At 46.3% G+C, this 72,089-nt stretch overlaps 1 protein-coding gene across 1 annotated transcript; it reads right to left on the bottom strand.

Annotated features, from left to right (window-relative positions):
- Positions 1 to 24,073: 24,073 nt before the first annotated feature.
- erich3 (glutamate-rich 3) lies at positions 24,074 to 67,959 on the bottom strand. The gene is made up of 12 exons (XM_078561803.1): positions 67,841 to 67,959; positions 67,447 to 67,540; positions 66,143 to 66,268; positions 50,649 to 50,720; positions 45,659 to 45,784; positions 43,825 to 44,007; positions 36,384 to 36,581; positions 35,299 to 35,467; positions 33,504 to 33,690; positions 31,751 to 32,028; positions 28,696 to 28,914; positions 24,074 to 24,869 (listed from the first exon to the last, which is right to left on the bottom strand). The coding sequence occupies exons 1-12, from the start codon at positions 67,957 to 67,959 to the stop codon at positions 24,310 to 24,312; spliced, it is 2,331 nt and encodes a 776-aa protein (XP_078417929.1). The 3' UTR covers positions 24,074 to 24,309.
- Positions 67,960 to 72,089: the final 4,130 nt, after the last annotated feature.

The following is a 72,089-nucleotide window of genomic DNA, read 5'->3' as shown; positions in this document are numbered from 1 at the left end:
TGTGTTTCTAATACTGTTTCCTGGTCTTGAGTTTCTGAAACTATTTCACTGATCTGTGTTTCTGACACAAATTCCCAACCCCACGGTTCTGACGCTGTTTTCTGGTCCTGTGTTTCTGATACTGTTTCACTGATCTGTGTTTCTGACACCATTTCTCTGTCCTGTGTTTCTGACCCCAAATCCTGGTCCTGTGTTTCTACTAATTCCCTGTCCTGTTTGTGTACCACTGCCACCACTAACCTTTCGCCAACGCTTTCTACTTTGGTTCCTGCCACTGGTTCAGCTGTTCCCACATTAGTCTTGATGTCGTCTGCTGAAGGGTGACTCACAGTCTCCTCTGCCTTAGGTTCTTCCTCTCTGTGTCTCTCAGCCTCGGGATTCCTCAGACAATCCAAGTCACTGAATCCTCGGTTTGCCTTGTGATCACCTCCAACAGCTTTCGCCAATGGCATAACTTCTGCTGTCAAGTATCCCATTTGTTTCTCTGGTTTTCCAATTTCACTTTCTTGCCTTGATCGGATTTCTGTTCCCCAATTTTCTGTACCCGTTTGCTTCCCCTCGAGTCCCTCCTGCCAGCCTACCTTGTGTTGGGGATGGTGGGTTTCGATTTTAACCCCTGAATCTGCCTCTGCAGTTTGTAATTTCACACATCTCTCATCTTCCTGCCAGGTCCCTGTGAATGAGTGAGTTTCAGCATTTTCTGTTAAAGCTTCTAAATCCTCCTCCTTCTCCAGTCCTTTAGCTATCTGTTGGCCAGGTGCTGTTTGGCTTTCTCTCTGATCAGTTAGGGAGCGGGATTTGCTGTGATTCACAAAATCTGCCACTGTTTCCTGCATTTGTACTTGTGTATCTCTCTCCCTTTTATCATGAGTCCCTTCACTTCCTTCAGTTTCTATTGACAGAGATCCCAAACCCACCTCCACAGCATTTCCTCCTGAACCTGCTTCAATTATTCTCACGTTATGATTCTCGGACTCACTCACAGGAGCCACCAAATCCTCTTCAGTTTGAGAATCCACCTCTGCCCCTTCTAGTTGTATTTCTGGATCTGTTTCAGGTGCAGGGTCTGAGTTTATCACAATCTGGCCTGTTTGTGCTTTTGACAGAACGTCAAGAACTGGAACTTTCAGCCCTGTACCAGACTCAACAATCTGAGAGTCCACCTCCATGGCTTGAACATCTCCATCACTGCTTCCCATCTCCACACTTGAAGATTTGGAATTTGACTTAGAAACTATCTCTTCTTTTACTTCAAACTCTACTCCAATCTCCTTATCAGCCAGTAGTTCTTCCAATGAATCTACAATGCTTACTCTATCTTCAACTTCATAAGGGATCGGTTTCAGATCATAAACCATCACGTCTGAATTACTTTTGTTGACTTCCTGGTAACTTCCAATCGGTAAGAAGCCCATTCTTAGATTTTCTTCATCATCACTAATCTCCAACCTTTTTCCCAATGGTTCATTCTCAGCTGGGTCAATGTTCACCCTGGGAGAGTCTGACAATGATACCTCGATCTTAGAAGCTTCTTCAGGATCTTCATAGCTCTGAACTATTGATTCACATTCATCTTCCTGACTTTTTGATACTGACTCCTCAGTGAATTTCCCATCGTGCGCTTCCAGAACCTTCCCAACATCTGTAACACTCCATTCCAATGCTTCCGTGTCCACCTCATTCCTCTGCTCCTCTGATTCTGTTTTCTCAGAAGTTTCATTCTCCACATCTGGAATGTATTTCATTTCTGTTGTAGAAATTCCTGTATGATCAATCACAGTTGTCCCCCGTTCTCCAGTTCCCAGCCCTGGAATTAAGAGGTTTCCTGGCACTCCACCATCCAGTTCTTCAAGTTTGAATCCTGCTTGTGTGATGGATGCCATCGTTTCCTCGTTGCTCCCATTTCCAGTTTCTGAATCATTGGAAGAGTGTAGCAGTTGACTCAAGTCTTCCTCCTGTTCATCCTTTATCATAAAACTCTCTTGTTTGAAACTAGGCTCCATCGTCCCCCTTCCTCTGACATTAATTATGGGGTTCAGCACTGAGGTGGGTGGTTTTATTCTTCCAGCTATCTCATCATTTACGTATTCCCTTTCTTCCACATCAGGATCTGCCGCAGACACTTCCATACTCAGCAGGTGAGATTCAGTCGGGATTGTGCTCACTGCTGACACACTCTGCTTTTCATTCTCTGGTACACCCTCACTTTCCACATTGACTGCTATTTGCATGTGTTCCTGAGATTTTGCCGGATCCCGTTCTGTGGGAGTTTCTCCTGTGCAAGTTTGTGTGGCCAACATTCGGTCTCCTGATCTGGAATTCTCTGTGTCTCCAACTCCTTTGGTTTGACTTCCGTCTCTCTCTGAAGGATTCTCACCTTTGATCTTCCTGTCCTTTTCTTCAAAGAATCTTCCTCCTCCTTCCTCTGTTTCTAGTTCTATTGATGTCGGCCAGTCCAAAAGCACTTCCTTATTCTCGACATCTTTTGCATTCCTGGTAGCAGAGGGAAGCCCATCAGAGCTGTCATTCACTTCTGGTCCTCCTTTCAGAAGGGAATTGACAATGTCTTCACTCCCAATAGTCTCCACTGTCCCTTCCCCTGTCTTGGAATCTGCAATATCTGGATCACTGCATCGGCCTGCTAACCCTTTCACTTCCAGTGTTGCTCTTGGTTCCCTGGGGTTTACAGATAATGGATCTGTCAATCTCTCTGCCATCACTCCCACTGGTAGTGCTATGTCAGTCAAGGTCATTCCTGCATCCTGTGTGGCTGATGGGATCTCATCTGAAACATAACAGGAATAATGTTTGAATGTCGCCTAAAGCAGCTATTTTACCATCGCTACAGTTTACAACAACAATTTACATTCCTATAACACCTTTAAATTGGTTAAAAAAAATCCCAACATCTTTTACAAGAGCGATTATCAAAATTTCACACCAATCCACATAAAGAGATATCAGAGCAGATGATCAAAAACTTGGGTCAAAGGTGTTGGTTTTAAGCCGTGTCTTAATGATAAAGAGAGGCAGAGAGGCTTAGGAGGAGAATTCCAGACCTTAGAGCCCAGGGAGTTGAAGGCCCAGCTACCAACAGCGGAGCGATTAAAATCAGGAATGCTCATGGCCAGAATTGGAGAAGGCCAGAGAACTCAGAGAGGTGTAGGGGCTGGAGGAGGTTACAGAGATGGGGAGGGGTATTGGGGCTGGAGGAGGTTACAGAGATGGGGATGGGTATTGGGGCTGGAGGAGGTTACAGAGATAGGGAGAGGTGTAGGGGCTGTAGGAGGTTACAGAGATGGGGAGGGGTATTGGGGCTGGTGGAGGTTACAGAGATAGGGAGGGGTGTAGGGGCTGTAGGAGGTTACAGAGATAGGGAGGGGTATTGGGGCTGGTGGAGGTTACAGAGATAGGGAGGGGTATTGGGGCTGGTGGAGGTTACAGAGATAGGGAGGGGTATTGGGGCTGGTGGAGGTTACAGAGATAGGGAGGGTTGTAGGGGCTGGGAGAGGTTACAGAGATAGGGAGGGTTGTAGGGGCTGGGAGAGGTTACAGAGATAGAGAGGGATGTAGGGAGGGGTGTAGGGGCTGGAGGATTTTACAGAGATGGGGAGGGGTGTAGGGGCTGGAGGAGGTTACAGAGATGGGGAGGGATGTAGGGGCTGGAGGAGGTTAACAGAAAAAGGTTGGGGTGTAGGGGCTGTTGGAGGTTACAGAGATAAGGAGGGGTATTGGGGCTGGTGGAGGTTACAGAGATAGGGAGGGATGTAGGGAGGGGTGTAGGGGCTGGAGGAGGTTACAGAGATGGGGCGAGACACAGGGGCTGTTGGAGGTTACAGAGATGGGGAGGGGTGTAGGGACTGGGGGAGGTTACAGAGATAGGGAAGGGTGTAGGGACTGGGGGAGGTTACAGAGATGGTGAGGGGTGTAGGGGCTGGAGGAGATTACAGAGGTAGGGAGGGGTATAGGGGCTGGAGGAGATTACAGAGGTAGGGAGTCCTCCTGTACAGCTGAGCCACCCATGGTGCCGTGATCTTGGTTCTGGCTGCATTCACCATCGCTCTGATCAGTAACTCAGAACTGAATACTGGTTGGAGAGTGAGATGCACTCAGAGGACTCCTGCACTACCTGCCTATTTCTTCTTGACTGCCTGGTGGTCACCCATTCCCTCTCTCCCTGCGTCTCTTAAGCTGCAGGGCGGCCACATTTCAAAACGCGCTATTTCAGCCCTTTCGGAATCTTGTATATTTTAACATTCTACAAAACTCCAGTGGGTATAGGCCTAATTTCCTCAGTCTCTCATCAAAGGACAACCCTCTCATCCCAGGGACCAATCTAATGAACCTTCGCTATATTGTCACCAAGACAAGTACATCCTTCCTTAAATATGGAGACCAAAATTACACACAGTATTCCAGTTTCACTAAAGCTTGGACAATATAGCAAAATTTCTTGTACTCCAATCGTCTTGCAATAAAGGCCAACATGCCATTTGCCTTCCTATTTACTTGCTGTGCCGCGTGGGAACTTTCAGTATCTCTTGTATGAGTATACCCAAATCTCTTTGAACATCAATGTTTACAAGTTTCATGCATTTAAAAAAATATTCTGCTTTTCTATTCTTACGACCAAAGTGAATAACCTCACACTTCCCCACATTATACTCCATCTGCCATCTTGTTGTCCACTCACTTAACCTGTCCACATCTCTTTGCCGCCTCTCTGTGTCCTCCCCACAGCTTACCTTTCCATCCAACTTTGTATCGTTAGCAAACTTAGGTAAATTACTCTCTGTCTCTTCATTTAAGTCATTGATACAGATTGCAAATATCAGAGGCCCCATCACTGTTCCTTTTAGCACTCCACTAGTCACAGCCAGCCAACTTGAAAATGCCCCATATATCCTATTACTTCCTCTCTGTTAACCAATCTTCTATCTATGCTAACATATTAGCTCCAACTACATGAGCCCTCATCTTGTGTATTGACCTTTTGTGTGGCATCTTATTGAATGTCTTTTGGAAATCCCAGTATGCTACATCTACTAGTTTGCCTTCATCCAGCCTATGAGTTACCACCTCAAGAAACCCTGATAAATTTGTTGCACACAATTTCTCATTCATAATGCCTGTCGACTTTGTCTAATCATACCATAATTTCTTTAAATGTGGTTGACTCTTAATTGTTGTCAAGGGCAATTAGGGATGGGCAATAAATGCTGGCCTTGTCAGTGATGTCCACATCCCATGAAAGAATTTTTTAAAAAAGTGCATTGTTAAAAGTCCCTTAATAACAGACTCCAGCATTTTCCCAATGACGGATGTCAGGCTAACTGGCCTATCATTCCCTGTATTCTCTCCCCCTCCTTTGTTAAACAACAGTATTGCATTTGCTAATTTATAATCCACTGAGAATCTTCCTATTTCTGTACTCACTAGCACCTCTGGGAGTAAACCTAAGGTTGCTGCCTTTGATGTTCTGCTTTTTGATATCTTTCCTACCTCTCTCAAATCTGCTTTCAGGACCTCACCTGTCTTTCTACCTATGTCACTGGTACCGATATGGACCACAACCTCTGGCTGTTCACCCTTCCGCATAAGAATGTTCTGCAGCCGCTCAGTGACATCCTTTCCTGGCACCAGGGAGGCAACACACTATCCTGGAGTCATGTCTATGGCCACAGAAACACCTGCCTGTTCCCCAAACTATTGAATTCCCTGCCACTATTGCTCTTCCACTCTTCTTCCTCCCCTCCTGCGCATCTGAGCCACCTGTGGTGCCACAGACTTGGCTCAGGCTGCAATCCTCTGAGGAACCATCACCCTCATCAGTATCCAAAACAGAAAGGCAGTTATTGAGTGAGATGGACACTTGGGACTCCTACACTACCTGCTTGGTCCTCCTAGACTATCTGTCAGTCATCCCTTCCCTCTCCGCATGCACTCTCTTAATCTGCCGTGTGACCTCCTCCCTAAACGTGTTATCCACATAGTTCTCAGCCTCACGAATGCACCATGGGCCATTGCTCGAGGTTCAAAACCCGGAATTCAAATTTCTGCAGCTGGTGACACTTCCTGCACGGGTGGTTGCCTAGGCTACAGGAAGCATCCACAACTTCCCACATGTTACAGAATGGACATTCCATGGGGCCAAGCTGCCCTGCCAAGCCTTAACTTCACTTTACAGTGTGTTTATTATAAACCTGGAGACTGGAAACCTGGACCCTACTGCTCCTAATAAGATTTGCTACTGCTAGTAAGCTACTAATAAAACCTTACATTTATTACTAAATTATCCGAATTTTGAAAGATAAATGAGCAAAATACTCACCAATCAACCACGTACCTGTTTCCCTATGATGTCACACTTTGAATTTTTCTCAGAATGTGTCCAGTCCTCACACTGAGTCCCCTCACTCTTTTAGTGCCTGCCACTGTCTGCATTCTTTTAAACTCAAAGTTAAGGTAGCTACTTATGTGAACAGCATCCCTCCCTGCTCACTGCACCAAATTCCCTCACTCACCAAATTCCCCAGCTCACACTCTGACTAACTGCACTTCGTGAGCAGCTGCTATCTTGGTGCTTGCTTATACTTTGTGCACTTAGCAAGACCACCTCTATTCTCCCACAAGCTGAAATTCTCCAGAAATGAGCCAGCACTGCTGGTTAGAGAACTAGTTCAAACTAGCTACCTAATTAACTAACTGCTGCTGCCTCTTCCGGCGGGAGCTTGTACATCCCTGACTGATTGAAAGGAACTTAAATTTAACAGTAAATTGTAGTTGAATTCTGAATGCAAACTAGACTAGATTTTCGAAAGAAATTAACCCTTAAAATTCCCCCACTCACCAAATTCCAAAGCCTACACTCTGTGACTAGTTGCACTCGGTGGCCAGCTGCTGTCTTTGTGCTTGTTTCCAAAGCTATCTAAAATAGGGTTATCCCTTCTTGGTTCTACAATGAATTGTTCTGGGAAACTGATGTGAATGAATGCTATAGGCTCATCGTCCAGACCACCTTTGCCAATTTGATTGGTCCAGTTTATATGAAATCCCCACGATTATCACATTGCCTGTGTTACAAGCTCCAATTATTTCTTGCTTAATGCACCATCCAATGGTAAAACTACTGCTAGGGGCCTAGAAACCACTCTCACCGGCATTTTCTGGTCCTCTTTATTCTTATTCTCTACCCATTACTGATTATACTTCCTGATATTCTGAGCCGGGATCCTTTCTCACTAATGTCCTTATGTCACCCTTTATTAACAGGGCTGCTCCTCTTCCATTTCAATTCTGTCTATTTCTTTTTAAAAAAAATGTGCACCTGAAATACTTATTTCTCAGCCTTGATCACCTTGTCACCATGGATCTGTAATAATGATTATATCAAAGCCATTTATCTCTATTTATGCAGATTGTTCATCCATCTTGTCACAAATGCTTCATGCATTCAGATATAGAGATTTCAAATTTTTTTAACCATTATTTTTTGCATGAGTCTTATTTGTTGGTGCACTTTTATTGTTAAACTCTCTGTCCCTTCTGCTTGACTTTAAAATCGTGAATCTGCTTTTTGGCCTTGATTTTTCTCTTTAGATTTCCTTCCCCTGACCGCTATCCCACTTTTAGTTTAAAGCCTTATCCAGAGCCCTAGTTATACGATTCACCAAATGCGAAAAATAGGAATCTATTTTTCAGTTAGCTCAGAGAATGGTATAGCCTCTAAGAGGGGTGTACCTGGTAAGTCACCCCCTCCACAGTGTCTGCAATTCGGACTCCAACAGAGCCACTCCAAGTCAAATTTCCTTAAGCTGCAGACAATCACCAAAGATACGCCGATCTGGGATCACAGAGCTCTCCACTAACACAGGCATGCTGCAGTTACAACACACCTGCTCTGTCATGTCTGTCTAACCTTACTTGGTAGTACAGATCTTGAGTATTGCTGAAAAAAGGGACATTTTTTGTTGAAGATTTTTGTCTTGCGCTCATCAGGTCAATTCGCAAGGATACCAAATGTAAAAGGAACAACAATTTATGCTGTATGTGAAAAGCGTGCTGATTGGTCTGCAAGTAGACTCTGATTGGTAGGCAAGTGGACTCTGATTGGTAGAGGCATAGCCATGGAGAATGCACCAGTTGATTGTGACTAACAGTTAACCTCCAAAGAGCTACAAACAATTTCCTCAATTTAACATTCTGTTTTTAAAGCACTCAGTTCCTTCACACTCTATTCTAGTAAATAGACTCAGTACTGAGTAAATAAACTGTTTGTTACCAATCCCAGCCCATCTCTGGCTCGTTGGCTGACACTGTGGTGTCAATAGTCTCTCTGTTTCATGCCATCAGGATGCCCCAAAGTGCTTTACAGCCAGTGAAGTTTTTTTTTGGAGTATAGTCGCTATTTGTAATGTTGAAATGTGGCAAGCAATTTGTGCACAGTAAGCTCCCAAAAACATAAATGAAATAAAAGGGCAAATAATGGAATTAAAGGATATGGGGATCAGGTAGGAAAGTGGAATTCCGGTAGCAGGTCAGCAATGATCTTACTGAATGGCAGAGCAGGCTCAAAGGGCCATACAACCTACTCCTGCTACTTACTATAACCTGTTTTAAATTACTGTTAGTTGAGGGAGAAATATTGGTCAAGGAAGTGAACAAGTCAGGAGTAGAAAATGTTGGTTTTCCCCTTAACCACCTGCTCCCAACCCCACCAGGGAAGAAGAAACCCAATTGTAGCATCTCACACTGGCTTTTCATATGGGAAAGAGAATGGGGCAACCAGCGATGAGGCAAGGGTACTTAGGTGAGTGCCATGGATTCTTCAGGAGCTGGTTTGAGGTGATGAATTTCTGTGTTTGGTTGATACTTACCCAACCAATTAAGTAAGAAGCTAGCCCCTAGTCCCCAGCATGGGAAGTAAATGGGGAGGAGGGTTTGGGGTTGGTGGGGAAGTGGGGGGGGGAAGAAGCTAAAATCTTTCCTTTCTCTTCTTTTTGCCTGACCACAAAGGGCCAGGGCAGGAGCACAGAAGAAACTGGATTCACATATGGAACATGATAGCTTTGTCAGAATTACCCAATGTTCCTTCATAGAACCTTTGCCCGACCTCCCGAATCCAGCTTTTGAAAGCGGAGTGTCTGGTTGGAGGATCCCAGATAAATCCTGAGGTCATCATTGTGTGTGTCATGGACAGGCCATTTGGCCCAACTGGTCCATGCTAGCGTTTATGCTCCACGTGGGCCACCACTATCTCAGTTCCGAAAACCAGTTGTTGATGTATATCATAATCGCTTTCAGTGCATTAAACTCTCAGATGCACACATTCTGCAATTGAAGCACTATTTTCCTAAAAAAATATTAGATTCCTATGTCAACATATAAAATGGATATTACCTGTGTAAACTTGTCATGTTTCAAATACAGCCAATGAAACATTTTGCTTCAATTCATTCTCAGGGCGTGAGCATTACTAGCTATTATTGCCCATCCCTAGTTGCCCTTGAGATGGTGGTGGTGAGCTGCCTTCTTGAACCGCTGCAGTGCATGTGGTGTAGGTACACCTATAGTGCTGTTAGGGAGGGAGTTCCAGGATTTTGACCCAGTAACAGTGAAGGAACAGTGATATATTTCCAAGTCAGGATGGTGAGTGGCTTGGAGGGGAACTTCCAGGTGGTGGTGTTCCCATGTGTCTGCTGCCCTTGTCCTTCTAGATGGTAGTGGTCGTGGGTTTGGAAGGTGCTGTCAAAGGAACCTTGGTGAGTTGTTGCAGTGCATCTTGTAGATGGTACACACTGCTGCCACTATGTATCGGTGGTGGAGGGAGTGAATGCTAAAGATGGCAGATGGAGAGATGGTGGTGTAGTGGTAATGTCACTGGAGTAGTAAGCCAGAGGCTCAGGTGAATGCTCTGGGTACATGGGCTCAAATCCCACACTGGCAACTGATGGAATTTAAATTCAATTGATTAATAAAAACAATTCTGGTATATAAAACTAGTCTCAGTGATGGTGGCCATTAAATTCTCATCGATTGTTGTAAAAATCCATCTGGTTCACTAGTGTCCTTTAGTGACAGAAATCTGCTATCCTTACCTGGTCTGGTGTACATGTGACTCCAGACTCACAGCAATGTGGTTGACTCTTAACTGCCTTCTGGTCTCTGAAGTGGCCTAACTCAGTCATATCAAACCACAACAGAAAAATCAAAAAGGAATAAAACTGGAATGACATCTTGGCTTGATTTAGGCACTGTTAACGACAAAGGCAAACCCAACCCTGAGAAGTCCTCCTTACTAACATCTGGGGGTTTGTGCCAAAATTGCGAGAGCTATCTCACAGATTAGGCATGCAACAGCCTGACTCAACGGAATCATACATTACATACAATGTCGCGGACACCGCTATCACTGAATATATCCTGTCCCATTGGTAGGGCAAAACCACCAGAGGTGGCGGCACAGTGGCGTACAGTTGGGAGGGAGTTGCCCTGGGAGTCCTCAGCATTGACTCCGAACTGCATGAAGTCTCCTGGGCAATCATGTGCAATGAAACCTCCTGCTTATTACCACCTCCACCCTCCCTCAGTGGTGAATCACTGGTTCTCCAGCAGTACTCTCCCAAACTGAGCTTCAGTGAGCAGGTTATTTCTGTGTAAGTGCCACTTGATAGTACTGTCAACAACACCTTCCATAACTTTACTGATGATGGAGATCAGACTGATGGGGTGGTAATTGGCTGGATTGTATTTGTCCTTTTTGTGTACAGGACATACCTGGGCAATTTTCCATGTTGCCGGGTAGATGCCAATGTTGTAGCTGTACTGGAACAGCTTGGCTAGGGGCGTGGGTAGTCCTGGAGCACAGGTCCTCAGTACTATTGCCGGAATATTGTCGGGGCCCAAAGCCTTTGCTGTTTCTAGTCCATTCAGCCATTTCTTGATTTCACGTGGAGTGAATCGAATTGGCTGAAGACTGGCATCTGCGATGCTGGAGACCTCCGGAGGAGGCCGAGATGGATCATCCACTCGGCATAGTTGGAAATGCTTCAGCCTTATCTTTTGCACTGTTCTGTTGGGCTCACCCATCATTGAGGTTGGGGATATTTGTGGTACCCTCTCCTCAGATTTAATTGTCCACCACCATTCATGGCTGAACGAGGCAGGACTGCAGAGCTTTGATTTGATCTGTTAGTTGTAAGATGGCTTAGCTCTGTCTATCGCATGCTGTTTATGCTGTTTCCCACACAAGTGGTCCTGTGTTGTTCCTCCACCAGGTTGACGCCTCATTTTTAGGTTTTCCTCCTGCATTCCTCATTGATCCAGGGTTGATCCCTGGCTTGATGGTAATGGTAGAGTGGGGGTTATGCTGGGCCATGAGGTTACAGACTGTGCTTGAGTACAATTCTGCTGCTGCTGATGGCCCACAGCACCTCATGGTTGCCCAGTCTTGAGTTGCTAAATCTGTTTGGAATCTATCCGATTTAGCACAGAGGTAGTGCCACACAACACGATGGAGGATATCCTCAATGTGAGGACGGGACTTTGTCCTCTACAGTCCTCCCTCAAGGACAAAGGAACTGGAGGAAGCCCTTCAATCCAGTTCTACCATTGAATGAGTTCATGGCTGATCTGTGACTTAATTTCCAATATGAGCTTTTGCCCTTTACCCCTTAATACCTTCGGTTAACAAAACTCAATCAATCTCAAGATTTCAAATTAACAATTGATCTCGCATCAATTGCCATTTGCGGAAGAGAGTTCCAATCTTTTGTGTGCACAGAGATGTTTTCTAACTTCAATCCTGAAAAGCCTAGCGCTAACCTTTAAACAATGCCCCTTGGTCCTAGATTCCCCAACAAGCAGAGATAGTTTGTCTCCACTGACCCTATCAGTTCCCCTCAGTATCTTGAAAACTTCAACTAAATCACCCTTCAATTTTCTAAATTCCAGGAAATACCACCCTAGTTTGTGAAATCTCTTATAATTTATGCCTTGGAATCGAGGTATCAGTGTGTTAAACTTATTCTGCACTCCCTCAAAGGTCACCGGGAGTGTCGGCTGGGATTTTGTTATCATGAAAGCATCTCTGCACGACCAACAGCGACTACACTTTATATTGTTTGCTGTGAAATCCTGTGGAAAATTCTGCGGTAAGGCTCTACAGAAATGCAAGTTTGTCTTCTCTCTTTAGAGCCTGGTAGTACTGAGGGAGTGCTGCATTATCAGAGGGTCAGTACTGAGGGAGTGCTGCACTGTCAGAGGGTCAGTACTGAGGGAGTGCTGCACTGTCAGAGGGTCAGTACTGAGGGAGTGCTGCACTGTCAGAGGGTCAGTACTGAGGGAGTGCTGCACTGTCAGAGTCAGTACTGATGGAGTGCTGCATTGTCAGAGGGTCAGTACTGAGGGAGTGCTGCACTGTCGGAGGGTCAGTACTGGTGGAGTACTGCACTGTCAGGGGGTCAGTACTGAAAAAGTGCTACACTGTCAGAGGGTCAGTACTGAGGGAGCGCTGCACTGTCAGAGGGTCAGTACTGAGGGAGTGCTACACTGTCGGAGGGTCAGTACTGAGGGAGTGCTGCACTGTCAGAGGGTCAGTACTGAGGGAGTGCTGCACTGTCAGAAGGTCAGTACTGAGGGAGTGCTGCACTGTCAGAGGGTCAGTACTGAGGGAGTGCTGCACTGTCAGAGGGTCAGTACTGAGGGAGTGCTGCACTGTCGGAGGGTCAGTACTGATGGAGTGCTGCACTGTCAGAGGGTCAGTACTGAGGGAGTGCTGCACTGTCAGAGGGTCAGTACTGAGGGAGTGCTGCACTGTCAGAGGGTCAGTACTGAGGGAGTGCTGCACTGTCAGAGGGTCAGTACTGAGGGAGTGCTGCACTGTCAGAGGGTCAGTACTGAGGGAGTGCTGCACTGTGGAGGTGCTGTCTCTCAGATTAGACATTGATTATTAGAAATTCTAAGATACCCTTATTATGTTTACCTATCTACCAGGGTTAGGATTTGGTTTAATCTCATTTGATTCAACTTTTTCTTTTAATCTTGTAGGTTTTTACTGTAGCTCAGATAATGAAATAGTTGAAAGTGTGTATTCTGGGAATGCTGAGTTCAATATGTCAAATTGCACTCTAGCTGTTTGCTTTATAGCTTCTGCTGAAAGTGCAAGATGTGAGATTTATGCCTGTCAAATTATTGCTGGGATTAGTACCATGATTAATTGTAAACACATTGGCCATCTGGAAGTTGTGTAGGAACTGTCATTTCTAAAGTTTGTGGTCATAACTACACTTGTCATGCCATAATGAATCAGCAAAGACTGTGTGTGTGTGTGTGTCTGTGTGTGTGTGTGTCTGTGTGTGTGTGTGTGTGTGTCTGTGTGTGTGTGTGTCTGTGTGTGTCTGTGTGTGTGTCTCTGTGTGTGTGTGTCTGTCTGTGTGTGTGTCTGTGTGTGTGTGTGTGTCTGTCTGTGTGTGTGTCTGTCTGTGTGTGTGTCTCTGTGTGTGTGTGTGTCTGTCTGTGTGTGTGTCTGTCTGTGTGTGTGTCTGTGTGTGTGTGTGTGTGACCAGAGCGCCATGAAGATCCTGAGCTTTCCTTGACAATTTGTAGACTCAGCTCTGAAAGATAACAATGAAAGTTACCTTTGTACGCAGAAGAACACAGGGTAATACTGTTTGTTTCCCTATATGTCTATTGCTTAAAAAGACATTGAGTGTGTTAAAGATTTGGTCAAAAACAACTAAAGGATTGAGATGTAAACCATAAATTTGGTCGCCACTGTTGAACGTTCTCACACTGCCCATCCGCTCTCTCGGGTCGACAGGGGGAGTTGCCACGGCACCATTTCGAAGAGAAGGTGCATTCCAGTGTCCTCCAACTAATACTTGTCACTCAACCAACGTCACTAAAGAGATGGAATATCTAATCGTTATCACTTTAAGGTTATTGGGATCTTACTGTGTGAAAATTGGTTGTCCCATTTCCCTACATGACAAGAGTGACTACATTTCAAAAAAAAACAGGGACTGTAGAGTGCTTTGGGACATCGTAAGTGGTAAAACGTTGCTGTATAAACGCAAGCTCTTTTCTTTCCTCAATCATCACTTTGCTGAATAATTTAGCCGTTTGCAATGTGATCCTAAGGTGCCTGTAAGGGAAAGTGTGTAACTTACTCTCCTGATTTTGATCGGACGCTTTCTCTACATCATCCCGGCTTGTCATCTCATTCTCCTCCTCTGTGCTGGAATCACTGGGTTCTGGTTCCAAGCTATAATGCTGTCCCTCTTTAATGGCATCTGCAATTTTCTCCTGAACAGACTTATGCTCCTCTGAAATTTCGCGTGGCAGAGGGGCTGGGAGGAGGAGGAGGTGATACGTCATTCGCAGATGGAGCGTAAACCAATCGGGGTGGTAGACGATGAGGGTGGGGGGGTTAGTGAAAATCGCAAATGAAATCACAAAAACAATGCAAAGGTGGAAATTAGAAACTGCAGCCAATACTTACTGGGGTTTACACGAGTTTTAACAAGAATACAAACCTTTCACCTGTACATCATCAAACAATGTCACACCACTCAAGTTAACAGCAACATTTTCCATTTATATAGCGCCTTTAATGTAGTAAAACTCCCCAAGGCATTTCACAAGAGTGTTATCAAACAATTTTGCATGGGGCCACATAAGGAGATATTAGGATAGGTGACCAAAAGCTTGGTTAATGATGTAGGTTTTAAGGAGTATCTTAAAGGAGGAAGGAGAGGTGGAGAGGTTCGGGACACTGAATTGATTAATGACAACACTTTAACACATCAGCAAATACTGGCCATGCATCATACAGCATAAGCACATGCAGCAATAACACAGAATGGGCAGCAGATCAATGCATTGATTTACGCACATTTTCTGTCTCCCAACATGTGGGGATTCGAGTAAACTAATTTAAAGCAGAGAGTGAATAAAGAGTCAGTTACTTTTGCTGCAAATTAGAATAATGGAATCAGACAGCACAGAAGGAGACCACTCGGCCCATCAATGCCTGTGCCTGCTCTTTACTATCTGCCCTTTCCCCACAGCCCTGCAATTCATTTTTCCTTTTCAGGCATTTACCCAATTCCCTTTTGAAAGTTATTATTGAATCTGCTTCCACCGCCCTTTCAGGCAGCGCCTTCCAGATCACAACAACTCGCTGTGTAAAAATAAATTCTCCTCATCTCCCCCTCTGGTTCTTTCACCAATTCTCTTCAATCTGTGTCCCTCTGGTTACCGACCCTCCTGTCACTGGAAACAGTTTCTCCTTATTTACTCTATCAAAACTCTTCCTGATTGTGAACACCTCGATTAAATCTCCTCTTAATCTTCTCTGCTCTAAGGAGAACAATCCCAGCTTCTCCAGTCTCTCTACATTAACTGAAGTCCTTTATCCCATTTTAGTGAATCTTCTCCGCACTCTCTCCAAGGCCTTGAGATCCTTCCTAAAGTGTGGTGCTCTGAATTAGACATAATACTCCAACTGCGGTGTAAATAATGAATTCTAATGGTTTATTAATTACCTCCTCACTTCCTGACCATTATCCACATCTTGGCAGTGGAATCTGGGGGAGGGATGGATTCAGTTCTCGTGTTCACCCACCCACCACACCCACACTGCTCCCACTTCATTGTCAAGTAGCCTTCTGTCACTCGTCTGATTAAAATTCGAAGATTTTTTAAATTCGCTCAAAGGATGTGGGCTTCGCTGGCCAGGCCAGCATTTATTGTCCATCCCAATTAGCCCTTGTGGTGGTGAGCTGCTTTCTTGAACCGCTGCAGTCCACATGGTGTAAGTACACCCACTGTGCTGTTAGGGAGGGAGTTCCAGGATTTTGACCCAGCGACAGTGAAGGAACGGCGATATATTTCCAAGTCAGGATGGTGTGTGGCTTGGAGGGGAACTTGCAGGTGGTGGTGTTCCCATCTATCTGCTGCCCTTGTCCTTCTAAGTGATAGAGGTCACGAGCTTGCAAGGTGCTGTGGAAGGAGCCTTGGTGAGTTGCTGCAGTGCTCCTATTTCAGTGAGGTTCCCACAGAAATCAGTATCTTCAGGACAGCAGGAGACACCCCATCTGGAGTAACTGTGTTCAGTTGTGGGAACTGCACCTCAGGAAGGATATACTGGCCTTGGAGTGAATACAGCATTGATTCACCAGAATGATACTAGAGCTAAAAGGGTTAAATTGTGAGGACAGGTTGCATTGGCTAAGATTGTGTTCTCTGAAATATAGAAGATTACGGGGTGATCCAATCAAGGTGCTTAAAATGATTTAAGGTAAGATAGAGAGAAACTATTTCCTCTGGTAGGGGGAGATCAGAACAAGGGGGCAGAACCTTAAAATTTGGGCCAGGCTATTCAGGGGTGATGCCAGGAAGCATCGAAGGCCAGTAAAAGTCTGGAACTGTCTCCCTCACAAAGACTATGGATGTGGGGGTCAATCGGCGCTTTCAGGACTGAGACCGACAGATTTTTATTGGGTAAACTTATTGAGGGATCTGGAGCAAAGGCAGCTCAATGGGCTTCAGGTGTGGATCAGCTATGATCTAATTGAACGGTAAAGCAAATTTGAGGGGCTGAATGGTCTCCTCCTCTTCCGATTATTCTCAGAAATGGGGTGGGGGAGAATGTCCTCAAGCCTGAAGGAATCAAAAGTATTTTACCCGACCCTTTCATTTTTCAGCCCCATTATTTGGTATGCTGTGCCTTTTAGATATGAGCATGTTCTCATGTCGCTCAATAGTGAGTATTTGCATATTAACAAGGCCTTAACTTCATTCACATCTACCCAGAGTTTACATTTATTGCTGCATCAGAAATAACCAAAGTACAATGAACCTTGAATAAGACAGTAAATGTATAGGTAATAACTATCTATATATCTACACACACATACGTGCACACACATACACATACACGTTCGCAGTGCAGAACCCCCTTTATCCATTCCTATTATCTGTCAATACTACCCTGGGCCAGGTTTTGCATGAGACTTTGCCTCATTTTGTCATAAGCTTTTTCTGTGTTTTCCACTTCCCCTAATTAAACAAATAAAACAGTTTGTTCCGGAGTTGAAGGTGTTGCAGTCACTCCAATCTTTGCAAGGCCGGAATCTGGAAATTCTTAATTTCTTTCATTTTTATCCATTCTGGGGATGTGGGCATCACTGGTAAAGCTGGCATTTATTTCCCATGCCCCTAGTTGCCCTGTGAGAAGGTGGTGGTGGTGCGCCTGCCTGAGTTTGTACTTCAGGGTATCACTCAGCGACAGGGTGCAGGGGCTGGAGGCCAGTCCTAGAGGATGGCAGGTTCACTCTTCTGAAGGATATCAGGCACCAGCCAGTGTTCACGGTCATCTTGCCATGGTGCTAGTTAACCCACAAGTTACTAGATTGTATTGACTTCAATTCGCAGCTTGACCTGGTGGCATCTGAACTCACCACCTCTGGATTATAACCATCACCACTGCCTAGCATTGACCAGTAGGGACCCCAGTGAAAATGTCTCTCTAATCCAACAGATCAGATAATGGGGGTTCAGCGACATAATCGTTGGCGGTTGACAGTATCCTCTTTAACACTTGTTACATAAATGCAAAAAGATTAAAACATGAAAAGGGAATCACCAATACATCACAAACTGGACTGATGAAAAGAAAGGCAAAACATATCAACGAGGATATGACAAACAAATGGCACAATGCATCTGCTTTGGATACAGTCTCATATAATTCAAAGTAAATGTGAACTGTAGCTGTGGTTATCTTATAGAAATGTAACAGTCCAGCTCCTGCAATTTAAAATCAAGTGCCACACATGCCAGGGTATAGCCTCTGATCATCTGCTGCTGAAATCTTCAGCCATACCTTTGTTATCCAGATGATGAGAAGCTTCCAAAACCAGCCCCTCCCGTCCAGTGTTTCTTGTTTACAGTGATGGAGATGTGGGTTGTGACTGTTGTCATGAAGAGATATTAATGTGTATAATGTTATTGGAAATTATTTTTAAATTGGAATTGTAGTAGTATCTGTGTCGGTGTGTGGCTTAATTGGATTAAAGGCAGCTAGTCTGGGTGATTTGATGTATTGTAGTTTGAAATGTTAATTAGACAAATGTAAGGAGTAAAAGGTAAAGTGCAATTTGCATTTTTTGAATAAACTATTCAAGGAAATGGGTAAAATCTTGCACCTAGCTGGGAGACGCCAAGCAATGTGTTTATATTACTCATAAAATTGGTGGAATGAAAGGATTATTGTTAGGAGAGGTAAAATTAAAAAAAACCTAGTAATACAATAGAAAATTTACATTCAAGGGGAAAGCTAGGTATAGACCGAGAGGAGTTTGTGTGCGTGAGGTAGAGGCATTTAACATCTAACCAACCTGTAAGCCTACAGCTGTCTGCAAGGGAACCAAATTGAAAGGAACCTCATTTTGAATTCGTAAGGTTTAATATCTGCTTTGCCTGGAGTCTGTTTAAAGTCTATGGGTTATTGCTGCCTTGATGAAGATTTACCTGGGAGTGATTAATTTGCGGATTTGTTTAAAAGTTATTACGGTAGTAATTTGTAGACACGTGTATGTGTTTAAATGTTTTGTTAAATTAATAAATGTTTAATTTAGTTTTATATAAAAAACCTATTGAGGCTTGGTGGTTTTATTACTAAATTCAGAGCTGCATCTAAAACATACCAATTGAAAATATCGGTTAGGACAGTTGTTCAATTTCCCTCTGGGATTTAAACAACTCGGCCTTTACCAACTGCTGTGTCATAACACAGTTGAATTCCAGACTGTTCCTTGCTCCTTAAAACATTTGTTCTTTTCAACCCAAGCCTGATTTTCCCTCATCTATTTAACTCTTCTGAACCTTGCTGAGCCCTCACAATGGTTTCTCAGTTAAACTGGAGAGGTTTGGATTAGAGATAATAATTTGGACTTTATACAGCACCTTTAACATAGCAAAGACATACCAAAGCAGAGGGGTTGAGGGCAGGATAAAGGAAAAAAAGAGTCCCTATGCCTGAAGGTGGGTTCAAAGACACTAAGGTTATCTTTGAAGGAAATGCAGCAAAATAAATCATTTAGAGAGAAGTCAACACACAGCATACCAAATCTGGAGAGGGTAGAAGGAGGGAGGGAGAATAGAGAGAATGGAAGACAGCAAGAGTCGGGGAGAGATATGGAGAGGGAGAGAGAAAGTTGGGGGGAGAGATGAGAGAGAAGGAGGGAAAGGGAAGGAGAGGTGAGCCAGGGAGATAGAGAGAGAGAACAAGAGTGAGAAAGAGAGGAGAGAGAGGGATAGGAGAGAGGAGGGGGGAAAGAGGGAGAGCAACGGGAAGGAGGGAGGGCAAAAGGGGCAACACAGAGAGAGGATGGAAAAAGGTAAGGATGATGAGGGGAAGGAGGGAGGGTGAGAGAGAGAGAGGGGGGAAGGAAAAAACATTTCGGACCAGTACTCTCATTCGCCAGTTTTTACTGGTGTTCCATTTTAAGGTATACAAGACCAGTTTGGACCAGTATTCTTATTTCCCAGTTCTGATTGTTTTTTCGCTCTGGGAGAGAAGGGAGGGAGGAGAGAGGGAACAAAAGAGGAGGGGGGAGCAAGGGAATGAGAGAGGAGGGAGAGAGGAGAGGGAGCAAGAGAGGAGGGAAGACAGATGGAACGAGAGAGGAGAGAGGGAGGAGAGAGGGACAGAGAAAGGAGGGAGGAGTAAACGAAGGTTGCTGTTCTTAAAACCAAGAGGGGCCCCAAACCCTGGAGAAGTTGTCTCATTATTTAGCTGAGGATTCACAATAATGTAAGCCTCATGTTTTTCTCGAAATTTATCCTGAATCAGTCTGGTGTAAGGAGGCCTGATAGCTCAGATTTCACAGGATCTAAACCTTCAATAAGATAGCGTCTACTGCAAACAAGTCTTGTATTAAAGTGGGTCCATTCTTTGCTGGGGGACTGACGGACAGTTTGAATTTATATAAAGTTTGTGGTGACTACGCAATTTTAAATGCCCACTGTCTCCCTTTAAAATGATTATTATTGTGATGAAGTTGTTAAACCACGTTAAAAAAAGCTTAACTCATTAGTTGAGATAACAGAGAAAAACACGACTCAGATGTCTACAGCACAGAAGGAGGCCATTCGGCCCATCGTTTCCATGCCGGTCAACAAAGACCTGACTGCACTAATCCCATTTTTTGGCGCTTGGCCCGTAGCCCTGGAGGCTGTGATAATGCAAGTGAATATCTAAATACTCCTTAAATGTTACGAGAGTTTCTGACTCAACCACTCTTTCAGGCAGAGTTCCAGACTCCCACCATCCTCTGGGTGAAAATGTTTCTCCTCAACTCCCCTCTTATCCTTCTACCTCTTACCTTAAATCTATGCCCCCTGGTTATTGATCCCTCTACTAATGGAAAAAGTGCTTTCCTATTCACCCTATCTATGCCCCTCATAATCTTATACACCTGTATCAGATCCCCTCTCAACCATCATTGTTCCAAGGAAATCAACCCCAGCTTATCCAATCTTTCCTCATAGCCCAGACCCTCCAGCCCAGGCAGCATCCTGGTAAATCTCCTTTGCACACTCTCCAGTGCAATCACATCCTTCCTATAACATGGTGACCAGAACTGCACACAGTACTCCAGTTGTGGCTTAACCAGCGTTTTATACAGTTCCAGCATAACCTCCCTGCTCTTGTATTCTATGCCTCGACTAATAAAGGCAAGTATCTCATATGCCTTCTTAACCACCTTATCTACCTGCCCTGCTACCTTCAGGGATCTGTGGATATGCACATCAAGGTCCTTCTGATCTTCAGTACTTTCCAGGGTCCTACCATTCATAGTGTAATCCTTTGCCTTGTTAGCCTTCCCCAAGTGCATTACCTTACACTTTTCCGGGTTGAATTCCATTTGCCACTGCTCTGCCCACCTGACCAGTCCATTGATATCCTCCTGCAGTTTACAGCTATCCTCCTCACTATTACCACCCTACCAATTTTCGCGTCATTCTCGAACTTCTTGATCATACCCCCTACATTTAAGTCCAGATCATTTATATACACCACAAACAGCAAGGGCCCCAGCACCGAGCCCTGCGGAACCCCACTGGAAACAGATTCCCAGTCACAGAAACATCCCTCTACCATCACCCTCTGCTTCCTGTCTCTCAGCCAACTTTGGATCCAACATGCCACTTTGCCTTGGATCCCATGGGCTCTTACTTTCTTGACTAGTCGGCCATGAGGGACCTTATAAAAAGCCTTGCTAAAGTCCATGTAGACCACATCAAATGCATTACCCTCCTCAACACTCCTGGTTACCTCCTCAAAAAATTTGATCAAATTTGTCAAACACAACTTTCCCTTAAAAAATCCATGCTGACTATCCCTGATTAATCTGTGTCTCTCCAAGTGCAGATATATTCTGTTCTTCAGAATTCTTTCCAGTAATTTCCCCACCCCTGAGGTTAGACTGACTGGCCTGTAATTTCCTGGTCTATTCCTTCCTCCCTTTTTTAATAATGGGACAACGTTAGCAGTCCTCCAGTCCTCTGGCACCTCACCTATGACCTGAAGGGATTCGAAAATTACTGCTAGGGCTCCTGATATCCCTTTCCTTAACAGCCTGGGATACATCTCATCCGGGCCTGTGGATTTATCCACTTTTAAGGCTGCTAAACCTGCTAGTACCTCCTCTCTCTCTATGTTAATTTCCTCTAATATTTCACAGTTCTCCACCCTGATGTCTATATCTGCGTCATCCTTTTCCATTGTGAAGACCGACGCAAAGTATTAATTAAGGACCCATGTCTTCCGGGTCCAGGCACAAGTTACCTCTATGATCCATAATTGGCCCCACTCTATTCCTAGCTATTCTCTTGCTCCTTATATATTTAAAAACACCTTTGGGTTTTCCTTTATTCTACCCACCAATGCTTTTTCATGCTTTCCTAATACGCCTCTAAGGACTCTGCCGTATTGAGCCCTCCGTATCTGCCATAAGCTTCTCTTTTTTCATTAATCCTAACCTTTAACCCTTGACATCCAGAGTTCTCTGGACTTGGTTCCCCTTTGTCTTTACGGGAACATATTTGCCCTGTACTCTCACTGTTTCCTCCTTGAATGCCTCCCACTGCTCAGACATAATTTTATCTGCAAGAAGCTGCTCCCAGTCCACTTGGGCCAAATCGTGTCTGATCTCAGTAAAATTAGCCTTTCCCCAGTTTAGAATTTTTGTTCCCGGCCCAACCTTATCCCTTTCCATAACTATCCTAAATCTAACTGAGTTATGGTCACTATTTCCAAAATGCTCCCCCACTGATACGGCTTCCACCTTCCCAGGCTCATTTCTGAATATTAGGTCCAGGACTGCCCCCTCCCTTGTTGGGCTTTCTATGTACTGGCTAAGCAACTTAAGAATTTTGCTCCCTCCCTACCTTGCACACTAAAGCTATCCCAGCTAATATTTGGGTAATTAAAATCCCCTTACTATTACTGCCCTGTTCTTCTTACACTTCTCTGAAATTTGAATACATATTTGATCGTCTATCTCTCCCTGACTGTTTGGGGGCCTATAGCACACACCCAACAGTGTGTTTGCCCCTTTTGTGTTTTTTACTTCTACCCATAGGGCTTCATTTGATGATCCACCCAAGATGTCATCCCTCCTCACTGCTATAATTGATCCCTTGATCAAATTTGCAACCCCCCCCTCCTCTTCTATCCCCCTCTCCATCTTGTCTGAATACCCTATAACAGGAATGTTGAGCTGCCAATCCTGCCCTTCTATTAGCCAAGTCTCAGTCATAGCTATTATCTCATACTCCCACATGCCTATCTGTGCCCTCAACACGTCTGTCTTATTCCTTAGGCTATTCCTCAGAACCTAAGAAATAGGCACAGGAGTAGGCTATTCGTCCCTCCGAGTCTGCTCTGCCATTTAATAAGGTCAGGGCTGATTTGATTGTGGCCTTAACTCCACTTTCCTGTCTGCCTGCGTAACCATTGACTCCCTTGTAGATCAAAAATCTGTCTAACTCAGCCTTGAATATATTCAGTGACCCAGCCTCCACTGCTCTCTGAGGAAGAAAATTCCAAAGATGAATAGCCCTCTGAGAGAAGAAATTCCTCCCCACCTGTCTTAAATGTGAGACCCCTTATTTTGAAACTGTGCCCCCTAGTTCAAGATTCACCCATGAGGGGGGATTCTAACAATCATGATAATGTGCTAATTATTTCCAGGAATATTTGACTTCTACTCAGTGTTAAACTCATGGGATTATGAATTGGTTTTGAACAGCAGTGAGCAGTGACTGAATCAGTACCTTTTCTTTATTGTTTCATGGGATGTGGGCATCACTGGCAAGGCCAACATTTGCTGTCCAACCCTAATTGTCCTTGAACTGAGTTGCCTTGCTAGGCCATTTCAAAGGACAGTTAAGAGTCAACCACATTGCTGTGGATCTGGAGTGATACGTAGGCCAGACCAGGTATGGACGGCAGGTTTCCTTCGATGAAAGTTTCCCGGTCACTATTACTGAGACCATCTTTCAATTCCAGATGTTATTAATTGAATTCAAATTGCAGCAGATGCTGTGGTGGGATTTGAACCTACAGCCCAGAGTATTAGCCTGGGTCTCTGGATTACTAGTCCAGTGACATTACCACTATGCCACCTGCTCTGCATCATCACCAAAGGCAAACTGATACCCTGATATCTTCCACCCTGATTCAAGGAAATCTAGGTATTGATGGGAGGCAGAAAGGAATAGAAGGTTAGCAATGTTCTCATCTCCATTTTAAAAAAAAGGATATAGAGGCAATGGAGAAGATGGAAAAAAATTCACAAGCATGATACCAGAACTGAAAACACAGGAACAGAAAGATACACTGATAGGGTGAGATTGGGAAGGGTCATATGGAATATAAATGCTGACAAGGACCAGTTGGGCCAAACGGCCTGTTTATTTGTTGTAAATTTGTGTGATATTAATTGAGCACTGATGCACTTTCTATGAGATTAACCACAGCCTGTTACACAAACACTCACAAAAATATTGATCATGTTTAGCTCCAATCTTTGCAAACCCAGTGGATCTGTTGTCCATTAAAGCACACACAGGGAAGGCTAAACACTCCGTGCACCACAGTTTTAATTGACCTATTGTAACTGCATCTCTTCAGAGCTGGTTTTTCTGTTGTGGAAATGCAGCCAAAGTCAACACTGCAACTAAAAGGGAGCTCAGACATTACATGCATGAAGGAAGGCAGCACTCGGGAGACTGCTTTTACTCACCAACAGATCTCCCAAGCACAGAGAGTTCCGCAGCACAAACGTTCACCTCATTACCGCTCAACGCTACGTCTTTGGAGTGTATGTCGTGAATGTCCACAGTTATTAAAGGTTCGCCACCTGTTTCTGTAACTTCCTTGTTGCTGTTCACTGGACTTCCATTCAACTCCTTTCTGGCTTCAAAGTCTTCATCGGTTCCGGCTTTTTCTTCAGTGCCTCCACCTGTTCTCCATGAAGATTGATCCTCTCCCACCGAAGCCTGGACAATTTGCTCCTCAGCATCTTCTGCGCCCTCAAGCAAGACTCCTCCTTCCGTGACCCTTTCATCCTCCCGCCCTTCATTATTTACAGCCGTCACCTCACAGCTGTCCTGCTTGGATTTTCCTAGGGTTACTCCCAGTTCTTTGGCAGTTGTAGGGTCTCCCTCCTCTTCAGCAAGGGTGAATTTTTGCTCCTCTTCATCATCAGTGACATCTCTCTCCAGTCTTCGGTCATCAGAATCTTCACTGCTTCTTGGGGAGTAAGATGAACTTTGGAATGATCGTGGCAATCCCTCTGCTCAGGCAAATGTAGAAGAACATTGTATGTCATTTAATGCATTAAAGGCAACAGCTTAGATTTATATAGTCCTTTTGACATCGTGCAACATCTCAAGGTGTTTCACATGAGCATAAATCAGACAGAATTTGGCACAAAAGCCACAAAAGGACAGATCAGCAAAAGGGATGCATCAGAGAGAGAGATTTCAAGGAGCACCTTAAAAGAGGAAAAAGTAGAGTTGGAACATAAGAAATATAGGAACATGGAAAACACAGGAGCAGGAGTAAGCCATTTGGCCCCTCAAACCTGTTCCACCATTCAACTAGGTCCTGGCTGATCTTATACCTCACACCATTTGCCTGCACTATCCCAGTATCCCTTGATGTCTTATTATCTAGAAATCTATTGACCTCTATCTTGAACATACTAAAAGACTGAGCCTCCAAATACCTTTGGGGCAGAGAATTCCAAAGATTCACCGGCCTCTGAGTGAAGAAATTCTTCCTTGTTTCAGTAGTAAATGGCCTGCCCCTTATTCTGAGATGCATTCCCTGGTTATTATTGCCATAGAGGGAGTGCTACGGACATGCAAGTACAGCAAGCAATTAGGAAGGCAAATGGTATGTTGGCCTTTATCGCAAGAGGATTTGAGTACAGGAGTAAAGGGGTCTTGCTGCAATTGTATAGAGCCTTGGTGAGACTGTACCTGGAATATTGTGTACAGTTTTAGTCTCCTTATCTACGGAAGGATATACTTGCCAAGAGGGAGTGCAAAGAAGGTTCACCAGACTGATTCCTGGAGTGGCAGGATTGTCTTATGAGGAGAGATTGAGGAGACTGGTGAACGTCAGCCAGGGGGAACATCCTTCCTCCATCTACCCTGTCGAGCCCTGTAAGAATTTTGTATGCCTCAATGAGACCATCTCTCATTCTTCGAAACTCTAGAGAATACAGGCCCAGTCTCCTCAATCTCTCCTCATAAAACAATCCCGCCAACCCAGGAATCAGTCTGGTGAACTTTCTTTGCACTTCCTCTTGGCAAGTATATCCTTCCATAGATAAGGAGACTAAAACTGTACACAATACTCTAGGTACAGTCTCACCAAGGCTCTATACAATTGCAGCAAGACCTCTTTATTCCTGTACTCAAATCCTCTTGCGATAAAGGCCAACATACCATTTGCCTTCCTAATTGCTTACTGTACGTGCATGTCCGTAGCACTCCCTCTATGGCAATAATATCCTTCCTAAGGTAAGAGGACCAAAACTGCACATGGTACTCCAGGTGCAGTCTAACCAAGGTTCCATACAATTGAAGCAATGCTTTGCTACTTCTGTACTCAAATACTCTTGCGATAAATGCTAACATTCATTTAGACTTCCTAATTGCCTGCTGCAGCTACATATTAGCTTCAGTGACTTATTGACAAGGACACCCAGGTCTCTTTGTACATCTATACTTTCTAATCTCTTACCATTTAAGAAATACTCTGCGCATCTGTTCCTCCTACCAAAGTGGATAACCTCACATTTTTCCACATTATATTCCATCTGCCATGTTCTTACCCACTTACTAAGTCTGTCCAAATCCCCTTGAAGCCGTTTTGCATCTTTCTCACAACACACATTCCCACCGAGCTTTGTGTCATCCGCGAATTTGAAAATGTTATATTTTCTCCCCACTTCCAAATCATTGAGATATATTGTAATCTAATCCCAGGATTAGAGATCCAAGGGACTAGGGAGAATGAGGAATTGAAGGAAATTAATATTAGGTTATATTTGAGAAATTAATAGGAAAGAGGTAGCTATGGAGTAGAAGGGAGGGACAAAGAAAACTGGGAACTCCCTTCTTTCTTCTTTCAACACTCTGAGATATAAAATGTTAGGTCCCGGGGACTTATCAACCTTCAATCCTATTAATTTCTCAAATGCAACCTTCTTCCTCATACTAATTTCTTTTAATTCCTCATTCTCTCTAGTCCCTTGGATCTCTAATCCTGGGAGATTTCTTGTATCTTCCTCAGTGAAGACAGACACAAAGTAATCATTTAGCTTATATGCCATTTCTCTATTCCCCGTTATAAATTGTCCCAACTCCATATGGCTACGTCCCTTTTAATCCACAAACTATAAATTTTCTCACAAGTCTGTTGTGTGGCACAGTGTCAAATGACTTTTAGAAGTCCATGTACACCACATCAACAGCATTACCCTCATCACAGGCTAAGATCTTGACATTGGAGTCAGGACAGCATTGTCCCTCTGCCTGCTGGTTTTATAGTGAGGAGGAGTCAGTGATAGCCAGCGCTAATCTGACACAGGACAGCGGGCAATCTGAGCTGCTCGGCACAATCTGGCAAGGAGTCTCTGCATGGCTGCAAAGGAGTTGTCTGGAATCTTGTAGCCATGGAGATTACAAGGTTTACAGTTATGGAAACCAAGGCTCCTTCCACAGCCTCCCACTGCCTCCATCATCGATGCACAGTAGCAGCAGTGTACACCATCTACAAGATGCACTGCAGCAACTCATCAAGGCTCCTTTGACAGCACCTTCCAAACCCTCGGCCTCTTGGGATAGCTTGAGGTCATGAAAGGTGTCAAAGAAATTAGCCTTTTCTTTTTTGCAGGTGGCTTTGTTACCCTTCATTATTAGAAGCACCAGAGGCACATATCAAATTACTGATAAACAACATCAACGCGGCCAAACACGGCAAGGTGCGATTAAAAAAATTTGACTCCGATTCACATAAGGAGATTTTAGGACAGGTGAATAAAAGCTTGGTCAAAGATGCTGGTTTTTAGCAGCATCGTTATGGAAGTGAGCGAGATAGAGACATTTAAGGAGGGATTTCCCACGCTTTGGGCTCCGGCAGCTGAAGGCACGGCCTCCAATGGTGGGGCGATTAAAACTGAGGACAGACAAGAGGCCAGAATTGGAAAAGCGCAGAGATCTTGGAAGGTTATAGATATGGAGGAGGTTATAGAGAGAGGGAGGGGTGAGGTCATGAAGGGTTTGAAAACAGGGATGAGGATTTTAACAATGTGAGACACCAGGAGATAGTTTACATCTTCACCCTTCAGACACTGCCTGGTGGAGCTGAACTCACAGCACCTGTTGGAACCACCTGAATTTCAGTCCTGGGAAGGTGAAGGTGAAACAGGGTCTACAGCTGAGAACTTTTTTTTATTCATTTACAGGATGTGGGCATCACTGGCAAGGCCAGTTTTTACTCTTCATCCCTAGTTGCCCTTGAGAAGGTGGTGGTGAGCTGCCTTCTTGAACCGCTGCAGTCCATGTGGTGTAGATACACCCACAGTGCTGTTAGGGAGGGAGTTCCAGGATTTTGACTCAGCGACAGTGAAGGAACGGCGATATATTTCCAAGTCAGGATGATGCGTGACTTGGAGAGGAACTTGAAGGTGGTGGTGTTCCCATGCATCTGCTTTCCTTGCCCTTCTGGGTAGTAGAGGTCGTGGGTTTTGGCGCTGTCGAAGGAGCCTTAGCGAGTTGCTGCAGTGCACCTTGTAGATGATACACACGCTGCTGCCACTGTGCCTCAGTGGTGGAGGGAGTGAATGTTAAAGGTGGTGGATGGGGTGCTAGTCAAGCAGGCTGCTTGTCCTGGATGGTGTCAAGCTTCTTCAGTGATGATGCGCTAGTGGGGAGTATTCCATCACAGTCCTGATTTATATCTTGTAGATGGTGGGCAGGTTTTGGGGAGTCAGAAGGTGAGTTACATGCTGCAGAGTTCCCAGCCTCTGACCTGATCGTCACTGCTAGTTAATTACCCAAATAGGACAGCAAACAGCCCCATTAAGAAAAGCAAACCCGTCTTACCTTTACTTTCACTATCTGAGGAGCTGCTGCTTTCCCTCTCGCTCATCGATCCCTCGTACCGACCATCAGACTTCTGACTCTGCTTTTCATCATCCGAGCTCCATCTCTCCTTCTCCGGAGTCGCGGGTGACTTTTTCCCACTCTGGAACCTTCCTTCGCCTTTTTGTTCTGCTTCCTCGCTGGCCTTCTCTTCCTCCTCTTCAAAATCATCATCATACTCTGACAAATGGATTGAGATTTACAATCATGAGTTTGTAGTGGAAATATAGCACTGAAATCTTTCAAAGTTCACTATATAAAACACAGAGTCTGTCAAATTCTCGGGAGTGGGTGATATTGGTCTGGGATCCCAAGATTGTGTTAACATCACAGAAGAAAGAGACATGTTGCTGAAGCTTTTCACCTTCCACTCATCAGGACAAATGCAAGAATGCCAAATTTCAAATGATCACAACAATTTATACTACAAGAGAAAAAGGTCCTGATTGGTTAACAAGTTTACTCTGATTGGCTGAGGTGGTGCCATGGAGAAAGCAACAGGGAACTACAGGCTCCCCAAGCTCCAGGGTAATTCAAAAAAGGCTCAAGGTGTGAACATATTCCTTTTCTTTGCAGAGAACGTGGGTCCCTGCATTACCAATGTATGTCATTTCTAGCAAGTGCTAATGAGCCATGTTATAAGCTCAAGTGATTATCTTAAATTGGTTGTTAGTGTAGCTTTAGCACACGCAGGATTGTTCAGCAAGTGCTGCCCAATGGTGGAATCACATGTTTTAGTAGGTGTTTTGTTTTGGGTTTTGTAAGCGCGGACTGGTTGAGTATGGTCTGTATCCTGCCTCCTCGCTGGCCGACGAACAACTGAAGGAACATGTTTGATTCGATCAGCCAGTCGCTGGGACATACGGCCAAATTAAGATCATCACTTGCCTCAGCCTCTCAGTTTATCTTTCTATTCCCTTCTGCCTCCTTACTCATCATTTTCCTTTTGAAAATATGTAAACTATTTACCTCAATCACTTCCAGCAGTAGCAAGTTCTACATTCTAACCACTCGCTGAATAAAGAAATGTGGCCTTATTTCCCTATTGGATTTATTATATTTATGTCCCCTCGTTTTGACTTCTCCTACAAGTGGAAACATTCTCTCCACATCCACCCTGTCCGACCCATTCATAATTTTAAAGACCTCTATCAGGGCTCCTTTCTGTCTTCTTTTATCTCAACTGAAAAGAATCTAACCTGTTTAATTTTTCTCGTTGGCTGTAATCAAAAAGGCCAACCGGACACTGGACAAAAAGAGGCATAGAATATAAAAGCAAGCAAGCTATGTTAAACCCTTTTTAAATCACTGCTATGGCTCTCAGTTATGTGGAGAGAGTGGAGAAGCTGGGATTGTTCTCCTTGGAACAGAGATTTAATAGAGGTGTTCAAAATGATGAGAGGTTTTGAGTCAGGAGATAGGGAGAAACAGTTTCCAGTGGCAACAGGATCAGAAAGCAGAGGGCACAGACAATTATAGATAATTGGGGAAAAACCAGAGGTGGAGATGAAAGGAATTTTTTTCCCCCACAGCGAGTTGTTGTGATGTGGAACATGCTGCCTGAAAGGGCGGTGGAAGCAGATTCAATAATAACTTTCAAAAGTAATTGGAAAGCTCTTTTAATGAGCTGACACAGGCACGATGGGTGGAATGAGCTCCTATAGGATGCTATATAATCCTGTAACTTGAAAGATCGACCAATCAAAGCTCTGCGCACGGATTGCTGCAACCTAAAGTGCAATGCACAGCTCACAGTATAACTAAGCATTATGCAGGTGGAACCTTGTACCCAGCGGTCCCAAACTAGGAGGCTGAGTGCTGCGGCGGTGAAGATTCAGACACAAGTGTGAAGTTCCAGCCCATGTCTTGGGAATGACAAAGGTCTTGGCTTTTGGCAGTTTAGGGGCTAAAAGTGGTTTTGAATGGCCTGCACCCCGGGAATCCATAGCACGGGTCGGAATCAATTACTAACCATACAATAATGGGATCAAGCCTTTAGTTCTGTGGTAGCCATTTCCACCTCTGGGTTAGAAGGTGCAGGGTTCTGATCCCATTCCAGACAATCCCAGTGAGTGGAGATCAGATGCTCTGGCTCAGAATTCTGGAATGCTCTCTGTGGAAATGAGAGTTCACGCTACCTGAGTACCTGGGCTGTCTGTGGTCTCTCATTGCACTGTTAGTAACAACAGATTTCTGCTGAGCACAGTGTGCGTTGTGTAACTGGGTCAAATGCAAGGCTGCCTTAGGAGAAGTCAAAACAAAGGGACATAAATACAAGAAGGGGCTGATGGAATGTTTAAAATTCACTCCTCCTCGTCTCTGATGGTCTGCAAGATGTTTATCTGATCGCTTGTGTTTACAGTAATAAAATGATGGGAAGAGTTTGCAATGTCAAGATAACCATGGAGCTTAAGAGACAAAATAACCAATACAACAGGAGGGTTAGAATAAATTGAGAACAGTTAAGTCCATTTTGCTGTCTTCAAGCTGTTAATCTGATGTTATTTGTGTGAATCTGTGATGTCTGGTCATTCAGTGGCAGCATGCAGTGGTAATATGCATTAAGCACGGCGATTAAAGGGAGAATTATTGTTTGAGTTCTGAGTACTGTACATTCTCATAGCAGAACTGTAAAGTAAATTGGTGTACTTGAGCACACATACTGGATTTTGAAGTGGAATTTCTCAATAAATACCCGAGCATGCATTATTACAACTGCATCTGTGCAAACTCCGATCTTTGAAGTAACAAGATGAATTAGAACAAGAAATCTGTCCAACACCTGGGATCAGGTCCGATGGGCGTCGGTGACTCTCCCCTCATCGTTATGGGTTGTACAAGCGTGTAAAACTCTTGCACAGTATAGGGCTATATCCACCCATTGGCCGATTCAAAAATGGTTATGGCCATAGAAAGAGTGTTGATGTGACAGCATGTCTGGCCATTACATCGGCCTGAGAATCCTCCCACTAACTCTCACTATTCACTGGTGCACAAAGACATAAAAACAACCTACCCTCCTTGGAACCTCCGCCTTGGGTCTCGGTTGCTGGTGAACTTTCCCCCTCATCTTCGAGCATTTTCTCCTCTTCCTTCACTTTCTCCTCTTCAACTGAAGAATCCGCTGACATTGCTTCTTCCTGACTGGTCTCCTCGCCAGTGTCCACTACTGCTAATTGTTCCTTACTTTTCATCAACTCCAGCTTCTCTTTCTCCATTTCCTTCACCACTTCTTCCTTCATCCTTTTGGGAGGCGGTGTGGGTTTCTTATCTAAACCCATGGCGATAATACATCTGGAGAGGAGGGATTGGATGGAACAGATTGAGTGGTTATATTTTTTTATTCATTCACGTGATGTGGGCTTCACTGGCTGCACCAGCATTTATTGCCCATCCCTAGTTGCCCTTGAGAAGGTGGTGGTGAGCTGCCTTCTTGAACCGCTGCAGTCCCTGTGGTGTAGGTACATCCACAGTGCTGTTAGGGAGGGAGTTCCAGGATTTTGACCCAGTGACAGTGAAGGAACGGCGATATATTTCCAAGTCAGGGTGGTGAGTGACTTGGAGGGGAACTTCCAGATGGTGGTGTTCCCATCTATCTGTTGCCCTTGTCCTTCTAGATGGTAGTGGTCGTGGGTTTGGAAGGTGCTGTCTAAGGAGCCTTGGTGAATTTCTGCAGTGCATCTTGTAGATGGTACACACTGCTGCTACTGTGCGTCGGTGGTGGAGGGAGTGAATGTTTGTGGATGTGGTGCCAATCAAGCGGACTGCTTTGTCCTGCATAGTGTCAAACTTCTTGGAATATTGTGGGAGCTGCACTCATCCAGGCAAGTGGAGAGTATTCCATCACACTCCTGACTTGTGCCTTGTAAATGGTGGACAGGCTTTGGGGAGTTAGGAGGTGAGTTACTTGTTGCAGGATTCCTAGCCTCTGGCCTGCTCTTGTAGCCACAGTATTTATACGGCTAGTCCAGTTCAGTTTCTGGTCAATGGTAATGCCCAGGATGTTGATAATGGGGGATTCAGTGATGGTAATGCCATTGAACATCAAGGGGCGATGGTCAGATTCTCTCTTGTTGGAGATGGTCATTGCCTGACACTTGTGTGGCGCGAATGTTACTTGTGGTAATCATAAAAGCTTTTTGGGGAGAGAGATTTCCAGATTTCCACTCCCCTTTGTGTGAAGGAGTGCTTCTTGACATCACCCCTGAGTTGGCTTGGCTCTCATTTTAAGGTTATGGCTCCTTGTTCTGGAGTCTCCCCTCCACACCCACCACCCCCCTCCACCCTCCCCCTCCAACACCCCCACCCCTCCTCCCCCCCTGCAACGCCCTGAACCCTCTCCAGCCCCCCACACTTCCCTCCACCCCCTCCCCCCAACCCCCTCCCCCAACCCCTCCAGCAGAGGAAATAGTTTCCTAAGAATGGCGAAACAGCATCAAGGGGCTGAATGTCATCCACCTAACTGATCATAATGTTGTATGTAATCTTTAATTGAGGGAACAACTTATACCATTGTTTTTCTTTAATTCGATGGGGCTGGCTAGTTAGGTACAAAATGGCTGCCACATACAAAATGGCTGCCCTCGTGCACTTGCAGCATAACAATGGCTACATTTCAAAGTGATCCTTTGCACAGGGAGCATTTTTAGTCACATTTCTGAAAGGCTTAATACAGCAGATAAATCCCAGATCCTTCCCTTCCTATCAGTGCAAAGGAGGACTGGAGAAAGTGTGTTACCAAAACATTAACCCGATGGGATCTTGCCTACCTGTAGCATGGGGATGCCCCATCCACATCCAGGAAAGCAAAGTAAGCTTGTTTGCCCCCTAGCCGTGACCCCCTGCGGTGTTTATACTCGCAGCAGGAGCTCAGTCGATTCACCTGGATGCCGTTGAGGTAGAAGGTGAGGCTGAAGGGAAAACCGGAGTGTCGCCGGGACACAAACTGGAATTTCTCTGGAAAACCCGTGATGGAAAGGAGCAGGAGGAAGAATTGAAACAGTTTAAAAAAACATCGACATAGCAATCATCACATCAAACAAAACACCTGACAGTGCTAGGAAGGTGAATCAGAGCAACAGGAGGAGGCCATTCAGCCCCTCGAGCCTGTCCAACATCCGTAGGAAGAGCGTGGATTCTGAAGAAGAGTCATAGTGGGCTTGAAACGTTAATTCTGTTTCTCTCTCCAAAGGTGCTGCCAGACCTGCTGAGATTTTGCAGCACTTTCTGCTTTTTTTTTCAGATCTCCAGCATCCACAGTATTTTTGTTTTCATTCACAGGAAACCATTCCCTCTGGTGGGGGGCATCACATTACAATTCCAGCCAGGCTGTTCAGGGCTAATGATGATCTCAGGAAGAATCCTCCACACAAAAGAAAGCGGAAATCTGGAACCTTCTCCCCTAGAAAGATGTTGACACTGGAGGTCCACTGGAGCTTTGAAGACTGACGTGGATTGTTGGGTAAGGCTATTACGGGATATGGAGTTAAAATGGGTAAATGGGAATGAGAAATGAGATTAGCCATAATCTGATTGAATTGTGGAACAGACTTGTGGGGCTGAATGGCCTCCTCCTGTTCCTTCTCAGCTCAGCCTCATTTGGTGCTCTGTCTATCATCTAACCGAAAGTGGGCATTCTATTGCAAATGAACGCAAGGCTCAGAAGGGGAATTGCAAAAATAGATCCAAGTAATTGCCGAACTATATTCTTAGAATAAAAGAATGTGACAGCACAGAAGGAGGACATTCAGCCCATCATATTGTCCCGCTCTTTGAAAGAGTTATCCAATTAGTTCCATTCCCTTATTCTTTCCCTGTAGCTCAGGATATTATCCTCTTTGTGTTTATCCAGTTCCATTCTGAAAGTTATTTCTGAATCTACTTCCACCGCCCTGTCAGGCAGTGTATTCCAAACCATGACAACTCGCTGTGTAAGAAAAACTCTCCTCATCTCCCCCTCTGGTTCTTTTACCGATTCCCTTCAATCTGTGTCCCTCTGGTTACCGACCCTCCTGCCGCTGGAAACAGTTTCTCCTTGTTTACTTGATCAAAACCCCACCAGGATTTTGGATGCCTCAATGATATCTCCCCACTGTCCTGGGGAAAATATTTATCCCTCAATCAACATCACTAAACAGATTATCTGGTCCTTCATCCCCCTTCTGTTTGTGGGAGCTTGCTGTGTGCAAATTGGATGCAGCATTTTCCACGTTACAACAGTGGCTACACTTCAAAAGTACTTCATTGGCTGTAAGGTGATTGGAGATGTCCTGAGGATTGACAGGTGCTATGGAAATGTAAGTCTTTCTTTCTTAACCTTCTCTGCTCTGAAGAGAACAATCCCAGCTTCTGCAGTCTCTCCTATAACTGATATCCCTCATTCCTGGCACTGTTCTAGTAAATCTCCTCTGCTCCCTCTCCAAGGACGTGACATCCTAGTCTCTGGTTTAGCCACAAACCTGCTTACGGAGAATTTCCCTTTTCCAACTTTCAACACGGAGAAGAAGTGGTGAAAACAGACGCGACATGAGAATGTTTGATTCTAATCTCCCGTTGGCACCCTACCTGTTTCCAGAAGCTTCCCCTTGTACACGCAGAGGTTCTCTCCGCCACAGTGCTGCTGGTGAACCTTGACCTCATCTCCGACCTCCGCCTGGTCGTAGGAAAGATGCAGGTGTTTTCCACGGTAAACCATCGTGATCAGGACGTTGCTGTGTGTGACGGAGCGATGCGACTTCGGAGTGTCCTACAACAACAACTCAGATTTATATAGCCGAATGAAGATTGGCCAACGAGTTGGAGATGGGGGTTGGACTCGTGGCTTTAATTTAATCATGAACCACAGCAAACTCTGCACACAGCAGGATCAGGGAAAGTGCCAATGTCATAAAAACTGATCTGGTTCACTAATGTCCATTTGGTGGGGAGGAAGCTCATTGGCTGTAAACCACTGTGCAACATCCTGAGGTCCTGAAAGGAGTGACATAAATTCAAGTCTTCCTTTTACTTTTCTTTCATATAACCTACATCGTAGGAAGAGTCCATTTGGCCCAGCTGGAGACGAGTATTTCTGGGTGTTGACAGCAATGAACTTGATCATATCTTTAAAATTATGAAGGGATTTGATCGGGTAGGTGTGGAAAAAATGTTTACACTTGCTGGGGAGGTAAGAACCGGAGTCCACAACTATAAAACAATCACTAATAAATCCAATCGGGAATTCAGGAGAAGCTTCTTTACCCAGGGAGTGGGGAGAATGTGGAACTCGCTCCCACAGGGAGAGGTGAGAATGTGGAACTCGCTCCCACAGGGAGAGGTGAGAATGTGGAACTCGCTCCCACAGGGAGAGGTGAGAATGTGGAACTCGCTCCCACCGGGAGTGGTGAGAATGTGGAACTCTCTCCAACAGGGAGAGGTGAGAATGTGGAACTTGCTCCCACAGGGAGAGGGTGGAGGTGAATAGTATCGATACATTGAAGGGGGAAGCTGGGTGAACACACGAGAAAGAACGGAGTAAAAGAATAGACGGATAGGGTGAGATGAAGAAGGGTGGGAGGAGGCTCACGTGGAGGATAAACACCAGCATGGACCAGCTGGGCCGAATGGCCAGTTTCTGTGCTATAGATTCTGTGCAATGATTCTCCTCCTACCTTTGCTGGAAGGTTGGCAGGGCCATTGGGAGCGGTGGTCGGCCGCAGCCTCCTGCCCCTCATGGATCCATTCTTCTCTCGTTTGCGGGCTGGCGGTGGGACTGGAGTCACGTAGTTATTGATCACTGGAAGGCGGTAGGGAGACATCCCACTGGGGACATCCAAGGCGTGCCAGTTCCTGACCAAATCTCGGTCCAGCTGCCAGAAAACATAACCCGTTCAGCCAATCACAACCAGGGAGCCTTTTTCAACCAGCCGACCATTCCCGGATTTTATTTCTCAATCCACTAAACTCGGAAATGAAGCAAATGGGATGAGGAGGGTAGCAACAGAATTGAGGAGGACATCGACAGACTGGTGAAAATGGGCACGGCGTAAGGCAGATGCGGTGAATTGATACATTACAGAATTGTTACAGCACAGAAGAAGGCCATTCGGCCCATTGTGTCTGCACCTGCTCTCCCAATGAGCAACTCACCTAGTTCCATCCTCTCTCCCCTTCTCCCCCTAACCCTGCACATTTCTCCTTTTCAGATAACAGTCGAATTGCCTTTTGAATGCCTCTGATGACCCTGTCTCCCCCACACTATCGGGCAGTGCATTCCAGACCCTAACCACTCGATTGACCCTGCTTCCACCACACTATCGGGCAGTGCATTCCAGACCCTAACCACTCGATTGAACCTGCCTCCACCACACTATCGGGCAGTGCATTCCAGACCCTAACCACTCGATTGAACCTGCCTCCACCACACTATCGGGCAGTGCATTCCAGATGCTAACCATTCGATTGAACCTGCCTCCACCACACTATCGGGCAGTGCATTCCAGACCCTAACCACTCGATTGAATCTGCCTCCACCACACTATCGGGCAGTGCATTCCAGATGTTCACAACCTGCTGCATGAAAAAGATTTTCTTCATATCACATTTGCTTCTTTTACTAATTACTTTAAATCTGTGCCCTCTCGTTCTCTATCCTTTCACGATTGGGAACAGTTTCTTCCTATCTACTCTGTCCAGACCCCTCATGATTTTGAATACCTCTATCAAATCTCCTCTCAACCTTTTCTTCTCTAAGGAAAACAGTCCAAACTTCTCAAATCTATCTTTTTAACTCTAGTTCCTCATCCCAGGAATCATTCTTGTGAATCGTTTCCGCACTCTCTCCAATTCCTTCACATCCTTCTTAAAGTGCGGCGCCTAGAACTGGATGCAATACTCCCGCTGAGACCGAACTAGTGTCTTATACAAGCTCAATGTAACCTCCTTGCTCTTGTACTCTATGCCCCTATTAATGAAGCCCAGGATACTGCATGCTTTATTAACCACTCTCAACCTGTCCTGCCATATTCAATGACTTATGCACATATAGACCCCGGTCCCTCTGCTCTTGCACCCCCTTTAGTTTATATTGTCTCTCCATGCTCTTCCCACCAAAATGAATCACTTCACATTTCTCTGCACTGAACTTCATCTACCACCTGCCCACCCACTCCACCAACTTGTCTTTGTCCTTATAAAGTTCTACACTGTCCTCCTCACCTTTCACAATGTTTCCAAAGTTTCATATCATCAGCAAATTTTGAAATTGTGTCCTGTACGCCAAGATCTAAGTCATTAGGAAAAGCGAGGGTCCCAATACTGACCCCTGGGGAACTTCACTCCAAACCTTCTTCCAACCTGAAAAATATTCATTAACCACTACTCTCTGTCTCCAGACCCTCAGTCAATTTCATATCCATGTTGCTACTGTCCCTTCTATTATGAGCTATAACTTTGCTTAGAATTCTTTTGTGCAACACTATATCAAATGCCTTTTGGAAGTCCATGTACACCACATCAACAGCATTGCCCTCATCAATCCTCTCTGTTACCTCTTCAGAAATAAAAACTACAGCAAGTTAGTTAGACACAATTTTCCTTTAACAAATCCATGCTGCCTTTCCTTAACTAACCTTCATTTGTCCATGTGACTATTACTTTTGTTTCCCCAAATCATTGTTTCTAGAAGTTTTCCCACCACCAAGGCTAAACTGGCTAGTCTGTAGTTGCTGGTGGGTTTACCTTTGCACCATTTTTGAACAGGGGTGTAATATTTACAATTCTCCAGTCCTTTGGCACCACCCCAAGTCTAAGGAAGACTGAAAAATTATGGCCAGTGCCTCTGCAATTTCCACTCTCACTTCCCTCAGTATCCTCGAGTGCATCTCATCCGGTCCTGGTGCCTTGTCAACTTTAAGGATGGGCAGTCTAAGCAATGCCTCCTCCTGATCAATTTTAAACCCTTTTGGTGTCTGAATTTAGCTCCTCTTTCATCATGTCCTGTGCAGCATCTTCCTTGGTAAAGGTAGATGCAAAGAATTCATTCAAACCTCAGCTATGCCCATGACTCCATGTGTAAATCCCCTTTTTGGTCCCGAATTGGCCTGATCCTCCTTTTATCATCCTCAAACTATTTATATGCTTATAGAAGACTTTGGGATTCCCTTTTATGTTCGCTGCCAGTCTTTTCTCATACTCCCTCTTTGATTCTCTTATTTGCTTTTTCACCTTCCCTCTGAACCATCTATATTCAGCCTGGTTCTCAATTGTATTTTCTACCTGACACCTGTCATTAGGACACTTTTTCTTCTTTTTCTTAATTTCGATCTCTTTTGTCACCCAGGGAGTTCTGGATTTGTTTGCCCTATCTTTCCCTTTCAAAGGAATCTACCTTGGCTGTGTTTGACCGATCTCTTTTTTGAAGGTAGCCCATTGTTCAGCCACTGCTTTTCCTGCCAACATTTGACACCAATTTATTCAGCCCAGATCCATTCTTACCCAATTGAAATTGGGTTTCCCCCAATTAATTATTCTTACTCTGGGTTGTTTTTTGTTCTTTTTCATAGTCAGCCTAAACTTAACGATACAATGATCACTGTCCCCTAAACGTTCTCCTATTGGCACTTGATCCATCTGATTCCCAAGAAACAGGTCTAGCAGTGTCTCCTTTCTCGTCGGACTGAAAACATACTGCTGTAGAAAATTTTCCTGAACACATGCTTGGAACCTCTTCCCCACCTATGCCCTTTACACTACTACTATTGCTATGATCCCCAGCTGAGGTTACCACTGGACAAGCCTGATCCCAGGGTGGAACCCAGCCTGATAGACCCTAACTTTTATTTGTTTGTTTAGATACGTGGAGTGTAGCTACTGAACAGAGTCACAGGAGTCAGCTAATGAACTTTTAACAAAAGCTTAAACATTTATTAAACAAGAAAAGATGATATTATAATACTCCTTCACCCACAACTATACCTTTACAGATATATACGGATTTGTGAGGATAACACAAGTTATAAAAGCTATCTTATACTCTAGTGTTCACAATAAGTACACAGTCCGTGTAAACCACTTGGTGACCTGTGGTCGGACACACCACACTCTGAAACCAAGTGACAGATGCCACCTCAACCAGATACTATGGATCTCTTATCAACTCCCCCCAGACGCCTGTCACACCGTGAGCCAGCCAGTCTCACTGAACTCCGTCTTTCACACGAGGGTTTCCAATCTCCACTATCCAAGGACTCGCTTTGGAATCTTCTCCCAAACTGACGTTTTCTCTCAGACGCCTTCTGCAAGGGTTCACCTTCAGGATTTTGAACTCTCCTTCTGATGTTCCTCTTCCCTGGGTCACCACATGCATTTAAACTGTCTTCCATACACTCTCTCTCTCACTGACTCAGCTGTCAACAGTACACCACTGCTTCATATGCCCATTGCAAAAAGTTAGAGATTCAGCTGTCTCTTTGGACCTTCCGGCTTCTAACAAGCCTTCGTATCGCTTTGACTCTGTTTCCTGCAGTTTGAAACTTTAAGCTTGAAACTTGGAGCATTTCTCTGCCCCTCACTCTTAACTTCACTTAACAGGACCTTTTCCAGGTTGCTGTCCTTCATTTGACTAGAATGTCTGCTTCGAACTTCTCCAGTTTCACTCCCCTGGATTCTGGGACTTTTCTTTTAGCGATCTGTCCCCTTTGCTCCAGTCTCTCCTGGCAGCTACTTTCAGCCAACTTTAGCTTGGAGCTGGCTATCTGAGCCATCAAGGCTGCTTCTGCTTGACAGTTGTCTTCATACCAATTGAACTCAAACAGCTTCCAAATCAAACTGTTTCTAGTTTCTTCTGCGTGTGTGTCTGTTGGAGGGGCCTGCCTCTCTGGCCCCCTGTTGCTAGGCAACAGCCCAGTTTTTTTACTCGTGCTTGCTTAACTTACAAGTCGTAAACTCTCATTAGAAATGCAGACCTTTTAAAGTGAAACTAAAACTCAATTTGACCTTTTCTTAACACATAGATACAGAAATACAAATCAAACTTAAACATTAAAGTTAAACTCATTCCTAACACCCACAAATACCAATATAACTTACTTAAACTAGCTTTATTTCCTAACACTATCCCAGTCTATATTTGGATAATTAAAGTGCCCCATTATAGCTCTCTATAACTATTCTACTCTATAACTAGACTGTAGTGGTTCCAGAAGGCAGCTCATCCTCACCTTCTCAAGGGCAATCAGGGATGGAAAATAAATGCTAGCCTAGCCAGCGCCCCCACATCCTGTGAACGAATTTTAAAAACAACTTCCTGCACAAATGATTGTCCAGGACACAAGAAGCATCCTGGAGTTCCCACTCTAGAGGTCAGAGCAGCCCTGCTATTTCTCTGTTTATTAATAACGATGTTACTTCTAATCAATCCCACTGCTGTGAATAAATCTTTATTAGTACTAATAAACCTTATGACTATTTATAAACCTTACCTTACAAATAACCCTTATGCAGTCCATGTCCTAATGCAGCAAGACCTGGACAATATCCAGGCGTGGCAAGTAACATTCACATCACACAAGCCTATATTTTGTGTCTGGCAATGACCTTCTCCAACAAGAGAGAATCCAACCATCACCCCTTGATGTTCAATGCCATTACCAGCATTAAATCCCCCACTATCAAGGGGTTACCATTGACCAGAAACTGAACTGGACTAGCCTTATAAATACCGTGGCCACAAAAGCAGGTCAGAGGCTGGGAATCCTGTGGTGAGTACCTCACCTCCTGACTCCCCAAAGCCTATCACCATCTACAATGTATAAGTCAGGAGTGTGATGGAATACTCCCCACTTGCCTAGGTGAGTGCAGCTCCCACAACACTCAAGAAGCTGCACACTGTCCAGGACAAAGCAGCCCATTTGATTGGCACCACATCCACAAACATTCACTCCCTCCACCACTGAAGCACAGTAGCAGCAGTGTATACCATCTACAAGATGCACTGCAGGAACTCACCAAGGCTCCTTAGACAGCACCTTCCAAACCCACGACCACTACCATCTAGAAGGACAAGGGCAGCAGATAGATGGGAACACCGCCACCTGGAAGATCCCCTCCAAGTCACTCACCATCCTGACTTGGAATTATATCGCCGTTCCTTCACTGTCGCTGGGTCAAAATCCTGGAACTCCCTCCCTAACAGCACTGTGGGTGTACCTACACCACATGGACTGCAGCGGCTCAAGAAGGCAGCTCATCACCACCTTCTCAAGGGCAACTAGGGATGGGCAATAAATGCTGGCCCAGCCAGCGAAGCCCACATCCCGTGAACAAATAATAAAAAGACTATTTATAAACCTTACCTTACTAATGAGCCTTACTAATACTGACAAACTGTACTAATACTTAAAACACCTTACTAGTGGTAATAAACCTCACTTTAAATTAAGAAAGGTGAGTAGATAAAATTAATTGGAATTACTCACCGGCTAATCACCTACCTGCTTCCCTATGATGTCATATCTGGAGTTTTCTTTCCGAATGTTGGCTCTGACTGACTCCTGATGGTGGTGGCAGCAGCGGCGAGCTGTTTATGTCCTCGCTCCTGGTCTCGCTCTGTCCTGCTGCTCTGACTGAACTCTTGCCTTTTCTGTGTTCTTTATATCCTCGCTCTCTCCCGCTGCTCCAATGGAACCCTTGCCTTCTCTGTGTTGTTTACATGCCGGGTCCTGGTCTCGCTCTTTCCCTCTACTTGCTGACGTGTGGAAGGAGAACGAGGAGAAGTAATATAAAATAAATGGTACGATTTTAAATGGGGGTCAGAAACTGAGAGGCCTGAGGGAGTACAAATCAATGTGCTTGTTAAGAAAGCATGCAGGATCAAAAGAGGCAGAGAGTCCAAAAGCAAGGAAACCATGTCAAATCTTTATAAATCACTAGTTAGACCCCACCTGGAGTTGTGTGTTCAATTCTGGGATCCACACTTTAGGAAGGGTGTCAAGGCCTTGGAGAGGGTGCGGAGGAGATTTACTAGAATGGGACCAGGGATGAGTGACTTCATTAATGTGAAGAGACTGGAGAAGCTGGGATTGTTCTCCTTAGAGCAGAGAAGGTAAAAAAAAAGTCACTCCCTCAGTACTGCCCCTCCAACAGTGCAGCACTCCCTCAGTACTGCCCCTCGGACAGTGCAGCACTCCCTCAGTACTGACCCTCGGACAGTGCAGCACTCCCTCAGTACTGCCCCTCGGACAGTGCAGCACTCCCTCAGTACTGACCCTCGGACAGTGCAGCACTCCCTCAGTACTGCCCCTCGGACAGTGCAGCACTCCGTCAGTACTGACCCTCTGACAGTGCAGTGCTCCCTCAGTACTGACCCTCTGACAGTTTTTAAAAAATTCATAAATGGGATGTGGGCTTCGCTGGCTGGGCCAGCATTTATTGCCCATCCCTAGTTGCCCTTCAGAAGGTGGTGGTGAGCTGCCTTCTTGAGCTGCTGCAGTCCATGTGGTGTAGGTACACCCACAGTGCTGTTAGGGAGGGAGTTCCAGGATTTTGACCCAGCGACAGTGAAGGAACGGCGATATATTTCCAAGTCAGGACAGTGAGTGGCTTGGAGGGGAACTTCCAGATGGTGGTGTTCCCATCTATCTGCTGCCCTTGTCCTTCTAGATGGTAGTGGTTGTGGGTTTGGAAAGTGCTGTCTAAGGAGCCTTGGTGAGTTTCTGAAGTGCATCTTGTAGATGGTACACACTGCTGCTACTGTGCGTCGGCACACATTACTCCCTCAGTACTGACCCTCTGACAGTGCAGCACTCCTTCACTACTGACCCTCCTTCAGTATTGCCCCCTCTGACAGTGCAGCACTCTCTCATTACTGACCCTCCAATGGTGTAACACTCCCTCAATATTACACTGGGAGTGTCAGCCTGGATTTTTTTCTCTAGTCTCTGGAGTGGGGTCTTGAACCTAGACCTCCTGATCCAAATGATAGACCCCATGGTGGCACCATGACTACTATGAGTTATTCTGATGCTCAGTAGACTGTCAGCCTGCTTCATTATTCTCAATATTGTAATTTCAAATTAGCACCTCTTAGCGATTATAAAAACACCGAGTAAATACCCCATGACGATACTTGGAGTTGATGTCCTCAGTCACATCCAGATGTTGCTCCTTGTGCCGGAAGTGTGGTGTGGACTGCGCTGTGATCGCTGTTGCTGTTGTTACTCCATTGCTTTGGAGGGGGACGAGTCTCACCGGGCGCTGCAACTTCCCGGGGGCAGTGTTGGGCCGTGGAGACGATGGCTGTAATCCACATGGAAAAGCAGAGAACGATGAGTGTTATCTCACAAACACAACTGACAGTGCAGCCCCTGCATCACCACAATTACCCCATCCAACCCTTTCACCCCCATCCCTGCCCGACAGTCTGTGTAACAACCCATTGGGTGAATGAACTTCAGTGAGATAGTCTCTTGAACAAATATTAAAGCCCAATGCAGAATCCTGTGGATTACAAAGAAATAATACAGTTGTTCAGAGCACTGGCCACAGGAACAGGAGGCAGCCATTCAGCCCCTCTAGCCTATCCTGCTGCCATTCAATGAGGTCGATTTGAATCTTAAGCCCACCTGCATACACTTGGCTAGCAAAAGCCCATCCGTCTCAGATTTAAAATGATCATTTACTGATTTTTGTGTTGAGTTCCAAACATCTATCACCCTTTGTGTGAAGAAGCGCTCCCCGCCTTCCATCTCAGATGGTCTAGATCTGGTTTCAGGATTATGTCCCTTGTCCTAGTCTCCTCCACCAGCAGGAAAAGGTTTTCTATCTACCCATCAATTAGCTTCAAAATATTAGAAACCGCGATCAAATCACTGCTTAACTTTCCATTTTCCAGGAAGGACAAGCCTGACTTATGTAATCCCTTCTCCTAGTTTAAGTGAGAAAGACGGGCTACATAGACTAGGCTTGTATTCCCTCAAGTTTAGGAGATTTAGGGGTGATGTAGTCGAGGGGTTTAAGATAATTAAAGGGAGTTGATTAGGGTAAAGAGTGAGGAGCTATTTCCTCTGTTGGGGGGTGGGGGGGAGATTCCGGTAAAGGGGGACATAACCTTAAAACTAGAGTTCAAGATGTCAGGAAGCACCTCTTCCCACAAAGGGGAGCGGAAATCTGAAACTCTCTCTCTCTCTCTAAAACGTTGTTGATGCTGGGGGTCAATTGAAAATTTCAAAACTGAGATCGATAAGTTTTTTATTGGGTAATGGCATTGATAGGTTCTTGTTGGGTAATGGTGTTGATAAGTTTTTGTTGGGTAGGGGTATTAAGGGTTACAGAACTAGGGCAGATGTATGAAGATACAGATTAGCCATTATCTCACTGAATGGTGGAATGACTCGAGGGGCTGAATGGCCTCCTCCAGTTTCGGTGATGTAATTAGGAGCCAGACTCTGATAGCCCCACCACCCCCACCCACCCACATAAGTATCTGCTAAGGCTCACTGTCGTGAGGACAAAAAAGAGCAAAGGGGAAAGTTAGAGAAACATAGACTAGAAGAAATCTCTCAGGTGGTCAATACTCTAAAGGCAAAGCTAAAAAATAGAGAATCCATTGGCTCCTGACAACGCAAACCTTGGCTACATGAGCTGCAAGGCAAACTGTAAGGAGAAATCTCATGTTCTAATACTGAAGTCCAACTTGTACTGTTTCAGGCAGAGAATAATTAGGGTCAGTTTTACTCACTACGCCTCAGTGTAATTGGGCCTGGGAACGTTTTGGGAGTCACTCTACTGCTCCAGCTGTCATCCAGGGTAGGGTCCTGAGAGGCCACAGAGTTTGCCTGTTTAAACCCAATATCCAGGTGCCGCTGCCAAACTCAATGTTCTGAGGAATGGAAAGGTCCTATTAATCAATCGCCGTTTTAGCATCAGGAGCCCGCATGTTTATACTTACAGATGCTGATGAATCGGAGTGTTCCACATCTGGCCTCGAGACACTCCTGTGACAATTGCGAGGACAAACTGGGGGACGAGGGGAGAGGAAAGGGATATCTTCATCGGACCTTCGAGCCCGTTCAACCTTTATCAACATGAACGACAAATTGCATTTGTATGGCAACCGTAACATAGTTAAAATGCCCCAAGGGTCTTCATGGGAGCGATTAGCAAAGAAAATTTAACACCAATAGACGTAAGGAGATATCTGGGCGGGTGGCCAGAAGCTTTATCAAAGTGGGTAGGTTTTAAGGAGCATCTCAAGAGAGGACAGAGGTAGAGATGTGGAGAGCTTCAGGGAAGGTCCAGGCAGTGAAGGCATAGCTGCCAATGGTGGGAACTTCACGGGTGAAGGTGAATGTGGTTACTGTGAGCATTGTTATGTATTTAAGACTTCAATAAGGGGTCACAGGTAATGGCAGGAAAAGTGAAGAAACTCGTTTTGTGAATTCATTCTCTAAATATGGGTGTTGCTAACTAGACTAGTGTCAAAGGAATGGGCAATGTGGAATGAGTTGAAAAAGCCTTGAAAAGCACTGCCTCAGAAAGGAGCTTATAGGAATGTATCATAGTTAACGAGATCAAATAAGCAACAAAAACAATAACTGCTGTTTATATAGCACTTATGACACAATAAAACATCCAAGGTGCTTCCCAGGGGTGCAAAACAAAATGTGGCACCAAGCCACATAAGCAGCTAATAGGACAGATGGCCAAAAGCTTGGTCAAAGAGGTGGGTTTTAAGCACTGTCCTCAGGATGAAAACAAGGCAGAGAGATGGAGAGATGGAGGAAGGGAACTCCAGAGCTTAGAGCCCAGGCAACTGATGGCATGGCCACCAATGATTGAGTGATGGAAATCGGAGATATTGCATATGTCTCAGAAGGTTTTAGGGTTGGAGGAGAATGCAGAGATAGGGAGGGGCAAGGCCTTGGAGGGGTTTCAAAACAATGTTAAAATCGAGGCACTATTATACAGGAGCCAATGTAGGGCAGTGAGCACTGGGGGTGATGGGTGAAAGGGACACAGAATTTTGGATAGCCTCAAGTTTGCACAGAATAGAATGTGGGAGGCCAGTCAGCAGCATGTTGGAATAACCGAGTCTAGAGGTAATAAAGGCAGAGGTGAGTGTTTCAGCAGCAGATGAGCTGAGGCAGGGGCAGTGTGGGGATGTTACGGAGATGGAAATAGACAAACTAGTTGATGGCACGGTTATGTGGTTGAGAGTTCAGCGTGGGGTCAAAAATACAGCATCAAAGTTGTGAACAGACTGATCAACCTCAGAAAGCTACCAGGGAGAGGGATGGAGTGGGAGAGGGATGGAGTGGGAGAGGGATGGAGTGGGAGGGGGATGGAGTGGGAGAGGGATGGAGTGGGAGAGGGATGGAGTGGGAGAGGGATGGAGTGGGAGAGGGATGGAGTGGGAGGGGGATGGAGTGGGAGAGGGATGGAGTGGGAGAGGGAAGGAGTGGGAGAGGGATGGAGTGGGAGAGGGATGGAGTGGGAGAGGGATGGAGTGGGAGAGGGATGGAGTGGGAGAGGGATGGAGTGGGAGAGGGATGGAGTGGGAGAGGGATGGAGTGGGAGAGGGATGGAGTGGGAGAGGGATGGAGTGGGAGAGGGATGGAGTGGGAGAGGGATGGAGTGGGAAGAGGGATGGAGTGGGAGAGGGATGGAGTGGGAGAGGGATGGAGTGGGAGAGGGATGGAGTGGGAGAGGGATGGAGTGGGAGAGGGATGGAGTCGGTGAGAGGGATGGAGTGGGAGGGGGATGGAGTGGGAGAGGGATGGAGTGGGAGAGGGATGGAGTGGGAGAGGGATGGAATGGGAGAGGGATGGAGTGGGAGAGGGATGGAGTGGGAGAGGGATGGAGTGGGAGAGGGAAGAAGTGGGAGAGGGATGGAGTGGGAGAGGGAAGGAGTGGGAGAGGGATTGAGTGGGAGAGGGATGGAGTGGGAGAGGGATGGAGTGGGAGAGGGATGGAGTGGGAGGGAGATGGAGTGGGAGAGGGATGGAGTGGGAGAGGGAAGGAGTGGGAGAGGGATTGAGTGGGAGAGGGATGGAGTGGGAGAGGGATGGAGTGGGAGAGGGATGGAGTGGGAGAGGGATGGAGTGGGAGAGGGATGGAGTGGGAGAGGGATGGAGTGGGAGAGGGATGGAGTGGGAGAGGGATGGAGTGGGAGAGGGATGGAGTCGGTGAGAGGGATGGAGTGGGAGGGGGATGGAGTGGGAGAGGGATGGAGTGGGAGAGGGATGGAGTGGGAGAGGGATGGAATGGGAGAGGGATGGAGTGGGAGAGGGATGGAGTGGGAGAGGGATGGAGTGGGAGAGGGATGGAGTGGGAGAGGGATGGAATGGGAGAGGGATGGAGTGGGAGAGGGATGGAGTCGGTGAGAGGGATGGAGTGGGAGAGGGATGGAGTGGGAGAGGGATGGAGTGGGAGAGGGATGGAGTGGGAGAGGGATGGAGTGGGAGAGGGATGGAGTGGGAGAGGGATGGAGTGGGAGGGGGATGGAGTGGGAGAGGGATGGAGTGGGAGAGGGATGGAGTGGGAGGGGGATGGAGTGGGAGGGGGATGGAGTGGGGGAGGGATGGAGTGGGAGGGGGATGGAGTGGGAGGGGGATGGAGTGGGAGAGGGATGGAGTGGGAGAGGGATGGAGTGGGAGGGGGATGGAGTGGGGGAGGGATGGAGTGGGAGGGGGATGGAGTGGGAGAGGGATGGATGGGAGAGGGATGGAGTGGGAGGGGGATGGAGTGGGGGAGGGATGGAGTCGGTGAGAGGGATGGAGTGGGAGAGGGATGGAGTGGGAGAGGGTAGGAGTGGGAGGGGGATGGAGTGGGAGGGGGATGGAGTGGGAGAGGGATGGAGTGCGAGAGGGATGGAGTGGGAGGGGGATGGAGTGGGGGAGGGATGGAGTCGGTGAGAGGGATGGAGTGGGAGAGGGATGGAGTGGGAGAGGGTAGGAGTGGGAGGGGGATGGAGTGGGAGGGGGATGGAGTGGGAGAGGGATGGAGTGGGAGAGGGATGGAGTGGGAGGGGGATGGAGTGGGAGAGGGATGGAGTGGGAGGGGGATGGAGTCGGTGAGAGGGATGGAGTGGGAGGGGGATGGAGTGGGAGAAGGATGGAGTGGGAGAGGGATGGAGTCGGTGAGAGGGATGGAGTGGGAGAGGGATGGAGTGGGAGGGGGATGGAGTGGGAGAGGGATGGAGTGGGAGGGGGATGGAGTGGGAGAGGGATGGAGTGGGAGGGGGATGGAGTCGGTGAGAGGGATGGAGTGGGAGGGGGATGGAGTGGGAGAAGGATGGAGTGGGAGAGGGATGGAGTCGGTGAGAGGGATGGAGTGGGAGAGGGATGGAGTGGGAGGGGGATGGAGTGGGAGAGGGATGGAGTGGGAGAGGGATGGAGTGGGAGGGGGATGGAGTGGGAGAGGGATGGAGTGGGAGAGGGATGGAGTCGGTGAGAGGGATGGAGTGGGAGAGGGATGGAGTGGGAGGGGGATGGAGTGGGAGAGGGATGGAGTGGGAGGGGGATGGAGTGGGAGAGGGATGGAGTGGGAGGGGGATGGAGTCGGTGAGAGGGATGGAGTGGGAGGGGGATGGAGTGGGAGAAGGATGGAGTGGGAGAGGGATGGAGTCGTGAGAGGGATGGAGTGGGAGAGGGATGGAGTGGGAGGGGGATGGAGTGGGAGAGGGATGGAGTGGGAGAGGGATGGGGGAGGGGGATGGAGTGGAGAGGGATGGAGTGGGAGAGGGATGGAGTCGGTGAGAGGGATGGAGTGGGAGAGGGATGGAGTGGGAGAGGGATGGAGTCGGTGAGAGGGATGGAGTGGGAGAGGGATGGAGTGGGAGAGGGATGGAGTGGGAGAGGGATGGAGTGGGAGAGAGATGGAGTGGGAGAGGGATGGAGTGGGAGAGAGATGGAGTGGGAGAGGGATGGAGTGGGAGAGGGATGGAGTGGCGAGAGGGATGGAGTGGGAGGGGGATGGAGTGGGAGAGGGATGGAGTGGGAGGGGGATGGAGTGGGAGAGGGATGGAGTGGGAGAGGGATGGAGTGGGAGAGGGATGGAGTGGGAGAGGGATGGAGTGGGAGGGGGATGGAGTGGGAGAGGGGATGGAGTGGGAGAGGGATGGAGTGGCAGGGGGATGGAGTCGGTGAGAGGGATGGAGTGGGAGAGGGATGGAGTGGGAGAGGGATGGAGTCAGTGACAGGGGAATGTTGTTTATGGCAGAGTGTGAACCGAAAACAATATTCTCCATGAGGGATACCAAATTGAAAATGCTAGAAAAACCCAGCAGGTTTGCAGCATATGTGGAGAGAGAAACAGAGTTAACATTTTGAGTCCATATGACTCTTCTTCAGAGCTAAAGATAAGTAGGAATGTGATGAAATTTATACTGTTTAAGTGCGGGTGGAGCAGGTCAGGGGGAGGTGGGAATTCAGGAGAGGTTTGACAAAGATATCGTGGACACAGGACAAAGGGAGTGTTAAACTTAGTGTTAAAGGCTAAAGAAGGTGCTGTTAGTGGCTAAAAGCTAAGAGCAGAATGTGTTAATAGCAGGACAAGGGTCAGCGCTCTGTGAAAGCAAAACATAAAAACACGTGACAGATGGTCCTGTGTGTGAGGTGGGAGTGTGGGGGAAAAAGGCAAAAAAAAAAAATGAATAAGTAAATAAATAAATATTTTAAATAAATAATTGGATTAAAAAAGGAGTATAGGTGGAGGGGAGAGTTCATGTTCTGAAGTTGTTGAACTCAATATTCAGTCTGGAAGGCTATAAAGTGCCTAGTCGGAAGATGAGGTGCTGTTCCTCCAGTTTGCGTTGGGCTTCACTGGAACATTGCAGCAGGCCAAGGATGGACATGAGGGATTTTGATAGAGTAATTAAGGAGAAACTGATTCCGGAAAACAATCTTTATAAATTACAAAGTAGTAGAAAAAATTGGAACCTTGATCCTTTGTACACGTTCCCTCCTGGCAAAATCTTCCAACCTCTTCTTGATTTCGAGCTGGTGGTGACGCTGGGGGCAGCAGAGGAGATTAAACTTGTTAGGAATGTTGGCAGAACAAATTTCCCCACACAGCTTTCTCAGCCATCAAACTTGCATTTATATAAGAGAAGGAATACATACTTCTAAAGCACTTTTTACACCTTCAGGACATCCCAAAGTGTTTTTATGGCCAATGAAGTACCTTTCAAGTCTAATCGCTGTTGTAATTTAGGGAAAGTGGCAGTCGAATTGTGCTCTACAAGATCTCACCAACAGCAATGAGATAGTGAGCAGATAATCTGCTTTGTGATGTTGGTTGAGGGATAAGGATACCCAGGGATACCTCCCCTGTTCTTCTTCAGTACGGTGCCATGGGATATTTTACATCCACCTGAGTGGACAGATGAGTTTAATGTCTCACCCAAAAGACAGCAGCTCTGAGGACAGGGGGCTTATGTTAGAACTGTATAAAACAATAGTTAGAGTACTGTGTACAGTTCTGGTCACAGCATTCCAGGAAGGATGAGAGCGGGAGAGAGGAGGACCCGGACACAGACAGCAGCATCTAAAAGAGTGGGAGAAAGGAGGACCTGGATGTCCAGTCCAGTCCAGTCCAGTCCAGTCCAATCCATGGCTCCAGAGTGCACCGACTGCATTCTGAAAAAAATAAAAGTGCAACATCACAGGAAAACAGGTAGTTGATTAATTGATGAGTATTTTTCATCTTTCAAAACTCGGGTAATTTTAGTAAGTGAAAGGTTTTATTAGTAGTAGTGCAGCTTATTAATAGTAGTAAAGCTTATTAGATTGGCTGGTGAGTATTTACTATTTATCCTAATTAGGGAATTTGAATCGGGCCAAGTAGAAAGTTTATTGAAATCATAAGAATATCAGTACCTGCAGGACTAGAGATATTAATTAAAATTTAATCTGTAAAATAATTACCTAAACACTATAAAGATGGCGAGGGCAAGGGATGTGTGGCAGCTGCAGAATGTGGAAGCTGTGAACACTTGTGTGATCCAGGACAAACACATCTGCAGGAACTACCTGTGGCTGGAGGAACTTTAGCTCGGGGTCATGGAGCTGGACACTGAACAGCAGGTATTGCATCACATCAGGGAGGGGAAAATTACCAGCACTATTATTCCAGGAGGCAGTCGCACCCTTTAGGATAGGGTTGGAGTCTATTATAAAGGATTTAATAGCAGCGCATTTAGAAATACATAATCTAATCAAGCTGAGTCAGCATGGCTTCATGAAGGGGAAATCATGCCTGACAAATTTATTAGAATTCTTTGAGGAGGTAACAAACAGGATAGATAAAGGGGAACCAGCAGATGTAATATATTTAGATTTCCAAATGGCGTTCGATAAGGTACTGCACATAAAGCTACTTAATAAGATAAGAGCCCATGGTGTTGGGGGTAGTATATTAGCATGGATAGAGGATTGGCTAACTAGTAGAAGACAGAGAGTTAGGATACGGGGGGCATTTTCAGGATGGCAACCTGTAACTAGTGGAATGCCACAGGGATCAGTGCTGGGGCCACAATTATTTACAATGTATATTAATGACTTGAATGAGGGAAGTGAATGTACTATTGCCAAGTTTGCGAATGGCACAAAAATAACTGGGAAGCAAGTGGTGAGGATGACACAAAGAGTCTACAAAGGGATATAGACAGGTTAAGTGAGTGGGCAAAAACGTGGCAGATGGAATATAATGTGGGAAAATGTGAGGTTATGCACTTTGGCAGGAAGAATAGAGGAGCTGAATATTATTTAAATGGAGAAAGACTGCAGAGAGCTGCAGCACAGAGGGATTTGGGGGTCCTTGTGCATGAATCCCAAAAAGCTAAAGTACAAGTTCAACAGGTAATAGGGAAGGCAAATGGAATGTTGGCCTTTATTTCATAGGGAATGGGGCATAAAAATGGGGAAGTATTGCTAAAACTATACAAGGCATTAGTTAGATCACACTTAGAATACTGTGAACAGTTTTGGCCCCCTTATCTAAGGAAAGGTATACTGGCATTGGAGGCAGTCCAGAGAAGGTTCACTAGGTTGATGCCGAGGATGGAGGGATTTTCTTTCCTCCATCCTCCTTCTCAGGAGAGGTTGAGTAGGTTGGGCCTGTACTCGTTGGAGTTTAGAAGAATGAGAGGCGACCTTATTGAAACATATAAGATTCTTAGGGGGCTTGACAGAGTAGGTGCTGAGAGCTTGTTTCCTCTTGTGGGAGAGTCTAGGACCAGAGGGCATAATCTCAGAGTAAGGAATCGCCCATTTAAGACAGAGATGAGGAGGAATTTCTTCTCTCAGTGGGTAGTGAGTCTGTGGAATGCTTTACCGCAGGTGGCTATAGAGGCTGAGTCATTAAGTATATTAAAGGCTGAGATGGACAGATTTTTAATTGGCAAGGGAATCACGGGTTATGGGGAAAAGGCAGGAAAGTGGAGTTGAGGATTATCAGATCAGCCATGATCTAATTGAATGGCGGAGCAGACTCGATGGGCCGAATGGCCTGCTTCTGCTCCTACGTCTTATGGTCTTAGGTTCATCTGATTTGGTCCATGGTCAGGGATAGGAGGGTGTGACTGTGAGGCAAGTATGGAGATTGAGAAGGTAGGAGTGCAATTGTCCGACAGGTTTGAGGGTCTTGCAGCCTGTATGGGTGAAAGCAGGATCTGCAGGGTGGATGAGTGAACTTACCATGGCACCATGGTACCGGAAGCTATTCAAGCGGGGAGAGTTGAAAGAAATGTAGTGGTAGTAGGGGACAGTATAGGCTTGGGGAAGACACAGTTATCTGCAGCTAAGAGTGAGCCCAGACGTATGTGTTGTTTGCCCGGTGCTAGGGTTCGGGACATCTGCTCTGCGCTGGAGAGGAACTTGCAGTGGGAAGGGGAGGATCCAGTTGTCATAGTCCATGTGGGTACTAACGAAATAGGTAGGACGAGGAAAGAGGTTCTGTTTAGAGAGAATGAGCAGCTAGGGGAGAAATTAAAAAGCAGAACCTCAAAGGTAATAATCTCTAGATTATTACCTGAGCGAGAAGCAAATTGGAGTAGGGTAAATCAGATTAGAGAGTTAAATGCATGGCTCAAATATTGGTGTGAGAGAAATGGGTTTCAATTCATGGAGCACTGGCACCAGTGCTGGGGAAAGTGGGAGCTGTACCACTGGGACCGTCTTCACCTGAACTGTGCTGGGACAAGTGTTCTGGTGAATCATATAACCAGGATGGTAAAGAGGGTTTTAAACTAAATAGTGAGAGTGGGGGATCAAGTGAGGGAAGATGTGATAAATTAAACTGAGAGGACAAGGCAAGAGAACAAGGTAGCAATAAGGGAATTGATAATCTTAAAGTGGCAGGAAGGATCAGAGTATGAAAATTTATGAGTGCACCAGCAGATAAGGCTGGAGGTTGCGAAAATAACAAAAAGACAGAATTAAAGGTACTCTATCTGAATGCACACAGCATTCGCAACAACATAGATGAACTGACAGCAGAAATGGAAGTAAACAGGTATGATCTAATTGCCATTACGAAGGCATTGCTACATGGTGACCAAGGATATATTCAAGGGTATTCAACATTTAGGAAGGATAGGTAAAAAGGGAAAGTAAGTGGGCTAGCGCTGTTAATAAAGGGTGAGATCAGTACATCAGTGAGAAAGGATCTTAGATAAGAAGATCAACGTGTAGAATCAGTTTTGGCAGAGCTAAGAAACAGCAAGGGGCAGCAAACATTGGTAGGAGTTATTTATAGGCCACCAAACAGTAGTGGTAATATAGGGCATGGTATAAATCAGGAAATTCGAGGTGCACATAACAAGGGTAATACAGTAATCACGGGGTCTTCAATCTACATATAGACTGGGGAAACCTCATGAGCACTAATGCTATGGAGGGCGAATTCCTGGAATGCGTATGAGATGGCTTTCCAGAACAGTATGTTGAGGCACCAACTAGAGAATGGGCTATTTTAGATTTAGAATTGTGCAATGAGAAAGGGTTAATTCATAATCTTGTTGTATAGGAACCACTAGGATCTCCTCAGAGTACTATCCTCTGCCCAATCATCTTTAGCTGCTTCAACCATCATAATGTTCGCTGATGATTGCACAATGTTTAGCACCATTCGCGACTCCTCAGATACTGAAGAGTCCATGTCCAACTGCAGCAAAACTTGGGCTGACAAATGGCAAGTAACATTTGCACCACAGAAGTGCCAGGCAATGACATTCTCCAACAAGAGAGAATCTAACGACCTCCCCTCGATATTCAATGGCATTACCATCACTGAATCCCCAAATATGAACATCATGGAGGGTTACCATTGACCAGAAACTGAACTCGACTAGCCATATAAGTAATGTGGTTACAAGAGCCGGTCAGAGGCTAGGAATCCTGTCATGAGTAACTCACCTTCTGACTCCCCAAAGCCTGTCCACAATCTACAAGGCACAAATCAAGAGTGTGATAGAATACTCCCCACTTACCTGGATGAGTGCAGCTCCAGCAACACAAGAAGCTCGACACCATCCAGGACAAAGCAGCCCACTTGATTGGCACCCCATCCATAAGCATACACTCCTTCCACCACCAAAGCACAGTGGTAGCAATGTGCACCATCTACAAGATGCACTGCAGGGATTCATCAAGGCTCCTTAGACAGCACCTTGCAAACCCAGGACCATTACCATCTAGAAGGACAAGGGCAGCAGACACATGGGAACACCTCCACCTGCAAGTTCTCTTCCAAGCCACTCACCATCCTGACTTGGAAATATATTGCCATTCCTTCACTGTCGTTGGGTCAAAATCCTGGAACTCCTTCCTAACAGCATGGTGAGTGTAACTGCACCACATGGACTGCAGTGGTTCAAGAAGACAGCTCACCACCTCCTTCTCAAGGGCAGTTAGGGATGGGCATTAAATGCTGGCCTAGCCAGCCACGCCCACATCCCATGAATGCATATAAAAAAACTAGGGAAGAGTGACCATAATATGATGAACTTTTACATAAAGTTTGAGAGTGATGTATTACAATCCAAAACTAAGGTATTAAATCTAATGAAGGAAACCACAACGGTATGAGAGGAAAATAGCTGTGGTAGATTGAGAAATTACATTAAAAGATTTGACAAAAGTAAAATACTGTGGATGCTTGAAACCTGAAATAAAAACAGAAAATGCCGAAAAACTCAGCAGGTCTAGCAGCATCTGTGGAGAGAGAAACAGAGTTAACGTTTTGAGTCCGTATGACTCTTCTTCAGAGCTAAAAGGTATGACATTAGGCAGGCAATGACTAGCATTTAAATAATTAATACTTGGGTTACAACAAAGTTACATACATTTGAGGCACAAAAACACTGCAGGAAAGGTTAATGCAACCATAGTTAACAAGCAGTTAATGATTGTATTAGATAAAAGAAGAGGCTTATAAAGTTACCAAAAAAGGAAACCTGAGAATTGGGAGCATTTTAGAATTCAGCAAAGTTGGACCAAGAAACTGATAAAGGGAAAATAGAATATGGAAATAAACTAGTGTGAAACATAAAAAGGGACTGCAAAATCTTTTCTAGGTATGTAAAAAGGAAAAGATTAGCAAAGGGCCTACTCCAGGCAGAGACAGCAAAACTTATGAAGGGGAATAAGGAATTTGCAGAGCAACTAAACAAATACTTTGTGTCTGTCTTCATGAAGGAATTATCATGAAATCCATTGATGTTTGTCCCTAATGCTAAATTAGAAGTCTGTGGAGATTGTAACATTTAAGGTACAGGATGTTACCGTGCTTGTACATTGGTTCCTGCCTAGTACAAGGGTGGGTCCCTCTGCGAGTTTTTTGATAGGTTCCCAGATCAGTTCAAGTGTCAGTGCACAACTCTTTTTGAGGCAGCCATTCGGGCAAAGGTACCCCTTTGGAGCAGTGGTGTTCTGCTTGGCATGGCCATGGATCTGAAAGTGTACTTGTAAGCTGGTGTTGAGTGTACTCGTGAGCCCAGGGACAAGAAGTCTCGGAAGGCGAGATTGAAACCCTGTGAAGTGGGCAATTGTTAAAGCGTCTTAAGGTAGGAGTGACTTTTGGAGAGAATTCCAAGGAGAGATCTTCGAAGGTGAAGCTAGGAATCCCTCGTGAGACAGAGTTTTAACAAGATTGTTTGACTTGGTGTTCACTGACGTCTGGGTAGGTTCTTGAGAAGTCCATGGACTCTGTCTTGGTTGCATCTGTCATTTACTCTGTAGTGTGGTGTGTTCAACCACAGTTCATCGGTTAATTCACATGTATGTCATACCTATCCTGAATGTTAGCATATAAGTTACATATTGTAAATTGTTTTATCTTTCTGAACTTGTTCAGTAAAATTTTTGTTTGTTAAAAACTTGTGGAATCTTGTGGCTTTATTCTCAAAGCAGGTGCCTTGAATCTCAAACTTTATCTACTTTAAATAAAACATTATTGGTCCCTAACCGTATCTCTCACCCAACGTCCTGGGCTTTGGCCAAGGATCGCAACATAAAATACAGGAAACGTCCCAGGAATACTAGAGAACCAAGGGACTAGCGAGAATGAGGAGCTGTAAGAAATTAGTATTAGTAAAAAAGTAACACTGTAGAAATTAATTGGACTGAAACTTGATAAATCACCTGGACCTGATGATCTATATCTCAGAGTGTAGAAAGATGTGGCCGGAGAGATAGTGGATGTATTGGTGGTCATCTTCCAAAATTCTATAGATTCTATAGCTTGACAACCTGAAAATGACCCACTTACCCCTACTCTCTGCTTCTGTTAGCTAACCAATCCTCTATCCATGCTAATATGTTACCCCCTATACCATGAGCTCTTACTTTGTGCAGCAGCCTTTGATGTGGCACCTTATCAAACATCTTTTGGAAATGCAAGTACACCACATCTACAGGTTCCCCTCTATCCGCATTGCTTCCTTAAAGAACTCAAATAACTCAGTCAAACACGGGACAAAAATTTTACCTCGGTGGTCAGGCGCGCACCCGACCCACTCGAACATAAAATGACGCGTGTTGACATCGGGCAAGCATCCCTACGTCAACGCACAGTCACGCAATATGGTCAGCTGGTGCGCGCCGGAGTCAGCAGCCTGCCTGCCGACAACTAAAAGGCCTTTTAAGGCCATTAAAAAGGTCCTACGGTTAGCGGGAAGGCAGAAAGGCCAAGTGGCCTTTGCATTTTTTTTAGGAAATCCAATTCACAGGCAGAATGAGGTTTCCAACAGCAAATAAAAATAAAATTAAAAATTTTACATTTTATTTATAACAAATCCCTGCTCATGACAGAGTCACGTGAGGGGACACGTTTCATCACATTTTAAAAATCTTCCTTTTAATCTCAAAGATTCTCCAAGTGTGCGAAGTTCCCCACTCGACCCCTTCCGCTCCCCCTCACCCAGGCTGCACAGGCCGCACTAGGTGCTGCCGCTCGAGTTTCACGGTGGGTGGGCCTTAATTAGTCCGCCAGCCTGAAATCGCCCCCCGGCCTCGATCGCGGGCAGCAATCGGCTTCCCGACCGCCCCCACTCGAACAAGGGTTAAATTCCGCCCGTGATTTCCCTTTCACAAAACATATTGACTCTGCCTGATTGCATTAAGATGTTCTAAGTGCTCTGCTGTAACCTCCTTAAATAATATTCTTGTGTTTTCCATATGACAGATGTTAGGCTAATGGGCCTGTAGTTTCCTGCCTTCTGTCTCCCGCCTTTCTTGAACAGAGGAGTTACATGGGCTATTTTCCAATCCGATGGAACCCTACCAGCATTAAAGGAATTTTGTAAAATTATAACCAATGCATCTATTTCAGCCACTTCTTTTAAGACCCTACAATAAAGTCTATCAGCTCCCGGGAACATGTCAGCTTTTAGTTCTGATATAGTTTTCTCAGTTCCCTTTCCCTGATGATTGTGGTTGTTTTAATTTCCTCCCTTCCTTTCACCTCTTGATTTACAGTATTTCCGGGATGTTATTTGTGTCCTTCTACAGTGAAGACAGACACAAAATATCTGTTCAAAGCTTCCACCATTTCCTTACTTCCTACTTCCTCCAAATTTTCTCCATATCCCTCATCACCTTTGGTTAATATAAATCCAATTCCCTAACAAGCTGATATTGTTTCATTCTCTCCACCCCATCAGATCCCTTAACATCTCAAAAACTTTGATTAATTCAGCAATCTTCCTAATTCCAGCCTGAGATTGTGTAACCTCTCCCTTTAATTTAACAGTTGGAGTCAGGTATCATTCTAATAAATCTAATTTGCTCTCCCTACCAACTGGGCTAAGAAATCCTTCCTAAGTTATGATGCCCAGAACTGCTCACCGTTCTCCAGGTATGGTCTAACGAGCTTTGTATAGCTGAAGTATGACTTCTACACCCTTGTATTCTCGTCGTCTTGATGGAAAGACCCCTATTCCATTGGCCTTTTTTCTGATCTGTGTACCTTGGCCCACACGTCTCTTTGGCCCTCCACTGTTTCTGGCTTTTCACCATTTAGAAAGCGCCCTATTCTATCCTGGTTAGGTCCAAACTGGATGACATTGAAATCCATTTGCCACAGGTTTGCCCAATCACTTCATCTATCAGTAGGTCTGTCATTTTCTGCTTCCATCTACCCTGCTGACAATGCTGCATATCTTTGTGTCAAGGGAAAATTTGGATATGTGCTTTTCTGTCCCGTCATCGAAGCCGTTATTAAATCCAGTGAACAGCTGAGGCTCCAACACAAATCCTTGGGGACACCAATAGTCACATTCTGTCAATTAGAATACCTACTCTTTATCCCAACTGTCTGTCTCCTGCCACTCAGCCAATTTCCTAACCAGGTCAATAATTTACCTCAATGCGATCAGCTTCCACTTTAGCTAACATGAGGGACATCTGTCAAATCAAGTCCATATAAATAAGATGTATAGACATTCCCCTTTAGTCACCTCTTCAAAAAATCCAATCAGCTTTGTCAGACATGACCTACCCTTCACAAATCCATGCTGCCGCTCTCTGATTAGCTGAAAGTCTCCAAGTTGTTCAGTTACTCTACTCTTAATTATAGACTCTAGAAATTTCCTAACTACAGATGTTAGGATAATGTTATGGCTGGGATGGGAGGAGTGTGCGTATAATCCAGCCCCACTACTCCACAGGCTGTACCATTAATTCAAAAGCTTAATTTTCTCACCAAAATAGCCAATCGTCTATTTCCCCTACTGGTGCCCAGAATAAAAGAGTCTTCAACCAGGCTTCTTTCAATAAACTCAAAACAATTGTTTATTATAAAACAAAACTTCTTTTGACAAGTTGCAACTACTGGTTAACACCCAATTGTAATCGGGAAGCATAACTATCTATCTCTTCCTAAAGAATTCCCCCAGCACACACACACACACAAACCGAGGACAAACAGTTAGAGTCTCTCTCTGCAGAGATGGGCTTTAGAGGAAGGGTGTTATAAAATAAAGGATAAAGTCTGCAGGGTCTCAACGCTGTCGACCTGGAGTTCTCTCGTGTGAAGACAGGCCGCTGGTCCTGGTGGTTGCCTGAAAGTTTTCACCAACTCCCAGCTTTGCTGGTCCAAATGCAGACCAGTTACACTCAGATGAGGGTTCTCTGGCTACAGGTTGATAGCCACACACAACTTTAGGGAAGGTAGAGAGAGGGAGCCAGTTAGGGTAACCTTCCTCCCTCAGCTTGTTCCCCAAGCAGATTGCCTTCATAACCAGCAGGTTCACAACTTAATGTTTTTTCTCTCTGCCATGTGATTTCCAGCAAGTTACCAACCTTTGCTCTTTTTCAGTTTTTTCCCTATCAATTAAAATGACTGCTGCTCAAAACAAATAACCAGGTCTTCCTCAAGCACCATATACGTCAGGCGATTTCTTGGAAAAGGCCTGCTGGTTGACAGTTCCAAGGTAAGCTTATGACCTTATTTTTTAAAAAAATCCCAGGTCAGCATCCAAATGTACAGAAATTGCCAAGTCCTTCCATTTTGTAAAAGAGCAACTCAGTCTTGAGAGATGTGATTCCAACGATAAGTAGTTTATAATTCCCTGGTTTCCCTCTCTCACCTTTCTGAAATACTGAAATGAAACAATGAACCTTCCAATCTTGACGAAAAGTTTCTGAATTGAGAGGGCTTTGGAAGATTACTGTTGGGGCATCTGCAATGTTCTCATCTACTTCCTTAAAACCCGGGCATGGTAACCTGCTGGTTCTGGGGAGTTTGTCACTCTTTAATGCCATTACTTTCTTATTTTGATCACATAAAATTTGGTGAGCCCCTGTCCCTGATGTAATAATTGTTTCCTTTGCATATCCAGTATGTTGACCTCTTCACCTACTGAAAATACTGAGGAAAAGTGATTATTCAACATGAATGCCATTTCTTTATTTTCCATTATAATATCACCATTATCGGTTTTTAAGGGGCCCATATTGCTCCTGATCCTCCTTTTTTTCCTAAGGTATCCCTGGCAAGTTTCTTTTGATACTCTATTTTTGTAGCTCTTGCTGCCCACTTTGGGGCAGGCTAGCCCGGTTGGCTCGATGACGAACATGTTGTTCAGAATAACGCAAACAGTGTTGGTTCAATTCCTGTTTCAGCTCAGACAGGATGTCCCTTTGTCCTTTGCATCCCGCAAATCCCGGCTGGAATTGTCTCACCGAACCAGATTTACCGTTCCGCCGCCGGGAAAACACACCGGCACAGAACACGTCTGGGCAAGCGTGACGTGCGAAAGTCGGGACTTAGCATCAGGATCTTGCTAACATCTGAGGAGCAGAAGATGCTGGAGCCCTACAGCTATCGGACCCTGGAGGAACACGTGCATCGCCTGCTGGGTGGACCCTCATGGCCATGGCTCCACCATGAAGCAGCTCACCGAAGGTGGGAGGTCTCTGCTGATGTCTCGGGTCTGCTTCGGAACATCACGGTCTTGGCCATTGGCTGCTACGGATGATCGGCGAGGGTGGGGAGGGGCAGAGGAAGGTCCAACTGTGGGTGGGAGAGGAAGGCGTACCCGCGGGGCAGGGGGGGTGGTGAGGCTGGTGGGGGGGGTGGCAAATGTGCTGGGGACGTGAGATTGGGAGGGGGAAGGAGGGAGTACGGGGGGGAGGAGGGTATAATGGGGAGAAGGTGGCAAATGAGGAGGTAGGTGTAAGGAGAGGAGTACAGAGGGGGTAAGGAGTTCGGAGGGGGGAAAGAGTCCTGGGGGAGAAAAGTGTTCAGGGGGAGGAGGTAGTAAGGTTGGAGGAGGGAGTAAGGTTGGAGGAGGGAGTAAGGGTGAAGGAGGGAGTAAGGTTGGAGGAGGGAGTAAGGGTGAAGGAGGGAGTAAGGTTGGAGGAGGGAGTAAGGGTGAAGGATGGAGTAAGGTTGGAGGAGGGAGTAAGGGTGAAGGAGGGAGTAAGGTTGGAGGAGGGAGTAAGGGTGAAGGAGGGAGTAAGGTTGGAGGAGGGAGTAAGGGTGAAGGAGGTTGTCCAGCTGAACATGCAAAGGAGGGGTCTGTGGAGTCAATGACTGTGGAGTGAACTGAGGATGGGCACTGTAGGAGGGAATGATGAGTATGGGGGGCGGTGAATGGAGCCGGAAGGGTGGGAGGGTGAGGATGTGACGGCAGGGGTAGAAGGGACGGCAAGGGTAGTTGCTGGGGACTTGGAGGCAGACGCGACCCTGGGGGTGGGAAGGAGGAGGTGGAGGAGGTCAATGTGGATGGGGTGGGGTTTTCAGGAAGGTAGAGAATGTGCACATTCACCTGGGCATTTTTAAAAATTCATTCGTGGGATGTGGGCTTCGCTGGCTGGGCCAGCATTTATTGCCCATCCCTAGTTGCCCTTCAGAAGGTGGTGGTGAGCTGCCTTCTTGAACCGCTGCAGCCCATGTGGTGTAGGTACACCCACAGTGCTGTTAGGGAGAGAGTTCCAGGATTTTGACCCAGCGACAGCGAAGGAACGGCCGATATATTTCCAAGTCAGGATGGTGAGTGACTTGGAGGGGAACTTCCAGGTGATGGTGTTCCCATCTATCTGCCCTTGTCCTTCGGGTTGATAGGTGACGGTGTGGAGGTGGAAGGTGATGCCAGAGGGTTCAACAAGTGATGGAGGAAAGGGTAAGGCTGACTGGGGGACGGGAAAGGACAGGGGAGTTGAGCAAAAATCTGACCAAAACCATCGTTGTTGAAATCAAAGGTGTGCGGAGCCTCGTGTTGGACGGGCACAGGTGCTTCATGGGAGTGAGGTCAGGGGGTGGGCGGAGATGCAGGTCGGATCAGATGGATAACTGAAAGCGAACCCCAGCAGACAGCACTGAAAACGCTCAGGACAGTGAGGTGAGTGTGAGGGAGGAAGGCTCTGTGTGTGTGGGAGAGGCTGGCACGAGGCTCCGAAAGGCCCTGCCACACACACACTCCTCCCTCCAGATACACTCATGGTCTGGCTCCGTGCAGCTGAACTGCTGGTGGGAGTGGGGATGGAGAGATGCAGGGGGAGGACTCGCAGAGCCTGTCAATGAAGCCGAAAGACAACATTATACATTATTCAGTAAAAGAGAATATATTTTCAGATTATAAAGTGGCAAAATATGTTCACCTGTGCAACCGCTTGTCAGGATTTCTTAACTTTTCTGGAGCTCCCACTTCTTCTAGGTGCTGCCCTGACATCTGCAGCAGGGGTGGAGACAGCCTGTCCAATGGTTGGCTCTGTTGCCTCTGACTTTGCGTGGGTTCTCTGGAGAGCCAAGGCCATGAGGGCCCCAGCTGGCTTTGGCTGTCCTCCTGTGGGCCGGCAGCTCCCTCTGCAGTGACAGAGGACGAGGTTGAGGGGGTCACAGGCAAAGGGGGCTCGGAGGCAGTGGGCAGCCTCTGAGATTCTGTGGGTGACCCCCCCAGGGGTGTCCAGCTGCTGCTCCTCCTCCCTTCGGGTGCCTGAGGGCCCAGGTCTGACTCCTTGAGGGGAAGGAGCACCTGGAGGGAAGTCGAGGTTCCCTGTTTCCCTCTCGCGTTGACGCTGCAGGAACTCACCCATGGCCCCTGTGATGGAGTGCGGGTCTGCACACATCTCCATGTTCCACTGGACCAGGGTCTCCATGGCGTCTGCCATCCTCCCCATGGAGACCTCCATACGCGCACATGTGGGCACCACTTCATCAGAGAGAAGGCGGATGCACTTCTCCGACTCAGGAGCCACTTTGTTCAGGGCTTCCAACAGCTCTGGGTGATATTCTCCCGCCTTCTGCTGACTCTCCACAATGAATTGGAAGGCTAAATTCGAGGCTCGTCATCTGACTTGGGCCTCAGAGGTGCCTCTTCCCCCGTAGTCCTCCGAGTGCCGGGGAGCTCGGCTGAACCTGCCTCCTCCTGCTGCTGTGGACACGTGTCCGTGCGGTGACCACCAGATTGTGAACCTGAGCCTGCTCTGGATCTAGGTCCCACCGAGGTGTGTGTCTCTGCGTTGGTGGAGGGTGTGGGTAAGCGCTGTGATGGGTCTTCCAGGCTGCTTAGTTCCAGCTCTTCAATGGAGGAGGTGTCCTCTTGGCTGGAGGTGAGGACCTGGATGGAGCTGAGGGACTGGCTGGCTGAGGGTGTTGGTCGCTTGGCAGAGCTCCCTGTGAACCAAAGCAGGTATAATGTGTGCATGGCAGCAGCAGAGTCAAAAGCAGGAGAGAGGCACTCACAGTTGTGTTGAGAGAGGGATGATGTGGTGCAGGATCCTCACGTGGGTGTTCGCCGCCGACCTCATCGTCACTGCAGGCACGGTCCACGTCCTCAACAGTCAGCGCGATGGCCGCTCCTCAAAGTGAGTGAGGGGCCTAATGTGGGCCACTCCACCCCTGGTCTGAGACCTCTCCCTGCTGCTCTGAGCCAGATTCTCCTGCATGAAAACAGATGGAGAGAGTGTGAGCAGGACACATGGCGCTGTGTGGAATGTTTGTGTGGTGAGCGGAGCCATGGACAGGATGTGGATGTGAGCTCCAGAGGGTATGAGGCTGATGGAGATGTGAGGGTGTGTGTGAGAATTAGTGATGTTGTCCCTTGAGATGTGAGATCCCTGTGGGTGTGTGATGAGTGTGAGTTGTGAGTGATGAGGTGGTTGACTTACCCTGACGGAACGGATAAGAACATTCATCCTCTTCCTGCACTGGATGGCTGACGTCCTCTGTGCTCTGGTGGTGCTGACCACCACCTCCCAGGCTGGATTGGTGACTCTGGTGGGCCTCCTGCTGCCAGAGCGGGGTTAGAGGACTAGTTAGGTAGGTTAGAGGAAGGCAGCAGCCTTCCATTGCATCCAGCAGGTGCCCCAGAGAGGCGTCACTACATCTGGGGGCTGCCGTCTTCTTTGCTTTCGGAGCCACCTGTCGCCTGGAGCAGCCCCTGGTCTGGAGACATGAAGGCGACTGCGCTCTGATGCGCTTTAAATATGGCGCCCGGACCGAGGGAGTGCTGAGGTCAGGGTGGGTCGGGTAAATCCGAGCCTGCCCAGCAGCGATCCGGCATGTTCCCTGTGAATGCATTATTAATGAGGCAGGATGTGCCGGGAATGGGACGGTGAAGCACGAAAACCCACCACTCAACCCACAGGCAAAACAACTTTATTCTCGCCCGCGACTGCACTTTGTGCAAATCTGGGACGATTCCACCCACATGGTCACCCTTTGCTGTTCTTTGTATCTCATCCATTCACCAGGATCTGATCAATGTTTTGCATGTTATTTCTTTTAGTTTTATGCTGTCCTTTACCTCTTTAGTTGTCCGTGTCTATTTTTTTTGGCAAGTAAAGAAAGCACTTGCCCTTTAGGGGTATAAACTGATTCTGTATAACATTAAATTATTTTTTAAAACATCTCATGGGTTTTCTGCTGTTTTATCAATTAACAGATTTACCCAGCTTACTGTGGACAGTATCTGTCTCATCCCATTGAAGTCAACCTTACCTAAATCTAGAATCTTCATAGCTGATTGCCATCTCTCCCTTTCAAACACAACATTGAAACTCAATCATGTTGTGATTGCTATCAGATAAATGTTAATGCATGGTTAAGCTGTTAACTAAATCTGGGTCATTACTCCTTGTTAAATCTAATATAGCCTGCCCCCTTGTTGGTTTTAGGGCATACTGTTGCTGAAGATTATCCTGGTACAACTGCCAATGGTGGAGCGATTAAAGTTAGGGAAATGCAGAGGCCAGAATTGGAGCAGGTATCTGAGAGGATTGTGGGGCTATATAAGATTACAGAGATAGTGAGGTCTTGAAGGGATTTGACCATGAGCATCAGAATTTTTAAATTAAAGCTTTGTTGGACTGGAAGCCAATGTACGTGAGCAAGTACAGGGAATGATGGGTGAGGGAACGGTACACCAGATGCTATCAGCAGTCTGGTTGCTGAGTACTGGGTCTCAGTTAGCAGGGTGCTCCGATTGTACCTCCATATCGAGGACCTTGTGGAATATAGCCTGGGCCAAGCTTTCCCGGACATATTTCTGATGGTCTTTTCGAACTATGTTGAGGCGATATTCTTTCTCCGACACTATCCTTCCATTTCTTGTGACCTGTTCAGGAAAACATTAATTAAAAAAAGACACATCAGGCAACATCAAAAGTAAACTTATTGATTCCAGTTGATGAGTTTAAAGCCATTTATATGATCAAAGTGAAGTTCTGAAGTGGTAATATTAAATCTATTTTTAAAAAAATTCATTCATTCAGCGATAGTGGAGGAACAGTGAGAAAGTTCCAAGTCAGGATGGTGAGTGACTTGGAGGGGAACTTCCAGGTGATGGTGTTCCCATCTATCTGCTGCCCTTGTCCTTCTAGGTGGTAATGGTCGTGGGTTTGAAAGATGCTGTTGAAGGAGCCTTGGTGAGTTCCTGCAGTGCATGTTGTAGATGGTACACACTGCTGCTACTGTGCGTCGGTGGTGGAGGGAGTGAATGTTTGTGGATGTGGTGCCAATCAAGCGGCTGCTGTGTCCTGGACAGTGTCAAGCTTCTTGAGTGTTGTGGGAGCTGCACTCATCCAGGCAAGTGGGGAATATTCCATCACACTCCTGACTTGTGCCTTGTAGATGACGGACAGGCTTTGGGGAGTCAGGAGGTGAGTTACTCGCCACAGATTCCTAGCCCCTGACCTGCTCTTGTAGCCACAGTATTAAAATGGCTGGTCTAATTCAGTTTCTGGTCAATGGTAACCCCCAGGATGTTGATAGTGAGGGATTCAGCGATGCTAATACCATTGAATATCATTTCTATATTCTCCCCAACAACCAACCTGCACCCCTTGAATGAGAGTACCAGTTTAGGGAAACCTTTGCCTTGAGGGCACAAGCTCAGTGGGAACTAGATGGAGGCTACTTCAAACTCATTTTATTTACCAACATTTTGCGTACCAGTATCTGAGTAATCGGAAACATGAATTGTGGTGAGTGGAGCGAGTTTGGGAGGAACAGATGATTTTGAACCTATGGTTCGCAAAGCTCCCCACCGCCGACTGGGGGTTTTCCTCACCTCATGTCTGGGGGCGTTGTAGACTCAATGACAGATTGATTGCTGTGATTGGTCAATAACTCCATTATTAATGGCTCATGTAACCACCAGGATGATAGACGGTGAGCTACATGGACCTGGCTCTTTTTCCACCCAACGGTTTCAACATTCTGAGTGTTGATAATCTGGGGCCGATCAGGGCTTTGAAGATCATGAATAACTCAGCAAACATCGAGGGCACCTACCAATCCTGCTCGCTGGAGATGTCTCCGGATCCTGGTATTGTTGAAGTATCCTGTCAAATGTTTGTCTGTCAGGCTGTTATAGGTGGCGAGTGGTCTGTAAGACAGAATGTATTGTCAGTCCTTTGAAGTCAACCAGCATCCTGTTTGGAGTATAGCAAACAGTTTATTGAACTGCTGCATGAAGGTTACAGACCTGAAACGTTAAACTCTGTTTCTCTCCACAGATGCTGCCAGACCTACTGAGGATTTCCTACATTTTCTGTTTTTGTTTTATAAAGCAGTCTCCTATTTCACTGCACAAGGGAAGCAGTATCATTTATGTTTAATGCCCGAGTTGAGACTCTAGAGGGTGGAACTTAAATGAACATATTAACTGCCCTTCCACTAATATCACCTGACAATAACATCCACAGTGTGATTTCTGCCGCCAACTGGAAGGGTATCAGGAACAGTTTCGCATAAGCACTTGGCCCACACCTTGGCTGCCAGTGCATGCTCAACTGCTCCTGACATCCTTCTGGTCAGCAGCAGGAGTTTGGATCTATCAAAGGCTGTGTACTTTCACCCTGCACTCGAACCTGCAACGTAGATATTTCCCTCGGGGATTCCAATGTTAAAATTCAATATTTACACGTGTGTATGTTGTCAGTAATCCCATCAAGTGGCATGATAATGGGAATTCCACTGTTGTATTTCGGTGCAGCACATTTATAGGGGGTAGGCAGGAATGTGAGATTAAAATCAGATCAGCCATGATCTTACTGAATGGTGCAGCAGGCTCGAGGGGCCGAGTGGCCTCCTTCTGCTCCTAATTCCAATGTTCAGATGCTAATCTGTGATGGAATCACAATCTCAATGAGATTTAATGCCAGTGCTGCCTCCCTTGGCTGGATCCAGTGTGTTAAGGCATTGTGCAGAGTTTCTACTCAGTCTGGGTAACTTGAGTGATAGATATTGGACTCATAATCCCAGGGTAAGCATCTTGAGTCCCACGTTGGGTAATGATATTTTTCTCAAATATTTTAGTCAAAATATCTCTTTTTTTCAGCAAAAAGTGTCCTTAAACTAAATATTACAATCAATTTTCCACCCTGGAAGTTGAGAATTTCATTTACTGAAATTTCCTTATTATACATCTTCTTCACTTACTGAGTCATCAGAAGCGCATTTTACAGAGGGAACAGTTGCTAAATGATAGTTGGACTAAAGACAAGAACTTGCAATTGATTAAGGACTGTACAGACATAAAAAGGAGTAACTTGAACTTTATTGCTAGTCTGTGTCAAATCAACTTGTTTGTTTAAATGCTGCCAGATGACACACTAACTGCAACTGAGCATGTGCAAGAAGTGCTCCCCCTAGTGCTGCTACACAAATAAACACAGACTGACATCTTCTTATGTTATAAATGCAAAATACTGCGGACGCTGGAAATCTGAAATAAAAAACAGAAAATGCTGGAATTACTCGGCAGGTCTGACAGCATCTGTGCAGAGAGAAACAGTTAACGTTTTGAGTTCGTATGACCCTTCTTCAGATCTCGTGAAGAGCTCAACATTGTGAAGCCAATTTTTGGCCTCCTCGCCATATTGTCCACTCACGCTGCCGAGCACGCCCAATGTCAGCGAACACGGACGATTCTGCCCATAGGCTCAACTATTTCAATGTCTACCTGGATGGCATCCCATCTTCTACCCTCCATAAACCTAAGTGCATCCAAAACGCTGCTGCCCATATCCAAACTTGCACCAAGACTCAAGAACAAGAGCAAATGAATAAAAAAAACCTTCTCCAACCAAAAGGTACGAAAATGATCAACAAGTATATCGCACCTGTAATATAGAAAAACAAATCCAGGCACCGTGACAAAGGAGGAGATACTAGGAGTGAAGACTGAAAAGCTCAACCAAAGAGAGAAGGTTTAAGGAGGGTCTTAAAGGAGGGGACAGAGTTGGAGGGATGGGGAGGGTTAGGGAGGGAATTCCAGAGCTTAGGACCCAGACAGCTGAAGGCACGGCCGCCTATGCTGGAGTGATTAAAATCAGAGATGCTCAAAAAGCTGGAATTGGAGGAGGGCAGGTATCTCGGAGGGATGTAGGGCAGGAGATTAGAGAGATTGGGAGGGGCGAGGCCATGGGAGAATTTGAGCACAATCTGCGCTAAGTAATATCAGATACATCCTATGTTTCAATAAAAGCAGTCAGCACTGGTAAAGAAAGAACTTGCATTTTTATACCACCTCTGGACACCCTAAATCACTCCCCAGCTGATGAAGTACTTGTGAAGTGTAGTCACTGTTGTAGTGTAGGAAACGCAGTAGCCAATTTGTGCACAGCAAGATCCCACAAACAGCAATGGGATTATGACAGATAATCTGCTTATGTAATGCTGGTGAGTATTTAATGTTGATCAGGATGCTGGGTAGAACTGCCCTGCTCTTCTTCACAATGGCATATTGTTAACCATTTACATACACCCGAGGGGGCAGCTAGAGCCTTGGTAGAAGATGGTGACTGTGACCGTACAGCGCATCCTCAGTACTGCCCCTCCGACAGTGCAGCACTCCCTCAGTACTGACCCTTTCTTAGTGCAGCACTCCCTCTATACTGACCCTCAGACAGTGCAGCACTCCCTCTATACTGACCCTCAGACAGTGCAGCACTCCCTCTATACTGACCCTCAGACAGTGCAGCACTCCCTCAGTACTGACCCTCTCTCAGTGCAGCACTCCCTCAGTACTGACCCTCTGACAGTGCAGCACTCCCTCAGTACTGACCCTCTGACAGTGCAGCACGCCCCCAGTACTGACCCTCTCTCAGTGCAGCACTCCCTCAGTACTGACCCTCTCTCATTGCAGCACTCCCTCAGTACTGACCCTCTCTCAGTGCAGCATTCCCTCAGTACTGACCCTCTCTCATTGCAGCACTCCCTCAGTACTGACCCTCAGACAGTGCAGCACTCTCACAGTACTGATCCTCTGACATTGCAGCACTCTCTCAGTACTGACCCTCAGACAGTGCAGCACTCCCTCAGTACTGACCCTCTGACATTGCAGCACTCTCTCAGTACTGACCCTCAGACAGTACAGCACTCCCTCAGAACTGACCCTCTCTCAGTGCAGCACTCCTTCAGTACTGACCCTCAAACAGTGCAGCACTCCCTCAGTACTGACCCTCTCTCAGTGCAGCACTCCCTCAGTACTGACCCTCTGATAGTGCAGCACTCCCTCAGTACTGACCCTCTGACAGTGCAGCACTCCCTCAGTACTGACCCTCTGACAGTGCAGCACTCCCTCAGTACTGACCCTCAGACAGTGCAGCACTCCCTCAGTACTGACCCTCTGACAGTGCAGCACTCCCTCAGTACTGACCCTCTGACAGTGCAGCACTCCCTCAGTACTGACCCTCTGACAGTGCAGCACTCCCTCAGTACTGACCCTCTGACAGTGCAGCACTCCCTCAGTACTGACCCCCTGACAGTGCAGCACTCCCTCAGTACTGACCCGCTGACAGTGCAGCACTCCCTCAGTACTGACCCTCTGACAGTGCAGCTCTCCCTCAGTACTGACCCTCTCAGTGCAGCACTCCCTCAGTACTGACCCTCAGACAGTGCAGCACTCCCTCAGTACTGACCATCCGACAGTGCAGCACTCCCCCAGTACTGACCCTCTCTCAGTGCAGCACTCCCTCAGTACTGACCCTCTGACAGTGCAGCACTCCCTCAGTACTGACCCTCTGACAGTGCAGCACTCCCTCAGTACTGACCCTCTGACAGTGCAGCACTCCTTCAGTACTGACCCTCTGACAGTGCAGCACTTCCTCAGTACTGACCCTCTGACAGTGCAGCACTCCCTCAGTACTGACCCTCTCAGTGCAGCACTCCCTCAGTACTGACCCTCAGACAGTGCAGCACTCCCTCAGTACTGACCCTCCGACAGTGCAGCACTCCCTCAGTACTGTCCTTCTCTCAGTGCAGCACTCCCTCAGTACTGTCCCTCTCTCAGTGCAGCACCCCCTCAGTACTGACCCTCCGACAGTGCAGCACTCCCTCAGTACTGACCCTGAGACAGTGCAGCACTCCCTCAGTACTGACCCTCTGACAGTGCAGCACTCCCTCAGTACTGACCCTCCGACAGTGCAGCACTCCCTCAGTACTGACCCTCCGACAGTGCAGCACTCCCTCAGTACTGACCCTGAGACAGTGCAGCACTCCCTCAGTACTGACCCTCTGACAGTGCAGCACTCCCTCATACTGACCCTCCGACAGTGCAGCACTCCCTTAGTACTGACCCTCTGACAGTGCAGCACTCCCTCAGTGCTGACCCTCCGACAGTGCAGCACTCCCTCAGTGCTGACCCTCTGACAGTGCAGCGCTCCCTCAGTGCTGACCCTCCGACAGTGCAGCACTCCCTCAGTACTGACCCTCTGACAGTGCAGCACTCCCTCAGTACTGACTGTCTGACAGTGCAGCACTCCCTCAGTACTGACCCTCTGACAGTGCAGCACTCCCTCAGTACCGACCCTCTGACAGTGCAGCACTCCCTCATTACTGACGCTCCGACAGTTCAGTACTACACTGGGAGTGTCAGCCTGCATTTTGTTCATAAGCTTCTATTTTTTTTGACCCCATGATCATCTGACTCA

Source organism: Cetorhinus maximus, chromosome 17, assembly GCF_964194155.1.
Source record: "Cetorhinus maximus chromosome 17, sCetMax3.hap1.1, whole genome shotgun sequence".
Classification (NCBI taxonomy): domain Eukaryota; kingdom Metazoa; phylum Chordata; class Chondrichthyes; order Lamniformes; family Cetorhinidae; genus Cetorhinus; species Cetorhinus maximus.
This window is presented reverse-complemented; position numbering and strand designations above follow the sequence as displayed.

Bases quoted from the DNA above. Each gene is read 5' to 3' on its own strand.
- erich3 (XM_078561803.1), bottom strand. From the start codon at position 67,959: ATGTCAGGAGCAGTTGAGCATGCACTGGCAGCCAAGGTGTGGGCCAAG. The intron at 50,721-66,142 runs GTACAATCGGAG...TGCTGCCCCCAG, and splicing joins ACAAGGTCCTCGATATGGAG to CGTCACCACCAGCTCGAAAT. The intron at 36,582-43,824 runs GTATTTACTCGG...GTTTTCTGGCAG, and splicing joins ACTCCAAGTATCGTCATGGG to CTGGACCGAGATTTGGTCAG.